Source organism: Antechinus flavipes, chromosome 4 (assembly GCF_016432865.1).
Source record: "Antechinus flavipes isolate AdamAnt ecotype Samford, QLD, Australia chromosome 4, AdamAnt_v2, whole genome shotgun sequence".
NCBI classification, from domain to species: domain Eukaryota; kingdom Metazoa; phylum Chordata; class Mammalia; order Dasyuromorphia; family Dasyuridae; genus Antechinus; species Antechinus flavipes.
Window position 1 is genome coordinate 71,993,867 of NC_067401.1, and position 60,989 is coordinate 72,054,855.

Consider the following 60,989-nt stretch of genomic DNA (forward strand, 5'->3'; position numbering starts at 1 on the left):
AAAACTAGAAAGATAGGAAACAGCAATGTTATGAAAGGCAATTAGAGGACTTTTATATTTGATCCTTAATAAAAAGCCACTGGAATTTATGAAAAAATGTAGTGACATGGTCAGAGCTGTCCTTTAGAAGAATTACTTTGGCCACAGAGTGAAGAAAGGCTTAGGGTAAGAATAGATTTAAGGCATGGAGATTAACTAGAAGGCTACTGCAATAATCTAGGAATAAAGTAGTAGAGTTTTACACCAAGGTGGTGACTAAGTGAAGAGAAGGGAGAGCTTATATGAAGGTACAAACAAGAAGACTTGGCAACAGAAAGGATATGTAAATTAAGCTGAAGAAAAAAGAAGAAAGTAAAATTAACATTATAAGTGTGGATGGTTACACCCTCAATACTAATTGAAAGTCCAGATGAGTAAAGAGTATGGGGAGAAAGAAAATGAGTTCTCTTTTGAGATGGCCATGAAACTTCCAATTCGGGATGTCCAAAAGGCAGTTGACTATGCGAAACAGGACTTCAGGAGAGAGAAACTAGAAATGGAAATATAGATTTTTAATGGTTTTCAGAGAGATTGTAATTAAAGTTATGGAGGGTAATAAGATCACTAAGAGGGAGGAGAGGAGCTACGACAGAACTTTGGAGGCTATCATTGGTTAAGTAGATCAACCAGATAAAAACAATAAAGGAAGAAGTCCTCTTCTGCAGTCTGACCTGAACAACTGAAACCTAAGTTTAGAATGGAGAAATAGTACTAATTAGAAATCAGAAGGCCTTGCTGTTGGAAGAAGAAAGTGGACTTTAGTTGTACAGTGAATTCATTGTACCATGGGAATCAATAAATGAAGTTGGCAAAGTAAAGATTTCCTCACCGCAATAAATGTGGAGGTCTTCCCTTTTTATCATATTGTATGACAACTGCTGTTCAAAAACTGCTGGTTTTTGATTTCAACTCCACAAACATGCTCCCACGCTAAGAAGCCGCTGATGAATCCCCTTCTTTAGTTTCCTTTTGTGATTGTCTTTCTCAGCTAGATTGTAAGATCTCTGAGAGCAGGAGATATCTTTCCTTCTCTGATTTTGTATTCTCAGCACTTAGAACTGTGCTTGCCACTTGGTAAGCACTTAATAAATGTTTATTAGTTAGTCCTATGTTATCAAATATTACCTAGGTTCCAGCTTCTTAAACTGTGGTTCACAATGTCATAAAAAAAAAAAAAAAAAAAGACTATATTACCTAGGTCTCAGCTTCATTGTTTTTTTTTTATTTTAGAGGAACCTAGGTTCATTATGTTTATTGGATAGTCTTTGTAAAAATAATAATAATAATGTGAGGCTCAATAAAATTTAGTTTGTTAAAAAAAAAAAAAAAAAAGCTAGTAAACATTAGCATTGTTTTTTCTCCTAGGTTTCTTGCTTGGCAATACTGAACAAATGAAAACAGAAAAACTATTCAATTTACACAGAATATTTTCAACAGTGTACCCTAATTACTAAGGGAAAGGAGGGAGATAGAAATAAATGCTAAAGATCAACAAAATTCTGCTGTTTCCAGGACACTAACCATTTCTCAGTAGTTTATGGGTATCTTTCTTTGTTTCTTTCTTTTTTTATTATTATTAGAGCTTTTTATTTACAAGATATATGCATGGGTAATTTTTCAGCATTGACAATTGCAAAAAGCTTTTGTTCCAACTTTTCCCCTCTTTACCCCCACCCCTTCCCCGATATGGCAGGTTGTAGATCCCAGCCTCTTAAACTGTGGTTCACAACCCTGTGTGGTTCAGAAATGGTGAGGGGTCACCATTTAATAAAAAAAAGCCGGCGAGATCTCTAGAAGCAAAGCAAAGTTTATTATACATTCTTGCGAGAAGGGTAATCCCACCCATCAAGCAAACAATGGAAGGGAGGAAGCACAGTGGGTGGCAGGATCAACACTTTTTAATCCCTAACACAAATACCACCTCCCACCACTGACCCTCATCCTTATTGGCTGAGGATGTTACATTCTAAATGTGGGAACTACCTAAGAAATTGAACTTGACCAATAAGTACAGAGTTGCCCATATTTGACTGAAATAGGGAGACAGTGATATCAGGTGGGGATAGCAGGAAGGGGATTTAGGTATGCCCTTGACTCAATCTTCAAAGTCCTTCAGACCTACTCAAACTCTGAAGTAGATGAATCCTTACTCGATTTTCACAACTGTCTTGAAAGATCTCACCTCATCTGGTTCAATCCCAAAAGGAGTCTCATAACTGAACATGAGGTTCATGAAATTATGATTATCAGTAAAAATTTGATTTGTGTACCTATTTTATATACTTTTATATTCAGAAGTCATGTTAAGAATTTCTTGGGCAAAAAAAGAGTCACAATTGGAAAAAGTTTAAGAAGTCCAAAACTAGGTGCCCAACCCTTGAAAAAAAAATTTATTATTTTAGGGAAATAGCTAAAGCATTTTAGAAATATCTTCATCAAAAAGTTTATATGTTTTATTGACCAAAGGACTGACCTTTAGTTACCTGGAAACTTTCCTTATCATTCCCTTGATAATACTAAATAAGGTGTTAATTCAAAATTTATACATTCAAATATATTCTGATTTTCCACAAAAGCAATGAGAATAACACAGTGAAAAAAGCACTGGACCTGATACCAATAAGACCTTAGTTTGAATACTTTTTCCTGCCCTGGATAACTAGTGATTCTGAATAAGGTTCTTAATCACTTTGAGCCTCAGTTCCTTCCTATGTAAAAGGAGGAATAATCCTTCTACTACCAAATATAGGTATTTGTGATAAAAAATGCTTTAAAAATTTTAAAGACCCAATATAAATATAAACTATTATAATATACCTTTTTCTTGGTTTTCTAGGAAATAAACATTTTCATGGATTGACTACATTGATACAAATCAGGCAATGAATCTTATGAAAACCAAAAGTTTTAAAGTTAGAACTACAAGGGATCACAGAGGCCATTGACTTCAACTCCTTCATTTTAAAGACGATAAAGTAGGGCTTAAGGGAACTGGGTTTTTTGCTTAGGATTTCACAAGCTCTTAAGTGACTAAGAATTTGAACAGACCTCAGTCTCTGTAATTCTTGGTAAATTACTTTATGACATGTAGCTGACCATCAAGAGACATAAAATTTTTTCTTCTCCTTCCTTTCAAGGGCATTTCTGAAAAATGTTCTCTGTAAATCCCAAAATAATATAAAATCTAATTGTCATTGTCATTATTATTTTAATTCTAAATACATTAGCACTGGAAAAATGTCTAATTTGGCCTACTATCACAGGTTATTAACTTAACACCTATACATTTTTAAAAATATAGATAGGTATGCAGGTACACACACACACACACACACACACACACACACACACACACACACACTTGCTGTTGTTCAGTCGTTGTCCAACTCTTCATGAGCCATTTAGAGTTTTTAAAATAGAAATACTAGAATAGTTTGCCATTTTCTTCTCCAGCTCATTTTGAGATGAGGAAATTGAGGCAAAATTGAGTGAATTACCAGTCACACAACTAATAAATAAATATCCAAGGCCAAATTTGAACTCAGATCTTCCAAACTCCAGACTTAGTACTCTATTCCCTGTATATCTAATTGCTTTTTATATCTATCCACAATGTTTTCAAAGATAATTTAAGGCTTATTGACTTCTACTTTCCTAAAAATTTAAGTGAACTCTAAGAAAGTATCAAATAGTATTCGATTATGTATTGGAATAGATATCAGCATAGCATGTACCTCTGGTCAAAGGGCAGTTGTTACATTAGTCTCAGTAGACAATTGACAAATAGTCAAAGGATATAAAAAACGAGTTTTCAGAATAAGAAATCCATATTATGAATAGCCAGATGAAAAAATTTTCCAAGTCCCTAATAATTAGCAAAATGCAAATTAAAACAGCTCTGAGGTTCTACCTTATATTCAACAGATTGGCAAAGTTGATTTTTTTAAAGGAAGAAACAAAGAAAACAAATGTTGATGAGGCTGTGGGAAAATAGAAACATAATGAACTGTTGGTAGAGCTGTGAATTTGTCCAGTTATCCCAGAAAACAATCTGGAACTGTACCTCAAAAGTTACAAAATTATTCATATACTTTGATCTAGCAATACAACTACTAAATCTATGTCCCAAAGAGTTGTTGTTTTAAAGGAGAAGGATTCACATATATCAAGGTATTTGTGGAAATTCTTTTGGTATTGACAAATACCTGAAAACTAAGGAAATACCTATTGATTAGGCAATGATTGAACAAATTATGGTATATGAATTCGGTAGAATACTACGATTCTGTATGAAATCATAAAGAAGATGGTTGTAGAAAAACCTGGAAAGACTTTTATGAATTAATGCAAAGTAAATTAAGAAGAAGCAGAAGAACAATTTATATTAGAACATCAATACTTTAACAACAATAATGTAAAAACAATTTTCAAAGACTTAAGAACTCTAACCAATGCAATGACCAACCACAATTTCAGAGAATGAAATGTCCTAATTTCCTCATGACAGAATTGATAGACTCAAGATACAAATGGAGACATGTTTTTGTACATGGCAGTGTTGGAATTTTGTCTGATTACTAATTAGTCACATTTGTCACAAGAATGTTGTTTTGCCTTTTTTTTTTCTTCCAAAGGGTGGAGGGAAGTAGGAAAAAGGAAATCTATTTTTATGGATTAAAAAAAAAAAATTCAAAAATAAAAAAGAAGGCAGTTAGTTAAAGAAAACAATTTCTTTTTTTTTTTTTTAATAACTTTTTATTGACAGAACCCATGCCAGGGTGATTTTTTACAACATTATCCCTTTCACTCACTTCTGTTCCAATTTTTCCCCTCCCTCCCTCCATCCCCTCCCCCAGATGGCAAGCAGTCCTTTACATGTTAAATAGATTACAGTATATCCTAGATACAATATACTGTGTTTCCCTGATAATAAGACACTGTCATTATTTTTTTTGGACAGAAAAACACCAAAGGGCTTATTTTCAGGGGAGGGCTTATTTTAATGAACATTGACAGTAATTTTAATAAACAGGTAAATGTGAACAAAAAAAAGTACCTTTATTCAATAATGATCATGTCATCTTCTTCAACAACATCGTCATAAGTGTCCAGACCCTGAATTCCATCCTGGATGTCTTGCGCCTCTATTTCCTTCAGAAGAAGTGGACCCAATCTGTCATGTCCAGCAATATAGCTCTCTTTAAATGAACATGTCTTGTCCAGGTAACCTGCTCGTAGTGCCTTGGTGACACAGCTGTCAGTAATTTTATCCCATGACTTCTTCACCCAAGTCACGACTTCTTGCAGACAGGGCTTCACAAAGTTTCCATGCTGATTTCTTTCCATTCTATTTTCAGTGTAGTCATTGACTTCCATGCGTAAATGATCCTTGAATGGCTTGTTTATTGCAATATCAAGGGTCTGGAGATAGGCAGTCATTCCTGCAGGAATCATTACTTGATCTATTCTTCTCTCTGCAAGGAAGTTCTTCATTTCTTTAGCGGGTGAGTGCTGGCTGAATCCCAGATTATCAGACCTCTTTGGTTACCTCGCATAACAAGTGGCAGCATTAAATCAACCCACTTTCTTATAATGGCTTGTGTACACCAGGCTTTTTTGGTTTCAAGAACATAAATGCCTGATACACGTTCAATCTTATCTTTCTTGCCCTTACTGATGATTAGAGGTGTGGCTTTCTTTCCATCCAAACGAATTGCCAAAACACAGGTGACCCGTGCAGACAGAATAATAAAACTATGACCATTAATCCTTCTTTTCACTCCATCATGCCCCTCAATAATGTTTTAACCCCATCATGCTCCTGAGTGCTCCTTCTATCCTCCATCATGCCCCCTGAGTTCTTCTTTTATCCTCCATCATGCCCCTTTTATCCTCCATCATGCCCCCTCACTCCCACTTACACACCGGGTTTTTATGTTGTCCTGCCTCAGCTCTCCTCCCCGGCACTGCTCTCAATGACACCAGCAAGCAAATCACTGGGGAAGAACAGGATGACGCGCTCACTGCTGCAGCTCTGATTGGATGCAGCTCAGAGCGTGGCGTGCATTTCACCGGGGGGAGGAGGGGGAGGGGAGGGGGCAGTGAATACAGAGAGTATCGTAATGTAGCGTGTAGCACAGGGGATCATCTTCACTACAGTAGCAATCTCAATAGGGCTTATTTTTTGGGGAGGGCTTATTTTAGAGGAATCTTACACAGTAAGGGGAAGGCTTATTTTCGGGATAGGTCTTATCGGGGAAAAACGGTATGTGTGTAGAACCGAACAGTTCTTTTGTTGCACGGGGAGAATTGGATTCAGAAGGTATAAATAACCCAGGAAGAAAAACAAAAATGCAAGCAGTTTATATTCATTTCCCAGTGTTCTTTCTTTGGGTGTAGCTGCTTCTGTCCATCCTTGATCAATTGAAACTGAATTAGCTCTCTTTATCGAAGAGATCCACTTCCATCAGAATACATTCTCAAACAGTATCGTTGTTGAGGTATATAATGATCTCCTGGTTCTGCTCATTTCACTGCATCATTTCATATAAGTCTCGCCAGTCCTCTCTGTATTCATCCTGCTGGTCATTTCTTATAGAACAATAATATTCCATAATATTCATATACCACAATTTACTCAACCATTCTCCAATTGATGGACATTCTTTCATTTTCCAGCTTCTAGCCATTACAAACAGGGCTGCCACAAACATTTTGGCACATACAGGGTCCCTTTCCCTTCTTTAGTATCTCTTTGGGATATAAGCCCAATAGAAACACTGCTGGATCAAAGGGTATGCACAGTTTGATAACTTTTTGAGCATAGTTCCAAATTGCTCTCCAGAATGGCTGGATGTGTTCACAATTCCACCAACAATGTATTAGTGTCCCTGTTTTCCCACATCCCCTCCAACATTCTGCATTATCCTTCCCTCTCATTCTAGCCAATCTGACAGGTGTGTAGTGATATCTCAGAGTTGTCTTAATTTGCATTCCTCTGATTAATAATGATTTAGAGCATATTTTCATGTCTATAAATAGTTTTAATTTCTTCGTCTGAGAATTGTCTATTCATATCCTGAATGGCTTGATAAGAAAACAATTTCTTATCTTAATCTCCTGGGTGTTGCTCCAATTCACTCCAGATAATGAGCCATATCATACATTGTCATTAATCTAGAGTAGAGGACTCTCCCATTGCACCTGCCTCCTCTGATTGTTGTGAAAAATAAATGAGATTTCTGTCAAGTATTTTGCAAACTAAAGCATTATAAAAATATCAGCTGTTATCATTATCATTGGTACTACTATTATCAATTCTTAAGAAGAGGGAGGGATTGGCTTATGGAATTCTTATGAAGGAAACCTTGAGTGCGAAGTTATCACTTCATCTTAAATTTTGTGATAAAGAATGAAAGAAAAGCCACAAAGTCTGACATGTATCTAGAATTTGGGGAGAATTGATTTTGAACTTTGCTAAACCTTTTAAAACAGTCAGAAAAATAATAGTAGGATCTTAAGTAATAAAATTCTCAAGAAGCCAGCTCAAAAAGGATGAAGAGTTCTAATTCGAGAACTTATCCCAGTAAAGACAAAAAGGAAGGTGTCAAAGAAGACTAATGTGGATACACAAGAAAACAACTCAGATTTTTTAAGGTATGCACAGGAAAGGTGTGAAAGAAGAGAAGATAACACAGAAAAAAACAAATGCATTCTCTTCTCTGCATTATTCTTCTTATGAGAAAAAAAATGTGTTCTCCTAAGAAGACTATTAGGCAGAGGCTGATAGGTGGCACAGTGAACAGAGCACCAGCCCTGAAGTCAGAAGCATCTGAGTTCAAATTTGATCTCAGACACTTAACATTTCCTAGCTATGTGAGATTGGGCAAGTCATTTAACCCCAATTGCCTCAGCAAACAACAACAACAACAAACTATTAGGCACTTCCTGAAAGGATTTTCTGTATACTCACCCCTCAGGCAAAGCAGATGCAGTAAAACAACATATAAATTACAGGACTAAGTAAGGGAGCTCTCTATTCAATTAGAACAGTGGAAACCAGCCCCAGAACAATGACACAATGGAAGAAATCCAACCTAGTTACTGTAAGTGATGTGAATAAAATACATCCAAGGGAGAGAGGCTGAACTTCTCTAGTACCGAGTCCTTTCCTTATTTGGTGGGAGCCCTCAACTGTAATGGAGGACTACAGCTATTCCCAGGGAGGTAGAACCTCACAAGAGAGGTACTCTCTAGTAACATGAATCCCTGAGCATAGTATTATACAATTAGAGAACTAAAACTCCCCCAGGGAGAATAATCATAGAAGAAAGTCTCAATACTTCATAGACTCTGGTATAAATCACTACTTTTTGACTTTTAACCTGCATCACCATGTAGGCAAGACATTTAATCTCTCTAGACTTCAATTTTCTTGTATTAAAACTAGGGATTGGATTGGATCCAGTTCTCTATCCTCCAATCCATTATGCTTATCACCCCAATTCTCAGTTCTCTCTCTTTCCTCAAATTTTCTTATGTTTATTAACTTTACCAATAGTATTCCTTAGTAAACATAAACACCTTAAAAGCAGGGGCTGTTTTTCATTTTTATTTCTGTATACCTACTACTTAAAGAGATAATTTGGTATAATGGATAGTCAGCATAGAAACTAAAATAGATGGTTTCTCCTCTTTATAAATATTGTGCAAAAAATTTTAAAGAGTTATGCTGTTTTATTTTATTTCATTATATTAAATGTTCTTAGTTTAAGAATTTTAGTTGGACTTCTTGTGCCAAGATAGTGAAGTGAGAAAGAAACCTTCTGAAATCCTCTCAAATTCCCCTCCAAACAACTAGAAAACTCCCTCAGACTCCATGATCAGGAAAGCAGCTTACCAGTACAGCAAGAAAGGTCAGTTTCACTGGAATAGAAGGGAATAAGATCTATGAGCAGCAGCAGCAGGCCCACAGCAAGGCTCAGGGTCTGACTCTGAAGCAGGCCAGCTGCTAAACCCCACACCCGAGAAGTCAACAGGGAGGCCCTACCCCCCAGAACAAGCCAGAAGAGAAACCTACTCTGCAGAGAAAACAAGCAGCTAATCCCTGAAACCCAGTAAAAACTAGCATTATGATTCAGAACTCCAGCACAAAAGCCTTGGGACAGTGCAGGAACAGAGCCCAATTCACCTATAAAAACACCAAGTCACAAAAAGGCAGAAAAAAAGAAAAATGGAGAGGTTGACTATATAAAGTTACTATGGTGTTAGGGAGGCTCAAGGCATAAATTTAGTAGAGCACAATAGTGCCAAAAAAGATATATGTAAAGCCTAAAAGAAAAGTGTAATTGGTTCTCTGGCCCAAAAAAAGAATTCCTGCGAGTTTTTAAAAAGCAAATTAGAGAAGTAGAAAAAAATTGGGAAATAAATGGGACTAATATAAGAGAATCATGAAAAAAAAAACCTCAGCATGGGAAGAGATATGCAAAAATCTACTGAGGAAAATAATTCTCTATAAAGAACTGGACAAATGGAAAAGGAAGTACAAAAGCCCACTGAAGAAAATCATTCCTTAAAAGTTAGAACTGAACAAATGGAAACTAAAGACTCTATGAGACATCAAGATACAATTAAAAAAAAAAAAGAAAAAGAAAATGGAAAAAAAAGTGGAAATTTTCATTGGAAAAACAACTGACCCAGAAAATATATCCAAGAGAGATAATATAAAAATTGGACTATATTTATCAAAATAAAACAAAATAAAAAAGAGCTAGACAACATCTTTCAAGAAATTACCAAAGAAAACTGTCCTGATATATTAGAACCAAAGAACAAAAGGGAAACTAAAAAAATCCACTGATCACCTCCTGAAAGAAATCCCAAAATGAGACTCCCAGGAACATCATATCTAAATTCCACAGCTCACAGATCAAGGAGAAAGCATTACAAGTTTCCAAAAAGAAACAATTCAAATATTGTGGAGCCACAATCAGGATTACATATGATTTGGCAGCTCTATATTAAAGAAGGGTTTGGACTATTATATAATAGAAGGCAAGTGAGTTAGGATTACAACCAAGAATTCCTTACTCAGCAAAACTGAATATAACCTTTCAGGGTAGAAAATAGAGATTTAACAAAAGAGAGGACTTTCAAACATTTCTAATTAAAAGATCAGGGCTAAATAAAAAATTTGACCTTCAAGTATAAGGTTCAAAGAAAACATTAAAAGAGGGGAAAAAAACGAGAGAAAACATCAGAAATTCAATAAGACTAAATTCTTTATGTTTCCAGATGGCAAGATAATATTTGTAACTCTTAACAACTTCATTACTATAAGAGCAGTTGGAAGAAACATATAGATAGATAGAGGGTATGGATATAAGATGACTTTGATGGGATAATACCCAAATACCAAAATAAAGAAATGAGAAAGAAAACTGAACTGGAAGGAGGAGAATGACTGAATGAGGTCAATTACCCCACATAAAAAAAGTATAAAAGAGTTGTAATGGATGGAAAGATAAGGAGAGGAGTGACAGGAACTTAACTTTCATCAAAATTGGTTCAAAGACTTCTTCTACATTCAGAAAGAAATAAGAGAGCAAAGAGATAGAGTTGGAATGATAAGGGATGGGGAATTTTAGAGGGACAGATGGATTAAGGATTAGGAGAACAAAATAGTGGGTACACATAAAGCAGAGGAATGAGGAGAGATAGTGTAAATAAGGTGAGAAGAATAGGAAAGAAGAAGGAAAATACTGTAGGTCAGAATATGATTGGGACAAATTTGCCCATAAAACAGAAATGGATAAGTTAAAAATGTGTTGCTTTCAGGAAACAGTATAAAAATGACAGATACACACAGAGATAAAATAAAGGTATAGTATTGAATATTTTAAGCAGGAATAATAATCATCTCAAAGCTAAAATAGCTTTAATCAGAAGTGAAAGAGAACTATATTGTCAGTTATTCAATATTGTTTTGTACTACTTAGAATACCTAGACAATTTAAAATACCTGAGTTTATGCCAAAATAAATACATGAACTATATGAATATAAACATAAACTTTGTATACAATCTAAATAATTGAAGTAATTTTTATTGTTCATGAGTAGGCAAAGTCATATAATTTTTTAAATTACAATTTTATCTAACTAATCTATGTATTCAATATTATCACAATTAAATTAATAAAAAAATTATTTTACTTTCTTTAAAAAATGATAAAATTTATAACAAAATTCATTTGGAAGATCAAAAGGCCAAGAATTTTGAAGAAATCAGGAAAAAAGATGTAAAGGAAGTAGATTCAGCATTATTAGACCATAAACTATATCCTAAAGGATAGTATATTTGAAGTATAAAAAAGGATAATTTTAATATGTATATAGCCAAGAATAGAAGGAATGAAGAAAATTGGAAGAAAAAAAACTTTCATAGACAACCTCTCGGATACATTATGATTAGACTAAAATAGTGCCCTGGTGTAGGAAATAAGCTGATTGATTTAGAAAAACCTGGACCTATGAAAGAACATCCTGTCTACCTTCAGAAATAGATGACAGATAGAATTAAGCATAGTACAATCTTACATATATGTTTATAAGTACATATGTGTATTTATATAAGTTTATAGCTATCTATGTGTATGTATATATGCATATGTGTATGTAATGTTCTGATTGTAGCTTTCTGAAGGTCTTTGGACCAGTCTTCGTTTCAGCTGAGTAATCACTAGAATAGCCAGGTGATAAAGTCCAAAAGTCTTTCTTGTTTCCTTCAAAGTCTGATTCTTTGCCTAGGGCCCGGGCTGGCTTTCTGGAGGCCCTCCTCAGGAATGGATCTTGGTTGCAGTGGAGGAAGCAGGAGAGCCACCACTATGGTCTCTGTCTTGAAATCCCCCTCAGTCCGAGAGCTTGAGCTCCAGCCTCCAGTTCTCTGTCTTCTCTGAATCTGCCTCTGGCTGAGTTTGTCCCAGTTTATATGTTGCTCTATTACAATTACGTCATTTACCGTATACTGAGTATAAATCAATCATTATATCACTAGGGAACCATTATTTGTTGTAAGATTAAATCAATCATACTGGACTACAGAACTCACATGCTAAACTAGATAACCATTGTCTTATCAATTTCACTGAGTTAACATCTTGTAAGAATCCTTTTTCAAGTACATTTCTCCAGAATGCTGGCCCATTACATGTGTGTGTGTATACACACACACACACACACACACACACACACATATGTGTAAATCTGTATTTGTTTGTATCTGCATTTAATTGTAGCCTTCTTTAGAGAAGTGTAGGGGAGGAAAGGGAAAAAAGTAAAGTAAAATATACACAGCAGAGAACAAAATAAAACCAACAAGGAAGCCAAAAAAAAGCTGAGTAATTCGGAAAACAATGTATAGGATTTATTATATATATTATATAGATTTTCTTGAAATGTAAATAATCTAATCTTTAAAAAGTGGGTCAAAAAACAAATCACAGAAACAATGGATAATTTAATTAAAGACAATAACAACAATTAAGCAACATAACAAAATTATGGGATGCAACGGAAGTGGTACTTAGGGGAAATTTTATATCTCTAATTTCTTACAATAAAATAGAGAAAAAGCAGGTCAGTGAATTGGGTATGCAATTTAAAATACTAGAAAAAAGAACAAATTAAAAATCCCCAGTTAAATACCAAATTGGAAATCCTGCAAATCAAAAAAGATAAACAAAATTGAAAGTAAAAAACACTGAAGTAATAAATAAAACTAGAAGCTGACTTTATTAATAAAAAAGAATAAAATAAACTGATTAATAGATAAAATGGTTGATTTAATTTTTTAAAAGTAGAGAACCAAATTACCAGTATCTAAAATGAAAGAGGCAAATTGACACCAATAAAGAAGAAATTAAGACAACGTTAAGGAGTTTAAAAAAATTGACAATCTAATTGAAATGGATGAACATCTACAAAAATATAAATTACCCAAATTAACAAAAGAAATAAAAAATTTATATAACCTAAACTCAGAGAAAAAAAAATTGAAAAACCCATCAATGAATGTTCTAAGAAAATATCTCCATGACCAGATGAATTCACAAGTGAATTCGACCAAACATTTAATTTAAAAAACAATTAATAGCAATATTATGTAGACTATTTGGGAAAACAGGTGACGGAATCCTTCCAAATTCCTTTTACTACATAAATATGGTGCTGATCCCCAAATCAGGAAAAGACAACACAGAGAAAGAAAATTATATATGTAATGAATATTGATGCAAAATTTATAAATAAAATACTAGCAAAGAAATTAAAGAAGTATATCACAAGAATCATACAGTATAACTAAGTAGAATTTATACTAAGAATGCAGAAGTGGTTCAATATTAGGAAAGTTATCAATATAATTGACTATGTCAAAAATAAAACCAACAGAAATCATATGATTATCTCAACAGATGTAGAAAAAAGCCTTGACAAAATACAGCACCCATTCCTAATAAAAACAAAATAAAACAAAGCATTAGCGATTATAGAAATAAGTGGAGCTTACCTTAAAATGATAATAATAGTTATTTAAAACCATCAGCAAGCATTATATATAATGGGACTAACAAGTTTTGCCAATACAAACAGGGATGAAGCAACAATGTCAATTTTCACTTCTATTATTTAATATTGTGCAAGAAATGTTAGCTATAGCAAAAAAGGAAAAGAAATTAAAAGAATCAGAATAGGCAATGAGAAAACAAAACTATCACTCTCTCAGATGATCAGCTGTTATACTCAGAAAACTTTAGAGAATCAATTTAAAAACTACTTGAAATTATTAACTTTAGTAAAATTCTAGGATACAAAATAAACCCACATAAATCATCAGTATTTTGATATATTACAACAACATCCAGCAGCAAGAGATAGAGAAATTCCATTTAAATTAACTACAGACAATATGAAATACTTGGGAGTCTACAACAAACCCAGGAATTATATGAACCTGACTATAAAACACTTTTCACACAAATAAAATCAGATCTAAATAATTGGAAAAATACCAATAGTTCATGACTAGGCTGAGCCAATATAATAAAAATGAAAACCTACCTAAATTAATCTATTTAAACAGTACCAAACCAATGAAACTACCAAAAATTATTTTATACAGCTAGAAAAAATATAAACAAAATTCATCTGGAAGAGCAAAAGCCCAAGGATATCAAAGGAATTGGGGGCAAAAACATGAAACTGTAACAGCAATATTGTTCAATGAAGAATTGTGAATGACAGCTATTTTCAGCAATGCAATGATCCAAATTAATCCCAAACAATGTATGATGAAGCATACTATCCACCCTCAGAAAAAAAACTATTGATTAATTACAGACTAAGCACGCTATTTGTTACTTTTTTGCTTTGAATCAGATAGATACAATCTTGAAAACTGGTTCAGTCTTCCATTTGAAGGGAAGAAGGTACCACACACACAGCATTAATCAATGGAAGTGATGGCAGCATAACAAGTAAAATCTGGGTTTGAAAATAGGTTTGGGATTTCACCTATACAGAAGATTACAGAAGGACCTTTCCTAACAGACATATTCTTCAATAATGTTTCTTTACTATTCATAGGGAGAGGGAGTTGGCATGGAGGAAAGTTTTCCCAACTCAAATAGCAATATGTTTTTGGGAGGGAAGACCAAAATATCGTTCCATCATGGTGCATGGAGTCACCTCATCAATATGTCAGTTGGTGGCTAGATCCTCTAAAGGGCACTGAGAAGTTTCCTATCCCTTTAGACTGGAAACTGCACACATTGCTAAAGACAGAAAAAATAAACCATTTTCAGAAAATAAATCTAGTGTTCTGAGGAAAACATTTAGAAAACTGGAGCAAGATGTGCAATAGAACTGTTACAGAATTGGTAGGATTTTGATAATAGCAGAATCTGCTGATTAAGGAAAAATCTTAAAGATTTGTTTTTGAGTGCCTGGGAGGAATGGAAAGAAGAAAGTGAAATTCTAGACATACTTACAATGCATACATAAATTAGAAGTGTTCTATGGTTATGGTCAAATGAAGCAGTGGTACTGATTGAGTGGGGAGGAGGATAGAATTAATCTAAGAAAGGAACTATCATCTTAGCTCCTATCATAGATGAAGAATCATTCATCCAAACTAGTAGAGTTTCTCACACTAAAATGAGTGGTCGCTGAGAAACTGAAGGACTGTATGGAGTGATATTCAAGTCTGGATTGACAAAAATCCACTGGCCTATTCTGACTAGTCTTCTTGAATGCTGTCTACCAGAAATAGGTGATAGCACTATCCAACTATGAATTCAACATCCTCTACCATCTGGAAAAGATATGGTTGCAGATGCTCTATCCAGAAGGCCATGTGACAGTGAAACTGCATTAATACTTGAAGGAGTTTAAGCTATATGTAACAAACGTAGAGGAACAGGAAAACAAAGAGGTAATAGTACAGTTGAAAAGTTCCACCAAATAGTGTGCCAATAGCTCTTGTGAACCTCACTCCATTAAGCCAGTGCTATTTATCTGTTATCTGTGCGTGATAATAAAAAGAATAGATGGTTGATGCTGCTGAAAGACCAATAACTGATTAGAAGCAAGGCAGTAATATCAGAAGGCTTAAATGCCATTCCTTCAAAGGCATATTGTTATCAAGACAGTGGCAGAAGCTGGACCTGTGATCAGAAATATTATACTGAATTGTTACTGATCCCACAGATAATAACCAAAAGCAGTTATTACTGGCTGGGGCATATTATTCTATGGTCATGAAACTTTATATAATGACTGGTTGGAAAAATAGGTCAAGGAATAACCATAGAACTGTAAGAAATGCTACTCTAGATAGCCACAGGATCAGCAAAAGTTGTACAAAAATCACTACCAATTTACACTGCATATTTGGAGAATGTTATCATCAATAAAATTGAAATTTACTTGCATTTACTTTTTACTTCTTGAAGTTACCGAAAGTAACATATTAGTGGTAACTGAGTACTTCATAAGATATGTACATGAAAACCTAAGTAAAAACCAGAAAGCTTTCACAAATGCTATATAATGAAATTTTTCAGTATATGGACTTCCTGCCAAGGACCCATTTGCATTCAGGAAAAGCTTAAAAAGTACCCTGCTTAAAAAAATATTAACTTTGATTGGTATTTTTTATTCAATTTTATTTATTTTCCATTTCAAATTCTTTCTTTTTTTCCTTTCCTCCTCTGCCCCAATACTGAAAAGGCAAGAAAAACAAAACCCATAACAAATATGTAAGTCACACAAATTCACACATTTGTATGTCCAAAAAAAGGAAGGAAAGAAGGAAGGAGAAAAGAAACTATGCTTCAATCTGTACTCTCAGTTTACTATCTAGAAATAGGTAGTGTGTTTCATCATGCATTTTGGCTAGCATCAAGAAGTTTAGAAAAATGCCTTTCCACCCTAAAGGAGATCCATTATCTGACCACTGTAGCTATACATTGATGAATATAGTGGGAAGACTGAGACGAGAACAAAAATTTCAGCAGAGCTAGCATCTCACTTTTCTGGTAAATACATACAACTCTACCAGGAATGATGCCCCTGGCTTAAAACCCTATTTACTGATTTTTGGGCACAAGCCATATCTATCTATTGCTTTGTGTTAAGAGTTTTTAAAGATTGAGAGACTGCAAAAATACATAAATCTCTAGGATGAGAAGCTAAAAGAAGTTTACCATCTATCTAGAATTTCAGTCCATAAGAACACTGAAAGAAATAAAAAATATAATGGCACAAATTTGTTGGCAAAACTTTCAACAAGGTAACAGATGGCTGAGAAATACTCGTAGTCAGAGGATGCACAAAATAGCAGATCAATGGAAAACTACTCCATAGTGGAGAGAATGGGCAACTTGCCTATTTACGAGAGTTGGAGATGGGAGGAAATTTACAAATATAGGCTACTGCAAGCATTTATTACTAATAGGTTAATTAGTTGTCCCCTACGAAGCAAACTGAGACTGACACATTGCTCTCAGCAGACTCTAAACCAGAGACCTCTTGCTACTTGTAAGTCTGTCTGATCTAGACAGTGGATCAAAAACAGTCATTTCAAATGAAATTTTACCTACAAGTGAAGATGGTACTACTAACAATAAGAGATAGCCTGGGCCCTCTAGAAGCTCAGGCTTAGAAAAGTAGGGATTATATTCTTGATGCATATTATGATCAACCAATATCATCAACTAGCACTGGTACAGACATAATGATTAACAGATCACAAAAAACCAAAGAACTATTTGAATGGTGACCAGGTTAACTTTTGACATCTCAGGTAAAACTGATTAAACAAGCAAATGTGTAATCAGATGACAATACCAACTCCTACTCAGATCATGTATGCTTTGCATAAAATTATATATATATTCAATGATGCATATTTCATTGTTTCATGCTTTTTTTCTTTTGCTTTTTATACATTCTAATTAGCACCATGAATCATGTTGCATAATTTGTTAACTATGCTTAATTTGCTTTTAGCACAATAATCTGGCTATTTTGCATAACCTATCAATGTTGTTATTGCATGAATATGGCAATTATCTTGGTTTCTTTCAGGCATTGTCCATAAAGTTAAACAAATCACAAATTTTTGGAAAAGCTTTAAGTACATGCAAGGAATAATAAGCTGTATTAATGTGGGGAGTATCTGCATTGACAATCCTCTTTAAGTGAAAACATTTGTATGGATCACTGTGATTTTCAAAAGGTACTTTTATACTAGATACAATCATGAAGGTAGTTACTACAGAGGTTATTATTATTGTAGGAGAAAACAGGTTAAGAGGTTTAAAGGGCTTACCCTATCTCACACAGCTACTAACAAGATTTTGACCCAATTTTCTGACTCAAGTCTGTCACTGTTTTCACTACAACACCCAATAATATGTTGAACTGAATCAAATCTTATTCCCATTACCCAACAATATAGACTTTCTTAGTAATTACTAGTTCAGACTAGCAAAAAGTCTTTTAGGTGACTAAGACCTAGTTCATAATGATTTATGTTTTAAATTCAAAATATCTCTTACTAGATTATAAGCTGTCAGAGAAGAAATTTGTTTTATACACGTGTACATTCTGGACTGTGCCTAGAATAATACCATGTCCATAAAAGATACTCAACAAATGTTTCCTGAATGAATATAGATTGTGAAAGGAAAAAATGAGAATAGGAGAATAACCAGAACTACTAAATATAAATATAGCTAATGCAAAAACCTAAGCCAAATTGGACATTTGTTTGTGCACCTAACATGTCTTTCAAGTAATCTCCAAAATGATATGAATTATTCTATAAAATGTCTGCCTGAGAAATTAACACTAATAAAGGCCATAATTGAAGAGGTCCTGAACCATAGAGACTGAATATGGATCAAAGCATAATATTTTCACCTTTGCTGTTGTTATTTGTTTGTTTGTTTTTCTTTTGATCTGATTTTTTTTTTTTTTGCACGACATGACAAATATGGGAATATGTTGAGAAGAATTGTAAATGTTTAACTTATATTGGATTGCTTGCTATTCTGGGGAGGAAGAGAGAGAAAAAAATTTGGAGCACAAAGATGAATGTTAAAAACTATCTTTGCATGTATGTGGAAAAATAAAATACCATGAAATATATGCATTTCATAATTATTTTCCTTTATAATTCTCTGTATTTTATTTTATGCATTTTAAAACATTATCCTCTGAGAATTGGTAGTTATCCAAACTCCCAAAGGAATCTGTGACACACAAAAAAGTTAAGAACCCCCATCTAGAGAATTCCAGATCATGTGAGCAGACATTTTCTCTGATCTCCAATCCCCTCTGATAGAAAACCTTTCCAAAATAGAAATTATGAGCCAAAGATAAAAGTAACTTCACCCTTTTTCCATAGTCTAGGACATTCAAAATCCAAGACATTTTTAAAAAAATAATCAGAAATCTTAGAACTAAAATTCATTCAACATCCCTCCTCATCTCCCATGCTACTTGGTAAGAAAGGATATGACACAAGTTTACATCAAAACTTACCCTTATCCTCATCTTCTTTCTCTTTCCATTGCCATAGATTCTCTAGTTCCTGGCTGGGGAAGTTTTTTGTGTCTCAACTGCCAGCTTACTCACAATCTTTCAGAAGCAAAAGGTAGGAAGGAAAATTGGGGGAAAGTTGGAAGGGAAAGGCTATAAGTTCCAGCACGAAGGAACAAAGAGTGGGGTTGTTCAGATATCCAGGACAGGATAACATCTGTGTACATGGGTGACTGTGCAAAATTCCACAAAACCTAAGTTTTCTCAAGAGCACTGTGAAGCATTCTACCACTTCTGACCCCCGAAAAGTCAAGCTGGCATACAGATCTGGGCTTGTAGACCAGTGTGGGAGGATATTCAGATACTTTAAAATACAGTTCCCAAGGACCTCACAATCAGAGAAGGAATCAGAAAGTGAATAATAAGGAAAATGGGGATGCAGGAGAATAAAAGTACAAAGGAAGAAAGACAAAGGAAGGAAGGAGAAAACTCAAAGGCCTTGAATATAAACAGATAAATCAACAGGAATATGGCCTTCAAATCTAACAAATAAGTTCAGCCATCTATGAATAAACATTGCTCTCCCCTGTAATGGGCTGAGGCTTGAGTTGATGCACTGAGGTCCCAAGCACGTGAGGCTAACTAGTAATTGAACCATACTCTATTAATATATATGCTTGGAGAAAGAATGGCTCCTGCCCACTCTTTGTGCAAGTCCTGATGTGTTGTATAGGAAATGATGTTTTTGGTGGGTGGAGGCAGGGGAGTAGAAAAGGGAAGCGGAAAGAAAGACTGCTGGCTGGTTTCTTGACACAGCTGCTCGCATTGCTATTGCAATCCCCCTTCGCCTCTGCTGGCTGGCTTCCTGTCACAGCTGCCCATATTGCTATCGCAATCCTTCTTCACCTCAAAAAGAATAAAGATTGAAGATTTTTCCCTTAACCTGAATTCCTGACTCTGCCTGATTTTAAATATGCAGTCATCACATTTGGCACCCAAGCGTGGGAACCAAAGACCCTACTTTCACTGAAGAAGTCTCCAGTGACCAGGAACTTAGGTGAGTATAATAGACTAAACTAGTAACCTTTTTTGGCTGAAATGGGGCAGATGCTAGCTAAAGATTCTCCATCCCCCATCCCAACCCTCCCCACCCACCCCCACCCAGGAGTGGCGCTATAGAAAGCATGCTTAAGCTGATAGAAGATCAAGGGCTACTTATAACTTGGGAACAGACAGCTAGACTTCTGGGTACATTAAAACGCACCTCCCCTTGGTTCTTAGAGGAAGAGCAAATTTCTCCAGATAATTGGACATTAATTGGGCAACAGCTCTCCGCATATTACAACAAAAATGGTCCTCATTCAATTTCCAACTAGGCATTCTATTTATACAACATAATACAGTTGGCCTTAAGAAGTCATATAAGTTATAGAAGAAAGAATAGGAATAGCCAAATGGGGAAGCCTGAGATAAAGGAGGAAGACAATGAACAGATTAATGACCATATCCCCACAGGGCATGGAGACTTAAGTGAGGCTCAAGGGTGGGGTGAATCTGAGGCAGCTTCAGCCCCACCTAAGGAGCAGGTAATTGACTCTCCTCCATCAACTCCATCTTCCGGGATGGAGGGAAGAAGGGTAGTGGAGGGGGAGAAGGGGGGAGTGACAGCACCAGCACCTCCCCCCCAGCATCCAGCTGCTCCTATGACTAGATTGCAAAAGGGACTAATTGAGGCCAAGGCCGAAGAGAGAAATATATCGGAATTTCAACATCACATTTTTCCTGTAACTCAACAGTTTAATTCTTCAGGTCAAGAAAGTAGAAAATACGCTCCTTTTGATATAAAAATCCTCAAAGACCTGAAAAAGACTTGCACTCTTTATGGGGCTACATCAGCTTATTTTAAGATGTTATTACAGAATTTGGCTTTTGAAATCTTGACCCCTAATGACTGGAAATCTATAGCAAGGGTATGCCTAGAACCTGGACAAAACTACTTGTGGCTTTCTGAATATAGTGAGTTCTGTAGGATACAAGCCTCAGCCCATTACCACCACCCCCCCAAAAAAAAAGGAAATGAGCTATTCCTGAGTGATATAAGAGAGAAATGAAAATTAAGAGTATAAAATTTATGTTTTACACAAAAAAAATAATTCTTACACAACAAAAAAACTTGAATCTGCAATGGCAAGGTTCACCAAAGAAACAAAAGAGAATAGAATAGATTGAGGGTGCAACTATACAAAAATTACATCTGAATTTATTTAATTCTGGTTAAATTGAATATTCTATTAAGAGTAATCATTAAAAATATTTTATTTTATGTAATTTTAATAGTTTAACCTATTATGCAAACAATCAAGGGGAAAACATCCATTCCTCTATTTATCTGGCTCTAGAGCTCTTGAGTAGTAGTAGTCAGGAAGTAATTTGGACCAAAGAATAGTTCACAGGAGAAATGTGCACACTAAAATCAAAGCTCAGCTCAAGTAGAAATTACTAAACTAAAGGAGTTTTTTTTTTTTTTTTTTTTTAGTCCAATTCAAAACTACTCTGGTCATGACCAAAAAAAAAATAGACTTGAGTGGTCCTGATTAAATGCCAAAACAGAAATCATAAAGCAAATTGATCCATACAGGGGCTCAAATGGTGAATCACAAAACAGTAGAACTAGAAGGAATCAAATACTTTTTAGACAGATCCTTCACAATTTGAGTCTACTCTGCTTTCTTGCCTTATTTCACAGAATCACAAAATCTCAGTTGGAAGGAACTTTCAAAACCAACTAGTCTAATCTCTTCATATACGAGCAAAAATACCTTTCTTACCATTCTTTCCAAGTAGTCATATAACTTCTTATCTGAAGACTTTTGGAAAGGAAAAAGCCTATCACCTCACAAATAGTTCATTCTACTTTTGGACAGTTAATCTTTTTTATTTCCTCTTCTAAAGGTTACTAAAATTTACTTTTAATTTTTATTAATTCAATATTGTTTTTGATTTCAAATTTCCTCCATCTTCCCCTTCTCCCATCCATTGAGAAGACAAGAAAAACAAAACCTATTACAAATATCGATATATAAAACAAATTTCTGCATTAGCTATGTAAACAGCTAATGTTTATAGTTATCTTTGCATAAAGACTAAATCTGCCCTTTGCAATATCCACAAATTATTCCTATCAGAGATCCTTTAGAAACAATCAGAACAAGTCCAATTTTTCTTCCTTTTCACAATTCTGTTTTAACCAAACTAGACTCTGTTTATCAAGGAGTTCCTACCCTCAGTTACTTAACTACTTAAGAACGAAAAGTCTTTAGTTTTCTAACCAGGACTTTGTAATTTTAGGAATACTTTTTTTGGTTCTTTCAGGAAATATTTTTGTTCCCGAAGTTAATTATCATAAATGATAATTAGTTTTAGGAAGTTGCCACATCAAGGACAGGCACCAAAGGTAGACAATGTATTGTTGAAATGACATGTTGCCACTTTGTATATCATTTCTTTAAATAGCCAACAACCACAAACACCATTTCTTCTTCCTCTATCCAGTGAAATCTCTTCTGTAACACAACTGGATCTTCATCATCAAGAATCTGTAGAACAAAAGAAGTTATTACCTCAACTCAGCATTTTTTTTGGTTAAGTAGTATTTTATTTTTTTCCAATTGTTATGCCCCTATGGACTACTCTTCCCCTTTGAACTACTCTTAATGCCCGTCCCACGGCACAGCTAAGCTACACTTACCTGTCTTCAGGCACCAACCCAGATCCCACAGAGACAGACAAACAGGAGGTAGGGGTGAAACAAAAGAGAACTTTATTCTTAGATAGCATATATTTATACTCCCTTGAGGATTCAGGGGAAGGGGAGGTCCTCTAGGAAGCAGAATGGGCAGATCATAACGGAACTGGCCTGAGAAGAAGGACAGAGGCGTGCTAGGCTTTGAGAGCACTAAGGAAGGAAACGTGGTACCTGGGATCAGACACCGCTTCGTGGGGCTATGCCCCACCTCCATGTAGGACTGGCCTGAGCCTAAGTACTTCTCTTCGCTCAAGTCCTCTCACATGCCCTGAGCTGTGCTCCTTTCTCCCTGAGGTTTTTTAACCCTTACACCAATTACATATAAATATAGTTTTCAACCTTCATTTTTAAAAAAATTTTGAGATTCAAATTTTTTCTCCCTCCCTCCTTACTAGCTTCACTTCTTAAGAGAGCAAGCAATCTGATAGAGTATACATATACAATCATGTAAATATATTTCCACATTACTCATGTTGTGAGAGAAAAATCAAAGCAAAAGGGGAAATCCTTGTTTTGCATTCAGATGCTTTAGTTTTGTTTTTTTTTTCTGGATGTGGATAGCATTCTCCATTATGAATCTTTTGAAATTATCTTGAATCATTGCATGTTGAGAAGAGCTAAGTCAATCATAATTGATTATCGCACAATGTTGTTGTTGCTAGACGTTCTCCTGGTTCTGCTCACATTACTCAGCATCAGTTCATGAAAGTTTTTTCCAGGTTTTTCTGGAATCCACCAGCACATCACTTCTTATAATATTCCATTACATTCATATACCATAACTTGTTCAGCCACTTCCGAATTAATGAGTAGTTCTTTAATTTCCAATTTTTTACAACCACAAAAAGAGCTGCTATAAATATTTTTGTACATGTAAGTCCTTTTTCTATTTTTGATACAGATCTAGTCATGATATGGCTAAATCAAAGGAGTATGCACAGTTTGATTGCTCTTTGTCAACCCAGAATTTCTGAGGAGAGCTTCCATACCCATTGCATAGTTCCAAAGATTCAATACTTCTTCCCTTTTTTCTGTTAGATTCTTCTACTTTCCAACCCCATCATATACTAAGATTCTTTTTTTCCCTCTCTGTTCTCCCTTTAAAGCACATCTTTCACTCCTTTAAAGAATATTCACTTCTCTCTTTATCTTACCTTGCCTCTTCTCAAGCACTTCCAAACTATGCATTCTGCACATTCCTTCACTTCCCCTTTCTACTATATTGTCTTCCCATATTAGCATGTACCCTCTTTGAGAACAAAGACTGTCCTGTTTGCTTATCTGGGTATCCTTAGCACTAAACACAATGCCTACCACATAATCGTAATTTGTCCTTCTTTCCTTCTGCTAAACTGGAAAATAGAGGGATTTCTCCAGAACCTCACTGTGCAGATCAGATTTAACTGAAGAATACATTCAAACAATAATCATTAATGGTTCCATGTCAACTTGGAAGATATCCAGTAAAAATGCCCTAGAAATGTGTGCTTGACCCCATGTTCACATTTCTGTCAATGATTTGAGTAAAGATATAAATGGAATGCTTTAAAACATGCAAATGAAATGACGGGAATAAAAGCCATTTTTCAGTTCTTTTGGGGAGATCTCCATACAACATGGTACTTTGTTAATAAGAAAATAAGAATTGTCAGTTTTAATTAAAACTTTCATATGAAAATATATTGTATAGTTTTATAAGTTTCATAAGAGAGGTACCGAGGCGCAGGCCAGTCCTATGTGGAGGTGGGGCACGCAAATGACACAAAAACAGGAAGAAAAGCTAATAACTGCAGATGACTAAGAATTCAAAAACAAAATTAAATAGAAATAAATATGAAGTCTTAAATTTGGGTTCAAAAATCCATATTATCTTAGTTGATTAGGAATAGAGCTACAAAACTATTCATCTGAAAAAAATCTTTGAGGTTCTTAGTGGACTAAAAGCTCAGCGTGAGGTGACAACCATGAAAGCTAATTCAGTGTTAAACTACATTAAGAAAGACATAATTTTTAACCATTTTGGAAAGCAACTTGGAATTACCCAAATAAAGTGACTAAAATCCAGACTCTTTGACCCAAACATTACACTGGGTCATATATTCAAAGTTTGTCATTAATAGAAAGATTAAAATATTTCAAGTAGCACTTTTCATGCCTCCCCCCAAAAAAGAACAGGAGACAAGATAGATGCCTGTTATTGATAAATGGTTAAATTATGTCACATGATTCTAATAGATAGTATTGTGCTATAAGAAATAACAAATATGTGGAATATAGAGAGGCAGAGAAAGACTCACATGAATTAATGCAAAGTGAAATAAAGAGAGCCAGGAAACAATATGCACATGGACTAAAACAATGTAAACCAAAAAACTCAAAACTTAATGTTGTGATATTATGAAAAACAAGCATGTAATGTAATGTAAGATGATATCTTCCTCTGTACCCTTGTAAAACTTGGGGTCCACAAATGTGAAACAATGATTATCATATCATTTTTTTTCAGTGTGTTGAATAGATTTACTAGACTTTTTTTTTTGTTTGTTTCAAAAATAAATCCCTTGTTATAAGGGATTGCTCTCCTAGGAGTATGAAGGAGAAGGAATATAAGGAGAAATCTAAAAGAAAGGATTATCAATTAAAACTAATTTTTTGTAAAAAGCATATTTTCTAAGAATAAGGAGATTATAGTCCTAACATGTTGTACACTGGTCACATCACATCTGTAGTGCTATGGTCTATTTTAAGTAGCACATTTTAAGAAGAATATGAGTGAAAACATGTATAAAAACTTAAAGGATAATATAATAGCTGTTTTCAAGTATCTGAAGTACTGTCAAATAGAAGCAAGATTACACTTTGTTTGCCTAGCACCAGAGGGCAGAATAGGTGCAATGAATGATATTGAAAACAACATAAAAGATGAACTAATAATCAAGAGTCACTCAAAAATAGAAAAGGCTACCTTGCAAAGTAGTAATTTCTCTCTTCACTTGAGGTCTTCAAAAAAAAAAAGTCATCAGGAGTTCTTAACCTTTTGTATCATGGACCCCTTTGGCAATCTGGTGAAGCCTACAATCCTTTCTCAAAAGTTCTTTTTGCACATATAAAATTCCCAGGATTACAAAGGAAACCAATTGTATTAAAATACAACATTTACCAAAATATTAAGGAAACAAGTTCATAGACCTCAGAAGTTAAAAATTCTTGCTTTAGATAAATATTTGTTGGTTACATTTTATAATGTAAGTTTCCTTTTCAGGACTGAGTTGTAAATATGCTTTTTGAAGCCCCATTCAACTCCAAAATTCTGTTACCATTCCCTTTCCCTCTTAAGCTGGATGTTAACAGAAAATCAGAATTATTTTATCCATCAGAATATATTGTGTAGTCTCTTTGTCTTTCTTCCCTGACAAGAGGAACTAGATGGCCTCCTCCACCATCTGCCTCGGCTTCACAGCCTCAAAAGTCTCATGTAAAACGATAGGTATCCCCTTCTGTGTATATTTGCCTACTTACAGGTCTGCTGTAACCATATAAAGTTTACAGGGTTTTTAAATTTAATAAATGCTTTATGATATAGTTTATTTCCCCTGTGGAATATAAATGTGTCTTAAAGACATTGTGTTTTAATAGATTTCACAAGAAAAAAACTAATATTTATATCACTTTCAATTTCCTTTGTCCAACAAAGCAAAATTATTTTATGAAACTTATAAAACTATACAATATATTTTCATATGAGAGTTTTAATTAAAACTGACAATTCTTATTTTCTTATCAACAAAGTGCCATGTTGTATAGAGACCCCCCCAAAAAACTGAAAAATGGCTTATATGCAACCTCAATGCCATCTGTGATAATTTTTTAAAGCATTGGTATTTTGTAGACTATTGATTTAAACAAGATCAAAAAGGCAATCAATATAAAATATTTTTAAATTTTCAATTTGAAATATTAAGATCACAGAACTAAATACAAAAATATTTAGACTGAAAAAAATAAATAAAAAACAAAAACTAAATTAATTTTAAAAATATTTAGACTGGAGAAGACTTAAGAGAATAAAAGAATGTTCAAATATATGAAGGGATGCCATATATAAAAGGAAATGGACTTATTCTACTTAGACCCAGAAGCAAAAGTAGGATGTAGGAACAGATGTTAAGAGGCAAATTTAGATCTGGTATCAAATTATTATTGTTCAATCATGTCCAACTTTTTGTGATCTCAATTTGACAAATTTTCCTTTGCCAATTCATTTTACAGATGAGGAGACTGAGGCACATAAGGTTAAATGACTTGCCCAGCATCACATACCTAGTGTCTTGGATCGCATTTGAAGTCAGATCTTCCTGACTTCAGGCCTACTACTCTATCCACTGTACCATTAGCTGCCCTCCTAACCATTACAGCAATCCAAAAGTAGCTTAGGAGTTGGTAGATTTCCCTTAATTCAATCCATCAAGTTTTAAAAGTCTGCTCTAGGACTAGGAATTTGGGCATTCTAATTAATGAGTACATGCAAACTCTCTGTAGTAGATAACGGAATATATTTCATATCCCCCTTAGCTATCTACAACCAAAAAACTAAGGAATCTGAGTATTCTTCTATCTGACTTCTGCAATTATTACAGCTACCTATAATTGGCTACCCTATAACTCCACTCACTATTCTATGATTTCCAAGACCAAAATTTCCTTCACTAGCTCCCACTTTCTTATATGTGCTATCTACTCCTATTAAAGTGTAAGTTTGCTAAGATCAGGGTATCCCCAGTACAGTGCCCATGACATAGTAGGAACTTAAGAAATATTTTCTATTTCTTCATTAAATTGTCACATATTCTCATTATAGAGGGAATTTTTTTTTGTTCAAATAAAAGTTGAATTAGATCTCTGAAGTTCTTTCAATTTAGATTTCTTGGGAGGAAAAATCTCTGTACATAAGATAGCAGTGCAAAAAGTATAAAGTAAGTAATTTTATATATAATTTATTTTAAAGAAAAGTGATAAAGATTTCCAGAAAAAAATTCTTATAAAAACAAGTACTTCTTCAAATTCAGTCAGGTATAGTTAAGAGAATGATGTGTGAATGAAAGGAGAAATATATAGCCTGGAGAAAGAGTAGAATTTACTATTATTTTTTCACATGTGGTTTTCAAAAATATGTCAATAATGAAACTCAGACTTTCTTGGTAAGCATTAAGGTATACTCAAAACCATATCTCTTTGCCTTTCTATTCCCAGAGCTTGAACCCAGAGTTCAAGTCACATTGACTTGAACATGGGTACTTAATAAATACTTGATTATTTTAATATAACTTTTTAATTAATGTAAATTTTTTCCTTTAGTTGAGAAGTTTGCATGTCTTATTCCAAAAAAATTAAAACTGCTTCTGAAAAGCGTTGAACATAATTGTTCACAGAAACTAATCCATACAATTCCCGTTTTATTAAAAGACTTTTGTGTTTTTTATTTCATTTTACCAATGGAAGTACAAATTCAGAGAACAGCTCCTTAAGTCCTGCTGCTTCAAATTCCTTTAGTAACTCATCCAACGATGAATACTCTTTGACTTCAAATGCCAGGAACCTACATTATACAAGAGAAACTCATGAATATGCCTAGATTTGTCAGAATGTAATTATCAATTCAGTTGCTTTTTTACAACAGTACTAAATTATACCTTTTGTGTTCCATCTGTACTTTTGTTTCAAAGAGTATACTAATCATTTTCTCTTTGCATTTCTTTCCGCTTGAGTCCACATCAACTTTGGAGGTTTTCTGAAGAATCAGGTATTCCTAAATGATAAATTAGGGCATTAAATACTTATCTTATCATGCTGGAGATTTAAAAGTCATACACATACAAGGCTTATTTTTTGTAGAAAAATATTCATTTTCTAGACCATCACTTATGTCTGATTTTGCATACAGATGACAAGAAAAATCAGGTATTTCTATGCCATATTCATGAACTCAATGAATATTGGTTTAGAACATATTCAAAAAATTTTTGTCCCAAACTGTGATTCTTATTGAGCAAATTTCTTCTTCCAGTACTAATGGCAATTGCTCAGGAACTTACAGTCCGAGAGTCACTCTAATGCAGGTCTTCTGAGTATAAGGCTAGTTCTCTATCTACTAAGCATACTATCTTCTCTTCAAATTGGTAGGATCTGATTTCAAATTAATATAGGATCTTTTTTGAAAATCTAAAAACAAATATATTTTTGCAGAATTCTAATATACAGAAAGGTTAAAAAGTCAACTGTGAAAATAAAATTTTGTCAGTGTAATGCCCTTATCCACTGATGAGTGTTTCAAGTCATAATGATGCTTATTGACTAACTTATCCAAATTAATTTGTCCATTATAATTTCACTTAGTCTTTATTTTGAGAGGCAGGGTAACTGGGAGTAGAAGACTCATCCTGAACTTAGAAAAACCTGGAAAATTGGAAATTTTGGCTATGTGATTCTGTGTAAATCATTTAACCACTCTGGGTCTCAGGTAGTTGTCTGAGACTCTCTCCATATATGCTTTGCCATTTGTGTAAATGTAAGATAGTCACACACCAGATCTCCAACAACTGAAGAAATCATAGGTCCCTGATATCTATAGTGGTATATGAATAAGCAAATGTATCTGAATCTCTATCTGAATATTTTGCCAAAAAAGATCCAATTAACGTTGATTCAATATAAATTACTTTGAAATTTATGGAATCCTTTCACAGCCCACCTTCCAAAAAAAAAGGCTATAAATAAAATCTTGGTAAATTTTAAAACTATATAATTCAATACTAATCTGGATAAATATCAAGATAATGCTTTATAATAAGATTATGCTATGAAGCAGCAGTATCAATGTTCTTAAGACTTTCTGATCACAGGATGTCTGAAATAAGACAAAGTAAAAGTAATTTTTTAAAAAATGTTACTTTGATTTACTTAGAAGAACAAAACTTATTAATATACTATAACTGTTAAAAACTGTTGAATTTTAATAATGACAATTTTTCTCTTCTAGTACCCCAAACAAATAGGTTACCGACTTTTCAAGAGATGTATAAAATGTAAAAAGGGAAGGAGCTACTGGGAAAAGTCAACTAGAAAGAAAAATGTGTGGTAGGAGGTAAAGAACTGATAGCAATTCTACCTCTCAAACTAAGTATCAATTATAAGATACAGACCACACTTTTCAGTCAGTATAGACATCAAAAAAATGTCACACTGTTTCTTTTTAATTGGAAGAGGTGAGAAAAAAACTACTCCTTATCCCAAACATACTTTCCTATGTTTTCCTGCACCTATCTATGAGGAGCTATATATAAACATACATATGCATCTTTATAACATATTAAAATTAATATCTTATTACTTCAAGATATATTATTTCATTGATGTGAATGCTATTTCTATTAAAAAGTCTTTTCAGGTGTCATTGACCACAAATTAACTACCTAGACTAACATTTTAGCAATAATCCTTGAACGAAAATCAAATATTGAGACAAAACTTAAATTCTCTCCAACACTGTAAGACACAGGAACAAGATATATACATACAAAAATACATACATATATGCATCTTCATCTCTTCTAATATTTTCATCTCATACATTTTACCAGCCACTAACTTCAAATAGCATAAATAAAAACAAAGAATCTTCAAGCCTTCATAAGTTTGTTGTGTGTAACTAGTAGACAAAGGCTTTCAAAGAAAATAAATGCTTATAACAACAGTAATATAGACTACAGATATATCTCTAATAATTTGGCCATCCTCATTAAGTGCTATGAAACACTCTTTTATCCATCCATTTTTAATTAACAAAATAACCAAATTTTCATTCAATATTCAATTTTGGCACCTTGATACTATTTCTGTCTCCTTGCAGAAGAATGAGTATTACTTTGCCACAAAACATCAGTCTTCCAGTAAGTCTTAAATTTGAAGTCCACTTCTCCACAGTTTTGATATACTTAGTCTTTGCTCTCATGTGATCTAAATGCAAAAGGGTGATCCATGTTCCATCATCCATGGTTATACTTTTAGACAAAGTATAGTCTTCAGAGCTAACAGTTGTTTCTGGCTGCCCAATGATGTGCTTGAGGTGTTGTTGAATCCAAAGAACAAGCTCATGTATCATCGGCTCAGACAAAAGAGTTTTTGCTTGTTCAAGTAGCTTCTCTTTTATAACTATACATTGTGCCCTGGTAAGGTGCTCAGAGTTAACTGAGATTCCTGGTAGACAAGATGGGTAAGTAGCTGGTAAATGAAATGATAGTCTTAATGGTATATTTTCATCCAAAAATCCTTGTCCATTTGTGTTAATTCTGAATGAAACTCCATCTGTTTCTGAAAGAGATCCAAAATAATCAATTGTGCATAATTTAGTTCAGAAAGAACATTAATAACTTAAGAGTGTAGTCAATCAATAAATATTTAATAAGCACATCAGGCACTGTGTGCTGAGCACTGGAGACAGACCTTGACCTCAAGAAACTTACAATCTAAAGGGAGAGACAACATGCAAAGAAATATATGACAAGCTATATACAAGATAAATAGGATATAATTAACAGAAGGATAGCACTGGAATTAAGAAGGGTGAGGGAAAGCTTATTTCAAAATGTTTTACCATAATACAGCTTCCAAGTCATGAGGAATCACTGACTGATAAGAAAGGTTTTTTTTACAAATTATTTCCAACAAGCACTTAACAGTCAATTATACTGTCTACCTCAGTCTGACAAAAAGTTAGAAGGTACTAATTCTTATAAGCTTTTCTTCTTGAACTTGGGTGAAAATGCTAACTACCAATAACAAAAACTGGTCAAAGAAACTGCATATTATATATACAAGCTAAGGAAATAAAGTGGCATCATATCAGGAAACAAACAGACTGATGAATACTGAAATAGAAAAAAATAATCAAAGGAAATATGATTAAGTATATATATATACATCAATGTTCCCAAAAGACTTTTTCTTTAAACAGATCCAAGTCAATATACCAGTATTAATGTCATGAAGTAAAAAATTAGTGGATATCAACCAAACCTAAAGCTCTTTAAGAACAAGGAAAAAAGCAGATACCAAGTATTAAAGAATTCTGTTCTCTTTCAGATGTGCTCTGCTTCACCTCTTTGATATGTTCTACCTCATTTCACTTCATTTTTCAAAAAAGTTGATAAAATGTCAGACTGATTCATTCTACAAGGGGCAGAAGTAAACATATCAGAAAAGCAAAATACAACAGAACTGGGTATACAAATGAATTTCTTTGAAGTTCAAGTTGGTGCCTATTTCAAACTCTTTCTCTGTATGTACATTTCATTTCTTTTTCACATGATAGGAAGACAAAGGCCTTCTCATTTTCATACTTGAAAATCATTTTCAGTCACTTTAGGACTCTCTAAGAAAGACTACTACAAGGCCGATTTAAAATAATTATAATTCCATTTTAAGAGATGTAATATTAAAAATGCTTCCTTACATTCATAAGAGAAAATCTGTGATGAATATTGACTTCTTCAAATATTCCTATTAAGAATTCTATGGAAAAAATATTCCAAATGACTACAATCTAAAAATAATCGATACACAATTTGTTAAATACAAGTAGAAATACAGGTTTTGATTGCCATATAAACAATAATTTAAAGAGCAGATTCTAACCTAATGGAGACAAATTTATCTACCTAATATCATACCTGTCAAGATAGTACCTTTATGGATCCAAATTCTCAAGAAAGGTTGAAGCACTGTCTTTGTAATTTCTTGACTTGAACCAAAACATAACAAAGGCAGACATGAGAAACAAGTTTTTAAAAAATAGGTTTGTCTTCCTCATCCCAGTTAATACTTCAACCCCGCAAAACATATTTTTCCTATCAAGACTCTCCCAATGAAATGAAAGATATATTTACACAATATTTAAGCATACCACTATAAGTTAAAATACTTTTTTGGATAAAAATGTCATTAAAATCCAAGGTAGAATTATTTAATACACCAACATGTAATAATAGACACAACATTACTTATTGAAGGAAATTGTAAAATCTCTTTCAAAAAAAAATTTTTTTTAATCATTTGCCTCAGAGATAAGGAATGAATTAAATGGTTTTTGTTCTCTTCCATTCCAATGATTTTATGTTGTATGTAGTAGTTTTTAAGTTTCCACTTCAAGTAACCATCTTTAGTACTTAATACCATAAGGAACCTACTTAGATTATAAAAGTTTTTAGAAAGTATAAGAACTGTCATTATTTAAGAAAGGAAAAGGAATACATTGAAGATGTTTGGAGCCAAATGAAATTACCCCAGGTAGTCTTTGGGGCTACAGTTACCAAATGTTGCTATTCAGTCATTTCAGTCATGTCTTCAGTCTTCAGAATTCTATTTGGGTTTTTTTTTGGGGGGGGTTGGGTTTTTTTTAGCAAAAACATAAAGTAGTTTGCTGTTTCCTTCTCTAGATAATGCTATAGTTAAGCAAACAGATTAAAAGACTTGCTTAGGGTCAAACAAGTAGTAAGAGTTAGAGGCTGGATTCCAATGCATGTCCCCTTGACTCCAGGCCCAACATTTTATCTACAGCACCACCTAGCTGCCTTCAGTCTCTTATAGAACACTATTTTGAGGATTATCACCTTGGCATTAAAAAAATGAAGTTCAATTCCTACCTTCAAAACATATTGACTATGTGACTCTGGGCAGGTCACTTAACTTCTCAAGTCTCCAGGTATCCAGGTTGGCACAACAGATTAAGTCCTTTATCTAGACTTGAGACTTGAGTTCAAATCTAGTCTCAGATCCTTATACCTATGTGACTCTGGGTCTTTTGTAAGTCATTTAACTTGCCTGACTCAGATTTCTTATCTGCAAAATAAGGATAACACTACTGTCTTTCCAGAGATATCATATAGATAAAGTGAGACAGTATATTTAAGGTGCTTTGCAAATATAAATTCCATTTATTATTGTTGTTGTTATCACATTCACTTCTTAATCGCTCTCTTCTCTGCCTGCCCCATCCCCTCGGAAATTAAACTTTATCTGTATGTGCAAAAATGTATGTGGCAGCCCTTTTTGTAGTGGCTAGAAACTAGAAATTGAATGGCTGCCCATCAATTGGAGAATGGCTGAGTAAATTGTGGTATATGAATGTTATAGATTATAACAATAATATTTTATTGTTCTGTAAGAAATGACCAGCAGGATGAATACAAGAGAAGCTTGGAGAGACTTAAATGAATTGATGCTAAGTGAAATGAGCAGAACCAGGAGATCATTATAACACTTCAACAACAATACTATATGAGGATCAATTCTGATGAAAGTGGCTATTTTCAACAATAAGAGGATCTAAATCAGTTCCAATTGATCAGTAATGAACAGTACCAACTACATCCAGTGAAAGAACAATGGGAAATGAGTGTGGATCACAACATAGAATTTCCACTCTTTCTGTTATTGTTTGCTTGCATTTTCATTTTTCTTCTCTGATTATTTTTACCTTCTTTCTAAATCCAATTTTTCTTGTGCAGCAAGATAACTGTATAAATATGTATACATATATTGTATTTAACATATGCTTTAACATATTTAACATGTATGGGACTACCTGCCATCTAGGGGAGGGGGTGGAGGAAAGGAGGGGAAAAGTTGAAACAAAACTTTTTGCAAGGGTCAGTGTTGAAAAATTACTCATGCATATGTTTTGTCAATAAGAAGCTATAATAAAAAAAAGTTAAACCCTTAAAATAAAAACCCAAAAAATAAAAAATGAGAAAAAATAGTTCAGCAAAAATAACCAATATGTTGGCTAAGTCTAAAATTACATGTCATGCCCATTTCTTCAAAGGTGAAAAGATATTTTCACATCTCTTTAAGTTCCAAAAATCATTCTAATTTTATAATATTCAGTTCTAATTGTTTTATCATTATTTCTATTTATGTTGAAGCAGCCATTGTTTATACTTTTCCTCGCTCTGCTTACTTTTAGTTTGTTTTCTTATGCTACTCTGGATATAGTATGTTCGTCATTGCTGATTGTGCAATAATAATATTCCAATATATTCATATAACAAAAATATTTAACTATCCCCCAGTTAATAATCATCTACATTATACTTGTTACTACAAAAAAAAAAATGCTGCCATATCCCTTTTTGTAGTGGCTAGAAATTGGAAATTGAATGAATGTCCCTCAATTGAAGAATGGCTGAATAAATTGTGGCATATGAATATTATGGATTATTGTTCTTTAAGAAATGACCAGCAGGATGATTTCAGAAAGGCTTGGAGAGACTTAACATGAACTGATGCTGAGTGAAATGAGCAAGACCAGGAGATCATTATATAATTCAACAACAATACTTTATGATGATCAATTCTCATGAGCATGGCTCTCTTCAACAATGAGATGAATCAAATCATTCCATTTGTTCAATAATGAATAGAACCAGCTACACCCAGAAAAAGAACTCTTAGAAATGAGTGTGAACCACTACATAGCATTTCTAATCCCTCCGTTTTTGTCCACTTGCATTTTTGATTTCCTTCTCAAGTTAATTTTACCTTATTTCAAAGTTTGATTCTTCTTGTGCAGCAAAATAACTGTATGGCTATGTATACATATATTGTATTTAACATATACTTTAACATATGTAATATGTATTGGTCTACCTGCCATTTGGGGGAGGGATTTGGGGAAGGAAGGAGGGGAAAAGTTGGAACAGAAGGTTTTGCAAGGTTCAAAGATGAAAAATTACCCATGCATATATCTTGTAAATAAAAAGCTATAATAAAATAAATGCTACATAAATTTGATACATTTGATATCTTGCTACATTTGATACATTGCTACATGATACATTTTATGGACATTTTAAGTCACTTTCTTAGGATGATTTTAAATTACATTTTAGAATGTCTGGACCAGATCACAATTTCACCAATTATGTATTAGTGTATCTTTCCATGAGCCTTCCAAAAGTGGCTTTCCTTATCTTTTGTTATATTTTCTTTTTGCTAGATATGAGATGAAATCTTAGAAGTGTTTTAATTTACATCTTTATGTACTCTTTAAAGTATTATATATGGTTCTCAATAGTTGGAAAAGTCCATTTTCTTGACAGAATTTGACTTCCTATCGCGTGACTAAGAATAAACTAAGTGCATGCAGCAAAAAATAAAATGTTAAGAGGCAATACATTTTAGCACTGAAAAATCTATAAAATAACATTTTTAAAAAAGTAAAACTTAGGGTAATTTTAAAATAGTTGTAAAAAAACTAGAATTTTATTACCATAAATGAGCTCACATATATTTAGAGGGCCAGGATTAGCATTTTGTCAAGAAAAGAGCATTGAATTTGGATTTAGAGGACTTAAATTTGAATCCCAACATTCCATTTGTATGGATTCAAATTTCTTGGTTTCAGTATCTTCTTTTATAACATTTTATAATATTATACGTATTATATATAAATATTATAGATATATTATATATGTATATTATATATTATTATTATTTATAATATTAATTAGTGAGATGATATGATCTCTAAAATCTTTTCTGGGTCTGAATCTGTAATATTTTTGGTTGACTGATCCTGTGATTTTCTTGTAGCCAAACAATTAAAGAGAACTCTAGAAATTCCTAGTTGGTAGGGTTTTGAAGAAGTGATGGGCTAGAGCAAGAGTTCTTAACATGAGATCCAATTCAGGTATTAACCTGAATTATTATTATATATTATACATACATATATATATATATATATATATATATATATATATATATTGCTGTATTCAATATAATTGATTTCCTCTGAAACAATGTTTGGTTTGTTTTTTTTTTAATTAGGTATTTTAAAACATATTTTGAGAAAGGGCCCATGGGTTTCACCACATGGCCAACAAATCCATGACAAACAAAGAAAGAATTTCAGGGCCAATCAACACTGGATTAAATCTAACAAGATGAAATTCAATAGGGATAAATGAAAAATGTTACTTGAACACAAAACAAAAATCAACTTCACAAATGTAACATTACAAAATATGGTTGTTCTGAAAAAAATCTAGGGTTTTTAATGGACTGCAAGATCAAAATAAATCACTGTGTGATGTGGCAGCCAAAAAAAGCTAATGAAATATTGGGTTGTATTAAAAAAAAAAAAAAAAAAAAAAGGCATGGCTTCTAGACCACAGCAGCCTTCTCACCATGTAAAAGTTCATGGCATCCCTGCAAACCTTTACTAAGGAGTTAGTTCATCTCAGAACTTCCATTTTTTAAAAAGTACTCAGGCCAACCATGTCTTCTTTCCTTTCCAGGATCTACTTCTGATTCTCAATTTGCTCTCACTCAGATACCTTTTCTCTTTCTCTTCTCTTATTGCTTTTCAGGTTTCCTTTACAAACTTTCCCAGATTATAAATCCATGAGGGCAGTGGTTGTCTTTATTCTTACATTAATCAATCAATTGATTGATTAATTGATTCTTAATATAATTAAGAAATTAATCATGTGCCAAACACAAGGAATATATATTATATATATACATGCATATTACATATCTATATCTATATCATATATCATATATATTATATATAATATATAATATCCTTAGTGTCTAGCACATGGTTAATTTCTTAATAAATGCTTGGTTTGAAATGACAGTCCTACTATTAATGCCCTAATCAGATCTCATCTGGAGTAGTGTGTTCAGTTCTGGCTAAATGGTAAAGTAGACAAAGCATTGGATTTGCAGTGAGGAAGATGGAAGATCAAAAATCAAATGAGTCCTCATGACACTTTGTGACTGTATGATTAAAAGCATTTGCCTCAATTTCATTAACTAAAATAGGCTAATAATAGCATTTATCTTCCAAGTTATTGTGAGGATAAAGTATAAAATATTTTAAACCTTAAAGCACTATGCAAATACTAATTATTATTGTTGTTAGGAGGAGGAAAAATTAAATTTGTAGTTCTGTTTGGCCCCAGAGGACAGAACCAAGAACAATGGGTGGAAGTTGCAAAGAGCCCAAATTAGATTTGATGTCAAGAAAAACTTGCTAATAATTAGAGCTGTCCATAAGTGGAAGGAGCTGCCTCAAGGTGTAATGGGTGACCCCTCTTTGAAACTCCTTAATCAGAGGCTGGACAACCACTTTTTAAGTATATAACAGTGAAGATTCCTTTACCACATGGATTTAATGAGACACCAAGTTTTCTTCTCACTTTCAAATTCTGTGATTTTGTGAAATGCCGCATGGTACAGCACCTAGAGAATCAACCTTGGAGACAAGAAGACTTGCATTTAAGTAGCTCTTCATCACCTATTTAAATTATGACACTAATGAATTGCTACCTGAATCAGATGGATTTCCGACTCCAGGAGTTGTCCAATGAAAACATATGTTTAAATTGAATGGCATAAACCGTAAGTGATTTAAAGTTCAAAAGAGTTGTTTGAAAAAGTTTTATAGCCGATATGGGACTTGATGAGGGGGGTAAGATGGGAAAAGGAAAAAAGAAAGGAAATATTATTGGCTAAAGTTGAGAAAATCATGCCACCTTCTTTTTCAGGAAGCACTTTCTTTTTTTATAGGTGATAATACTGGACTTGGGAGTTAGGGAAACCTTAGTTCAACTCCCACCTCAAACACTTACTAGCTATGCAACCCTGAACCCCTAGTCTCAATATCCTCATCTATAAAATGGAGATAATAACAGCACTTACCCCAAGGTTATTATGAGGATCAAATGGATAATATATGTAAAGTCTTTTGCAAATCTTAAAAGAGCGATATAAAGTCCATTAGATTTATTGTGTAGTAATTTATTGTTGTTATTATTATTATTCCTTTCCTTCCCATAATTATAATGACCCTTTATATATAAGTCAAATATCCACCTAAAATTTATTAAAGAATAAGATATACCAAAGCTTCTTGAATTGTGTTGCAACCCTGTGTTGTGAAAAATTTGGCAAAAGTAAAAGGTTTCTCAATGTAATGACCAAAAATTAATCCAAAATCAAACACGTATTGAGTCCAAGATGTTTTTGATAGCACCTGCCCATGTTAGATCGAGCAATTTCACTGGAGTCTTGGTTCTGAACATGTAAGAGGCACATTTTGCCCTGCATATGCACAAATACTGTCAGAAACACCTTAGCTCAGATGCAAGAAGAAATCCCATAAAAATTTCTCAGGCAAATAGAGGTTGAGAATGGAAAAACTTTAAGAAGCCCTGAGATATGGCATACAATATATATAGACTGTTTGAACAAAAAAGAGGAGATCTGGATTGCCTTTAAGAAAATGAAAAAGTCTTTTAATGAACCCCAAACTTCAGCTTCATCTTTCTAATACTAACATTCTATCATTGTTGCTGTATGGCAGCAAAATGAGAAATACAACTATTAGCTAAGTGTTAGCCACTAACAGCGAGGCAGCACAGTGCAAAGTATTTGCTGTCAGCAAAATCTAAATTCAAATTCTGTCTCTGATACTAGCTGTAACCCTGGGCATGTCACTTAACCTATCTGCCTCAGTTTCTTCAACTGTAAAATGGATATAGTAACATCTACCTCTATCCACAAAATAACATTTGTGAGGATCAAATGAGATAATATTTGTAAATCAATTAGTACAGTGTTTGGCACATAGTAGGCACTTAATAAATGTTTCTTCCTTCTCTTCTTCCCTTCCCTCAAAAGAATTAAAAATGAATCCCAATATTACAGTTCTATAAGACATGATTAGCAGGCTGATTCAGAAAAACCTAAAAAGACTCGCATGAACTAATGCTGAGTGAAGTAAGCAGAACCAAGAGAACATGGTCCACAATACCAAGATTATGTGATGATCAACTATGATGGACTTAACTCTTCTCAACTATGCAGTGATTCAAGGAAACTCCAATAGACCTGGCATAGAAAATGCCATTCACATCCAGAAAGAGAATTATGGAGACTGAATGTCAATCAAAGTATAGTATTTTCACCTCTTTTTTTTTTGTTTGCTTTTTTTCTTTCTCATATTTTTTTTTTTGCTTTTGATCTTATTTTTCTTACACAGCATGAAAATATGATAATATGTTTAAAAGGATTGAACATATTTAACCTACATCATAGATTGCTTGCTGTTTTGGGAGAGAAAAGATAATAAAAGGAAAGAGAAAAATTTGGAATACAAGGTTTTTCAAAAATGAATGTTGAAAACTATCTTTATATGTATTTGGAAAAATAAAATACTATGAAGAAAAAAAATTTTCCTTATGAGAAAAATGGAAAGCACATGATGAGAATGAGCAGTCTCTAACATATAACTAATGAGGCTTCTTATTCTTCGATAAATAATAAGAAAACAAAATGTCATCCAAGAATAATTAAAATGAAGGGAAAAAAAGATGAATCAGTCATGTGTCAAGGGATGGCAGATAGATGGACAGAAAAACGGCTAGTATTCTGCTGGTATTCTCATGATTTCAGGAGAAAATGAAAAAGACTTCCAGCACATTGGATATCTTCTATGATGAATCTACTACAGGACATTACAATAATCAAGCAAGATAGACAGGCAAGGATGAGTTGCATCCCTGGAAGGAATTTCCTAATCACTGAGATCACAGAGCCATCTGAAGAAAGTATGGTGTAATCTGCGGACCTAAACTTAATTTCTGCCAAAATACTTTCCAATTTTCTCAACAATTTCTGTTAAACAAGGAGACTTTTCCCCAGTAATTTTTATTTTTTGATTTAACAAACAATAAACTATCCTGTTCAACTGTTTCTGAATCTTATTTGCCTAATCTGTTACACAGTCTGCTTTCAGAATTAAACAGTTTTAATGATTACTACTTTACATAGCTTTTTTTTTTCTTTTTTGCTACTTTACATTCCTGCTGAGATCTGAAGATGCTATACCTTCTTTATTCCTTAAAAAAAAAAAATTCCTTAGAGATTGTGTAGCTTTTCTTCTTCCAAATAAATTGTTATTATTTTGTCTAATTATATAAGGTAACTCTTGGTACATTAATTGGTAACGAACTAAATCTGTACAGTACTTTAATTTAGATTGTGTCATCAATTTTAAATCATCAAAACCTACCCATGTATAATCTCTTTCCAAATATTTGTATTCTTTCATTTTTGTAAAGAATATTTTACAATTGTTACAATGTGAGTCTTGTAGTTATACCTAGCTAATTTATGCTTTTTCTATTTCGAATGAAACTCTTCCTATTAATTCCTATTAGTTTTGTTAGTACACTATAGAAATGCTGATAATTTTTATGGATTTATTTTATATCCTAATTCTTTTAGAAATTAGTAATATTCTTAAATTAGTCTTTGCTGACTCTATAGGGTTTTCCAATTGAACTATCATGTTATCTGCAAAAATAGCATAATTCTGTCACCTATTTGATAATTTTTAAAACTTTAATTTTTTCCCTTATCTTACTGCTATATCTAGCATTCTAGAACAATGTCAAATAAATTTGGTTTGGTCAAATGAACTTTGGTTCAAAGTTTTCGATTGTGAGCATAACTATGTTTTTAATAAATATTCTCTATCTTTTTCTTGGCAAATCTTCTATTCCCTGCTCATCAATTCCAATTTTACTTTGTGTTGAGATTTAAAGGAAAAGCCTTGGGCTAGAAATAAAATCTAGGTTTTAGTCCCAGCATATGCCTTATCTCAGCTGAATAGCCTAAACTAATCCCTCAACTCGTGTGCCATAATTTCATCATCTGTCAAATAGAAATAACTATTCTTTCTAACCTCAGACAGTTATGAGAAAAAAATTAGATTATATGAAATTTATGTAAAAAGTACTATGTAATGTAATTTGTCACTATGATCATTTTGCACATATTAAAAAAATCTTACTACTGTCAACCAGTAAGCATAGGCATCTACATCTAAGAACCAGAATTTAAGTATTTTAAATCTTCACATACTTCTAAGGTTCAAGAACCCATTTTGTTGCCCAAATATCTTAGCACTTCTCCTCTCTATATGTATTATGGTTTTCGCATTTCCAGAAACTTCACTTTTCCTAGCGCTCAAACACCAAACTGAGCAGAGGACATTAGGGCTAAAGAGTCAAGTCTGGGTCTTGAAATACAGGATTGGAGTCAGAAACTAAGGCTGTGAAAAGATACAGGCTATAATTACTAGCGCTAAGAATTACAAATAGAAACCCAGAGATTTTTAAAGTGGATGAGTAGGTTGCCTACAAAAGTCATCAATGTCATAAAAGTACTAGTGAAAAAAGTTCACTATTTAATCTTACTGTCATTCTTACCTAATTTCAAATCTCTTTCTCATCCAGGTACTTTTGCACTATTTGCATTATATAAAGGTGTTATTTCTCCTCTCATTTTGAAAATGTACCTGTTTGGCAAAATAAAATAAAATTTCACAATTTCTAAAGTATATTTAAAGTCTTATTCTCCTATAGTAAGAAAAGTAATTACCAGGGATTCAAAGAAGTTTCTGAATAGATACATTTTCTTATCTGATTTCACATTGCAAATTACAATTTGAAAGCTTAGCACCAGGCTTAATGAATATCAGCAAGTTAGCTACCAACTGGTAAATCATTGACCATGGCAACTCATAATTATATATACCTCAATTCTATGAAGCTACCTTCCACCACTATAGATAGGTAACAAGAAGAGACAGAAAATTCTAAGAATGACAGATTCTAGACCATTTGAGAACAATAAATTAACTCATAGTACTACAGATCAATCTCTGGCTGGCAGTTCGGATTGCTCAAAGTTTTTATTAGACTCAACTTGCCAGTTGAGAGACAGTTTGAAAAATTAGCTCAAAAGTTTCAATCTTCTAGATATTTTTAACATCAACTAAAAGAAAAACAGGAACTTCATAAACATGGGAAAATCAAACTCAGAATGTCTACTGGACTCCAGACATTCTTAAGTACCAAAACTGGATATAATAAGGTTCCTAAAACAAGGGTGAAAGCTATACAGCAAAGGACAGGCACCTAAGATTCCCATGTATTAATAAGCTAGCTTCTATAATACCCATTTTGGGACATAAAAATGTGGAACCCCTATGGAAAAATACACTAATTTAGGATTAAAGAGGTTAAGAGATTTCTGGAAATCAGGATATATGCTCTAACTATTTTAAGCCTAATGGAAGGCAATGGGGGGGGGGGGGAGGGAAGGGAGGAGGAAGTTGGCTTCTAAAACTAAATATATTACTGAAGATACTAAATCATATCACTATTGACATTCTTACTACAAATGAAAGCAGAAGATAAGGAAATTTCAATTGGAAAGATGGCTGTCAGGTTCTTCTTAAAAGGGTAAGGAAAGGAACTATTAGAGTTGGTCTAATCAGTAAGTCAACAGCAAAAGGAAAGAGCATTGTTTGTCTTTCCCTCTAATTTTTCTGATGCATATAAACAAACAAAACCATAAAGATAATAACAACAGCTAATATTTTATATGTTAAGGATTAAAAACTGATTTATATAAATGATCTCCTTTAAGCTTCACAATAATCCTGTGAAGTAGGTGCTATCATTGTTCATATTTTACAAATTACTCAGTTCATAGAAATTAAATGACTTACCCAGATAAAGGTTACCTACACAATCTGAGGCAGAATTTAAACTCCGTTCCTTGTCAAGTCAAGCTATTATACACACACACACACACACACACACACACACATATATTTGTTGTCAAAAATTAAAAGGTAAAGAAATTCTACTTTAAAAAACTCAAGAAGAACCTCTGAAACAAGAATTTGAATCATAGGATCATAATTCTAATGCTAGAAAGAACCACAGAGACCATCTAATATAATCCCCTCATTTCACAAATGAAAAACATGAGGTAAAGGAAAATTAAGTTATTTGCCCAATATCACACAATTAATAAATATCAAAAGGAAAGAATTATAAGCCAAATACTTTGACTCCAGAACCAATGGTCTTTCTAATTGTAGCATGATGCCTACTAGTAAGGATATATGTTGACATTCACTTTCCTTACTATATTTTGCATTCAATCAATCAACAAGCATTTATTAACAAGCATTTATATGATATCCCCAGGCCTTTCTCTCAAAGAATTTTAATTCTATCAACCAAATTATAGGAATATAATTTTCTCCTAAATACTTCAATTCATGAACTACTTTAAATTTTGATAGTTTAGCCTAATCAGTACCTTTAAAAATGTGTTTCCTATAAAATGAGTTTTGAGTACAACATAAGTTTGACCACATCACTTAAAGCTAAAAGAATCTATCAATCCTATGTATTGACGCAAAAGGCAATGTTTCTGACTGAACAAAAAACAAAGACTGCTTTTATTTATAGTAATTTTAAAATATTCTTAGAAAGTACTTTTCATAAAAATTCATGTAAGTTATCACTCTAAGTGTGAGGAAGATTTTAACAAAAATAAACTGGGAAGGAATGAAACATCTTTACACATATGAAAGCAGTGATTTTCATTCTATTTTCTCTCACACAAATGTCTCCCTATATATGTACATATATAGTCCAAGTCTTTCTCTTGAACCCCAATCACATTATCACCAATTACCAACTAGTCAATTCCAGACAGACATCTCAAACTCAACACAAAACTAATTATTAAAAAAAAAAAAAAAAAAAAAACAAAAAACTCTTTCCTTCCTAAATTTCCTCTTTGTATGCAAAGCACCCCCATGGTTCTTGTCACTCAGGTTCACAACTTCAAAAGTCAAGGCTTTACTCTGCATTCTTCCTCACAATCCATACAAAATCAACTGCAGTCTTATCAATTCCACTTTAGTATTGTATCTCACATCCTTCCCCTTTTCTCCACTCATACTATAGCTGTATGAAGAAGAGTTTGAAAAGGAAAAAGACTAGGGGCAGGGAGACCAATTAGAAAGCTATTATAATACTCTTAGGTGACAAGCCTATATTATAGGTTGTGACCATTCATTCTAGGTAAACTGGCCTTAATTTTCACATTATTCTGGCTCCCCTTTGTGCTTTTACATAATGTGTGCCCCATGCCTGGCAAAGACACTCTTCTTCACATCTGCCTCTTAGAATCTCTCTAGTTTCCTTAAAGTTCAACTCAAATACATCCTATAGGAAGCCAGTTTTGATCCTCACAAGTTGCTAATGTCTTCCCTCCCATCATTATAAAATTACTGTTTCATATACTCATTTCTTCACACAATAGAATGTAAGTTCCTAAAGGGCAGTTCTTATATTTTTGTCTTTAACTCTCTAGAACCTAACACAATGTTTTGAAGTAATAAATACTTGTTGAGTATGTGAATTTAAAACTATAATTTACAAGGTACAAATCAGACTTAGTAGAGGAAGCTCCTGACTTATAGCAATGAAATTACAGTTTAGGTTCTTTTTTTTAAGCCAAGATCCATAAAAAGGAAAATACAAATTTTTCCCTGTTGGGAGGTAGAATAAATTCTAAAGAAAGAGCAAAATTCAATAATTTCTTTTTTAATAGCAATAAAATGTAACTAATACATAAACCATCGTATCAATTTAAAAAATACTTATTTTGTAAAAAAAAAAAAAATCAAATCTCAGTTCATACAAAATAACTGAATCGACATGGAATGATTAGATTCAAACTCAGGATTCTGTATCACTACATTTTATAATAGATATTTATATAGCATTTGAAGGTGTATAGTACTTTATTATAATAAGGTTTATATATATTATTTCACTTAAACTTCAAAATAGCCTGAGGCAGATACTTTAAATACTAAATTATAATTCCTACTTTACAGATGAGGAAAATGAGAATAAGAAGTCATGTGCCTTTGCTTATGATCACACACACAAAAAAAAACTACTAGATTTCCCCTATCCAATAATTTTTTCACTATTCCACACTATTCTTTGCAATATTGAATCTATTTTGTGGCAAGCTATTTGTCATACACACACTCTCTCTCTCTCACACACACACACACACAAAATAAAAAATAAAAATAAAAAACCTGGGCCCTTCTTCAATACAGCAAAATAGCTCACTATTTCTGCACCTAAACTACAATCCTTCTCTCATATTGACCATATCCCAGCGGCAAGAGGAAGAAATGTGCATTGAAGCATCTAGTCAGTAGAGAATATCAAAGAGGGAGATGATGGCTGCAATTTCTGCTCCCTACTCCACCTTCATATGTAATTTGGACACTAACAATGGAAGCTTTAAGGCTACCCTGTTCTCTACATTAAAAAACACCATTACATTCAGTGAAATGTCTCACTTCCAAATGAACTTTTCAGAAACAAAAAGTGTTATGATGTTATACTAGGTTCTTTTATAATTCAATTACTTATTGATGCCAGAATATTGAATTAAATTAATTAGGAGGCATGGCTTTAAAGTCACGCTCAATTTAACAACTGATAAAAAGTCCATAGTATTCTCATTATTATAGTACTGTTCTCTTGTTTTTCCACATTTTATCCCAAGTCAAAGACTCTTTTCTTTGTTTCTCTCTGACCCAGGCTACATTTTTCTGTTTCTCGGGCTTGTACTTATAATCTAAAAAAACTACACCCTTCCTACTCAAGACAAATAAGGTCATCATTTTGGGGACCTGCATCCATTTTCCCATAAACACATAACTAAGAGGCACAAAAAGATGAAATGGAAATATCCTTATGTCTTTAAGTAGTCTACAAAAAGTATCAGTGTTTTAAAAAATTACAGATGGTAAAAAAAAAAAAAAACATTTGGGAAGAAAAGAGGATGTAGAGAATAAGGAAATCAAGCTAAATCAAGAGAAAGAATAAGAGAGGGATGAAAGAACATTTATCAAAACTATAAGCTCCTTGAGGTCTGGCAATTATACTCTATAAACCACCTTCTCCTCCACATACACATACCCCTATTTTGATAGAGTCATAATTGCACATCATCAATGCTAAAAAATGAGGATAAAAAACAGGGAATAAAAAGGAAAAAAAAAAGCCTTTTTAAGTGGAAAAAATTTTCCTTTCCTTCCTTTTATATAAATGAGTCAATATAACTTTTAACCTAAAAAATCGTGGAAAATGATTCCAAAAAACATGCCTCTTTCCTTGCTGGAAAATCACCTTTCCCTAATGATGCATTTCAATAGTCCATTAATCACTCAGATGTACCAAAAAACACCCCTCTCCCATGTCTTCCCTCCCCCAAAATATAAAAAATTTAATTTTGGGTTTTTTCAACTATAAAGGGAAAGAAGCTTCTAAAACCATCTGAACCCAAACTTAAATTTGCTTTTTGCAATCATGTGGGTAACTATCCCAGTATGTATATTTTACAAATGACTAACCTAGATAATTGTTATCTATGCTAACCATTTCACCTAACATTAGGGCTTTTCCCAAGTATTACAAAGCATTTCACTTCTAATTTGTCTCTCTAATTTTCATTTTATCACCTCTTAGGCATCAATGTGGTGAAGTTGGACAGCATATTAGGACTATAGTGAGAGAGAGACCCTGAGTTCAAACTAGCCTTCAGATCCTAACTGTGTGATCCTGTAAAGAAATATAGCTTCTAGGGGACAGAGAGGTAAGGAGGTCCTATCAACCTTAGAGTACTTCTGTTCTAACAATCTGCCTGTCAATGATTGTAAAAGTCTTCTGGCCTAGGAATAAAAAAAATTTCTTCCCCTAGATTTTAGGGAAGATATATTAGGGATCCTATGACCCTCTGACTTTAAAGTGCCATTGTTCTGACAATCTGTCTGTCAATGATTCTAAAGTCTTCTGCCCTTAGGATAATCCTAGATCTGCTACTCAGTGATAATCAAATTCCTGAGACCACTTCTCAGTTCTACTTCTACACCATAAAATTAGCATATCAATGACATGGAGAAATGGAGAAATGTATCTCCTTTCTCTTGGTCCTTTGCTAAATTCTATTGGAACTTAGCTCTGCCTCAATTGGTGTTACAATTACAATAAACTTTGCCATAGACTTGGATATGAGTTCAAGCCTGCAAATTCTTTTGAGACACCTCACAACACTGGTCTTCAATCTCCAACCTTTTGGATTCCTTCCCAACCTTAACATTTGGTGGCGCAGTACAGGAAGAGCCTGGCCTCCCCTTCCTTGTCAAGGTAAGACCCCCATTCTTTTTCTCCCTCAATCCTATAGCTGGGACACCCCAAGCCACGGGGAGAAGGCTTCTTTGGGTTGTCATGAGCTCCATGTTCAGCAAGTTTTCTTTGACTGGGGATGCCCAGATTTGGAAATTCCTGCAATTTTCAGCAAAGTTCCTAGGGAACCTTTGTCACCTTGTACTTCTCTGGGACATCAGAGGAGAAGAAGTGCTATCAGATGGCTTTTGGCAAAGATGGGACAATCCTCTTTTGTGTCATTTTGTCTTTGTCTCTGTGTAGAATGTCTGTGTCATGTTTGTTCTGTGAGCTAAATTTTGTTACCTGGAAAGATTTAAAATTCAACTGATGAGGTTTAGATTTGGGGAACCCAAATGAAAGTAGGGTTTCTGGTGGTCGGGGAGTTAAATGAGGTCTAGTGGCAGGTTCGGGGTTCAGGGTAGGTTTCGGAGCAAGGAGTTTTGAGAACTCCTTTCTGGTGGCGCCAGAAGTTGTAAGGAATTTACAGACCCGAAAACCTAGATTGATAAAAGAGGTTTATTATGGGAATTGGAAGTAAGGTTAAAGTATGGTTAGGAAAATAGGTGAGGGTAAAGGGAGGATGACACTGGAAAGAGTATTCCAATGGGCAGAGGCTCTTGGCCTGCCAAGCATAGCATAGCATGGCATGTTTGGAACCTCTGCAAAGAAAGGATTTTAGTTTGGCTCTTTTTATAATGAGAGATTTAGCTAAAGGGGGCCTGTGGATGGAGTCCCAAGTTGGCTCCTCACTGGGTTTCAGCTAGGGCTAGAATTTGAATTAATTAACTAAGCCGACCCCACCCAGATAACAAAGATGAAACTGTTTGTCCTTGGGGCAGGGTCCCTCACTGAGGCAGAGTTGAAGGAGATTTTCTTCTTTAAGGATTTTCAGAGTTTCGGGGTCCCCTCTTCACAACCAGAAAGAAAAAAACTTCTATGCTGGGATGCTGGTATCCCAGTAGAATGCTAGGAAAGATTTCTTAATATCCTTGATTTTCACACCTTTTTAAAAAGAGAAAAAGCTTAACTTTTTCCTATGGACCTCAACTCACCAAAATAAAGTTAACTAATTAAAATTAAAATAATATCTTAACAGATTCTCAAAGTTTTGAGAACTGTGATTAAGAAGTTTAGCAATTAGTAACTTTAAGATTGCAAGAAAAAAAATTCCTGAAATATTTGAGATAATTCCAGGAATTTACCCCATTTTGAAAAAAGGAAAAAAAAAACCTAATAGCAACTCTTTGCTAATCCTTTCTTGATTCCTAACTTGTCTGAAGTCCCCTTCCGTTCCTTTGGGGAAGCAACCCAGAAGGTATTAAGGAATCTTCTCCCTTTCTCCACTCCACTCCTCAGAATCCCGAGTATATTTCAGTTGTAGGGATCGCTAAGAAGAGCAATATAGCCCAAATCCCTGTTTGCTAACTTCTCTCATCTCAGATCAGATTTCAAAAAAAAAAAAAAGAATGCTAAAGAACTGTAGGGAAACTCAAATACTGCCTCACCTGTAGAAATAGAGGAAGCAGTAAGCCATGGGAATCTATGGGGATAGCCATGGGGATAAGTAGTTTTAAAAAAGGAGCTCTAAATCAAAGGCCACTAATATGTAAATTGTAGTCTATTTGCACTGATAGTGTTAACAGTGTTTGGTAAATTTAGGAAAATAGAAAAGCAGTTTGCTACTACTTTAAACTCTAGGAACAAACTGCCTGCTTTTAAGTTATCTTGAGTCAGACTTCTAAGGGCCCTGTCAGCAAAAACTGGCACCTTAATCCTTTTCCTGACTCATAAAACAAAAATGGTTTGTGTGAATTGGAAAATAGCCAAATGGCAATTCAGTTTGTCGAGAATGTTTAATCAGAATTTAGGGAATCTCATTAACTAAAGTTAAGTCCATTTTAAAATCTATATCAATTTTAAGAATTGTCTTATTTTCTCCCTAAAACAAAAGGGAAACATTTAAGGGAATAGAAATTTCAGCTACAACTATATGGCTACAAAGAAAATTCTAAAATTGTTAACTAAGTTATTTGAAATTATTATCAGGTTAAACCTAAAATCGGTAATTACTGTGTGTGAAATAAAAGGGAGAAGGTGAAAGTCTCATCAGTTCACCTCCACAGAGTGAGAGAGAGCACAGCTCATGAAAACATTAAGAATAGCTGGGATGGGCAATAGCAAGCTCAGCCCTTTCTCTGGGTTCCCTGCCAATCCTTCCCTTTAATTTATAAGCTTGACAGTTTTTTTGAAACTATCACGGTAAGGAAGGTCATCAGCCCTAAGAAATGAGCCTACATGGAGGTAGCTCAGAGCTACTGTGACAGCCCCCACATATTTGGACTATCCAGTATGTCGATGATATGTTCTGCAGACCCACAAAGAGACTTCTCTAACTGCAGCCATAAAAAGCCTTGACTTTTAGGCCCTCTCCCCCAGGGCTAAGAAGTCTCTTTGTCTAAAGGTCCACAACTGCCTATCAGTCTATTAAATATTTGAATGAATACTCCCTCTTGCTCTACCTCCCTCTTTCAGCAAGAGGAAAAAGCAATCTTATCACTCCCTGAGCCCTTCTCAAAGAAACAAGGAGGGCAAAATAGCTTAGAAACAAGTACTACAAAGAGACAACTCACAAGGGCAACACTGATTTTCATAATATATTTCAAATGAGTTTCTGTTCTGATTTAGTACAGAAACTCACTTGAAATATATTATGAAGATTACTATAAACAAATTAGAAGTGCAAGGGATAGTTTACCTATCAGATTTATGGAGAAGGGAGGAATTTATAGCCAAAGAACTAGATAATATTATGAAATGCAAAATGGATAATTAAATTTAATTAATTAAACTTAAAGGATTTTAAAAGGTTTTGCACAACAAAACTAATGCAGCCAATATTAGAAGAGAAGCAGAAAGCTAGAGAAAAAATTTTTACAATCAGTGTTTCTGATAAAGGCCTCATTTCTAAAATATAGAGAGAATTGATTCAAATTTATAATGTCATTCCCCAATTGATAAATGGTCAAAGGATACAGATAATTTTCAAATGAAGAAATTAAAACCATATATAATCTTATTTTAAAAATGCTCTAAATCACTATTGATTAGAGAAATGCAAATTAGAACAACTCTGAGGTACACACCTCTCCTGGAGAGCAATTTGAAATAGGTCCAAACAGCTATAAAAGTGTGCATATCCTTTGATCTAGCAGTGGCACTGCTTATCTGTATCCCAAAGATAAAAGTAGGAAATGGACCAACATGAACAAAAATATTTGTAGCAGCTTTTTTTGTGATGATAAATTGGAAAATGAATAGCCCATCAGTTGGGGAATGGCTGAATAAGTTATGGTATATGAACATAATGGAACATTATTGTTCTATAAAAAATGATGAATAGGCTAATTTTAGAAAAGCATGGAACTATTTACATTAATTGATGCTGAGTAAAGCAAGCAGAACCAGGAAAACTACACAGCAACAGCAAGATTGTGCAATGATCAATTATGATAGACTTGGTTCGTCTCAGCAATTCAGTGATCCGGGGCAATCCCAATAAACTTTGGCTGGAAAATGCCATCTGCATTCAGAGAGAACTATGAAGACTGAATGTAGATCAAGATAAACTATTTTCACCATTTTTCCCCTCTCATGGTCTTTCACTTTAGTTCTGATTTTTTCTCTCCCAACACAATTCATATGGAAATATGTAAAAGATGAATGTACAATGTAAAATTTTTTAAAAAGCTTTTACATGTAAATGGGGAAAAATTTTTTAAAACACATTTTGAAGGAGTTTAATAAATGATTACAATAATTATCTCTATGCAAACTACTGAGCAACAATCAGAGAGGAAAATGAGCATACTTAGAAAAGCTAGGAATGAAAGCCAATTGAACCAGATAATCCCAAGTATATTTACAGATGAAACTGAAATAAAACAAATATATATGAAATGGAAATGTCTGAATTTAAGTTAATCATTTATGACAATAGAACTACCACTAATATTTTAGAAGCCCATGAAGAAGTAAAAAAGACACAATATGAAGACACCAATGAAGAGACAGCATTTGGTTCAGGAGATTGGTGTGTGTGTGTGTGTGTGTGTGTGTGTGGGTATGCGCGCGTGCACACGCATGTGTCCCTGCACATGAGCAAGCATACTCGTACTCCCATGTCACATGCCTGCTTTGCGTTAAGCAAAATGAAAGTAACATAAAACTACAGAAATAGAAAGTTGATTGCCTTATAGTTTGGGGTGAGCAGGAAGGTTGTCTTAGTAATATGGGTTATCAGTGGACTACTCAAATACATGACTAGAAAATTATTTTAGCCAAGCTTTCCGTAGACTTCTAATCCACTGGTTTTCATTGTTTTAAAAAGCAATGCTACTTAACAACATTCTGCTATTTTCCTCCATGTTTTACAAGTGAATTTATATTCTACAACAGTGTTACCCTAAGCTGTGATTTTTCTTCCCTGGAAAAGAAGATCAAGTATTTACTGACTTGGTTTTCTTCATACTTGTCTGACCACTGTATCTCATTCTCCTTTACTGACACATCTATAATTCACATCCCAGCTCCTAATTATGAAATCTCTGTTCTGGGCTATCTTTTCTTTTCTCTCTACATACTCATCAAGTCCTATGGGTTTAATCATCTCCATACCCAGGATGTACATATGTATGTATATAAATGTATATGTATACATACATATACATACATAACCATATATATATATTTCTAATGTAAGGAAATCTGGTGAAACCTATGGGCTGTTCCTCACAATGTTTTCAAATACATTATTTTTAAAATAGGATTAAAATAGAAACCAATTACAATGAAATAGTTACCAAACTATTTTTAAAAGAACTCATAGACCTCAGATTAAGAACCCTTTCTGTAGCCTATCATGATCTTTTTGGACCTTATCTCAGCCACTGGATTAGCTCTCCCTTAGCTTTGTGTCATCTGCAAAATTGATGCATATGCCATCTATGCCTTTATCCAAGTCACTGATAAAAATATTAAATATCACAAGGTCAAGCACAAGTCTCCAGAGTAGCAACCTTCCATTATATTAAGACCAAATTATTTATTTATTCTTTTGAGCTTGGTCATACAGTCTAAATCCATCTGATTTTTCTAATTCATCTCTCCATCTTTTCCCCAAAAACCATATGTCTTAGGTATCAACTCCTTGTAGGTCATTTTTGTCATTTCCATTGAGTATCTATATCTGTTGACAGTTATATATTCCAAGTCTACTGACTATTTTTCCCTCTAATCCATTTTCTTCTCTCAATATAATTTTTAAAAATTACTTTATCATCCTTTGCTTCTATCATTACCTTCTGTTCACTTTGAGCTTTAGGATGCTTGAAATAAACTGACATTCCTGATCATGCCACACTCCTATATTCACCTGCCATACTCAGTCTTGTTTCCCTCTTCTGTTCACCTTTTGAAAAATATGTGTATGTGTATGTACATAGGTCTCTTCAGACATATCTCATTTCTTTTCATTACAACTGTTTCCTTTTATATCTTCAGAATTTCATTCTTGAGTCTCTCCTATCATTCCTGGGGTGACTTCCATGAAATATTTTACTTTAGAGGATCCTGCCTATCTTTCCTCTGAACTCTTTGAAAACTTATTTTCTTAAAATGTAGGATTCATGTTAATTTATAACTAGATTTTCTTTCCTCCATAACAAACTGTAAAAAAAGAATGATCCCTTCTCCTCAAGCTTCCCATTATTTCCCCCTCAGCAATTAATTCCTCCTTGCTAGTGAGAATCAAATCTAGAAAAGAATTTCACCTTCTTGGTCTTCTCTACCTATTGAAAGCAAAAGTATTGATAAAGCCAGTCAATAAGTTATTAGGTGTTCTGCTTCTGACTGAAAGAGCTTTAACAGATGCCAGAAAAATTAAGTCCTACATCACTTGTATATCATAACTCTGTGTTTGTGATGTTTACCAAACTCATCTTTCTTCTTTCTGATCTGGTGGCCTATAATTTACTCCTATGGCATTGTAAGCTTTTTAATTGACTTTCACCAAATATTTTCCATCCTGTAATTGTATACTGCTTCCTATCATACCTCCATTCATCTACCTTGCTTCTTTTGAATAAGATATATTCATTCAGAGAAGAGTAGTCTTGAGTTTCATTCTCTCCATAGTATCATCACTTTTTCCTGCCCCACTCACACAAGGGTGTGATACCTATGATGTAAAAACTCTTTAACAGTTTCTTGCCTCTGGGCTTTCAAAGCATTTAAAATTTAGACTACTTCACTAAACTTGATATCACTTATTTTCTTTCTAATCCAAACTGGTTTCCCTACGTCACCCATTACTGAAATGTACTTCCACCTCACCTTTAAAAATACCTCTTTTCCTCCAAACTACTCCTCTAACTTCTGAATCATCTCCTTCCCCATTAATTATACATTTTAAATGTTTGTATATGTCTCCCTCAATAAAACGTGGTGCTTATGGGCAAGAATTATATTAGTTTTTCCTTTCAGAGTGCTTAAAATTTAGTAATAAATCCATCTTGAATGATGCAATTTGAGCCTCATTGAAGTCACTGCTTTTATATGATATGCTTTTGCAAGAAAAAGTGATAAATGGAAATCAGTATCTTTATTTTTTTTCTATTTCCCAAATTGCAGCTCATTTTATATAAACAGGTCAGATTGAAGCTATTGCACCCATAAATGCTGCCTTCTCATCTGAAGCTTCTCTTCTAATTTTATGCCAATTGTAATCCTTCAACTAGTCAATGGTATGATTATTCAAAATCAGTTGTTTCTTTTCACAATTTTACATGATTACTAGTTTAGATGTAGTCAATTTCATTTTTTTAAATGTTATTCAGTGCTCACCATGTCCAATGTCTTTCCAATGAGCTTCTAGAAGAAAATATTCATAATATATAGACATGAAGTTCTGAGAGGCTTACATATGTGGCACCTTTGGGCCATATTTTTCAAGATATTTTTCAACATTCTTCCCAGTACTCATCTTCACACTGAAATCATAAAGAACCAGAGCATATGCTGACTTAGCTTGGAGGATTTTTTCCTTTTTCTTTTTTTCTTTTTAGAGGATTTATAATCTCCCTACCTTTTAATCCTCCCCAGGAGATGACAACAAATAAACTGCAACTATTTTCATGGCAGTCTTATGCTTATGCTCAAATGAGAATTTGTGAATAAGCAACCAGTATTGGACATAAAAGGTAAACAAGTGAAGAGAATAAATAGTAATAGTGGCAGGATGGTGAAGTACCCCTATTTTGATGACACAACTCCTATCATGTTTCCTAGAAGAATATATAAACAAGGCCACCCGAATATAGGAATCCCACACATATACAAATAGACAAATGCCCTAACTCAAACACCCTTCAGTTCCCATTCCAAATATTAATAGGTGGCGTTTATATTTCTTTAAGATTTACAAAGCATTTTGCATATAATTATCTTATTTGATTTTCCTAATAACCCCGTGAGGTAAGAGTTTGTGAGAGAAGGATGCCAACTTGTAACTTTGTCTAATTGACTCCCTGGGTACCAATGCAGTCCCCGGATGAAGGAAGCTTTTCTGTAAGTTACAGCTTTGGAACCGGGATCCCACAGCTGCTAGTTCTTGGAACTCCAAGGCCAGCCCTTTCTAAGGTGGACCCTACAGATGTTATTGTCGCCATTTTTCAGATGAGGTCAGGATGGTCAGGTGCCTCGCTCCCACAGCTTGAATCTGAGTAACATCAAAGTCAAAACCCCCCGGGACAGCCGGCGCCAAAAGCGTTTTTTTTTGTTTTTTGTTTTTTGCTCAGAACACAATGCAAATGTAATTATAACAGTAAGCGAGTTATAATTTGTAAATGAATTGCACAGATTAGTTAAAGTAAAGGTGCTTTCTTTCCCCTCCAAGTCCCCGAACTCCACAGAGAGGAGGAAAGGGGAGGGACTTGGATGGGTAAAGAACGCCCCCATCATCTCCACCAAGGCATCCGAAGTAAAGCAACCTAACCCTAGGCCCTGCGCTCACTCTACAGGACATTCACTTGCTCCAAGAAAATGTCCCACAGCAGTGATTAAGATTCGGTCATCTCTCCCCATCCCGGAGGCTCGGGGACCACGTCCCTCGGGCCTCCTCTTCCTGCCGCAGACAAGTGGATTTCTAGGGTCGCTCGCGGCACAGCGCGGGGGGAAACGCTAACGAGTGGGGCCGGGCTCCCGCCGGCGCGGAGGCGAGGGGGGTGTCGGTCACCTGAGCAGCTCACCACCTCCCATTCGTCCGGCCCACAGAAAATAGCCGCTAGAGCCGCGAGCTCTTCTCGGACCAGTTCGCTCATGTCGGCGGCGCCGGCCGGCAAGACGGCCCGCCCCTTCCGCCCTTCGCCTTGCGCGCGCCGTTCTGCACGGCGCCTGCGCGGCCGCCAGAGGGCGCGCTAGCCTCTCCCTCTCTTCCCTGGACCATATAGCCCACGTGCCATGGTATCCCGAGCGAGCTCTGAGAGCAGTTTCTCTGCTTCTTATCTCTGCTGAGGAGCCTGGGGCTCCCCTGGCCTCCCGGAGTACCTAGTTCTGCGTTTACCTATGGGGGGCGCCACTGAGCACTAGACCTAAATTCAAATTCAGCCTCTGACACTGGCCCTGGGCAAGCCAATTAACTGTCTCGGTTTCCGTAATTCTACAATGAAGGTGAGGGAGGCAGGAACAACAGCACATACCTTGAACGGGTTATTGTGAGGACCATATAAATGCTTTCATCATAGTCAACTCTCTCTGCCCCTATTTGAGGTTTTCTTGGCAAAAATACTAAAGCGATTTGCCATTTCTTCCTTCAGTCCATTTTACAGATGAGAAAACTGAGCCAAACAGGGTTATACAACGAGTAAGTATCTGAGGCTAGATTTAGCCCATTTTACAGATGAGAAAACTGAGCCAAACAGGGTTATACAAGGAGTAAGTATCTGAGGCTAGATTTGAACTCAGGAATATGAGTGTTCCTGACTCTATCTGCCGCACCACTACATTATTGAGGGAGCCAAATCTCCTATCAAACTTCTAGCGACATGTAGAGATGCTGTGGACATTTTGGCTGTGGGACCCAGGACAAATCAGTTTGCCAAATGTCTCTGGCTCCTTTCTCTTCCGTGATACATTCCTGAACTCCTGATCTGCGGGATACTTACACACAGATGAAATTATAGGTCGAGCCTAGAAAGAAACTAATAAAGCCTCAGGAATTCCCCTTGCTTTTCTGAGTAGGAAACAGATCAGGAGATATGATACCCATTTGTGCAAGTGGTAAATGTCAGAGCCTAGAAACCAATGTGTTGATTATTTCCAATTCACCCTGTAAATAAGCTTGTCTGTATGTAGTTCTTTGCATATAACTCCTTAAGAACAGGAACTGTTTTTGTCTTTTTTTATATCCCCAACACTTATTAAGTACACAATAGAGGCTTACTAAAATGTTTATTACCTAACTCCAAATTTAAGATTTTTTTTCACTACAATTCTCTTGATTTTGGCTAATGGAACTAACCTCCCAGAAGAAAGGGATACTTTTCCTGTCATGAGTACCACATTTGTTGCTAGTCTGGCTCTACCAATTAGAAATCATGAAGTAGATCATAGAATTCTGCAGCTAGGAGAAGCTTTATTGTTATCTAATCCAACTCCCTTGCTTTTAAGATAGAGAAACTGGAGTTCAGAGCTATCCTGAACTTGCTTAATTAAAGACACTGCTGTGCACCAAGCTTTATAGAGAAGAAAAAGCTGAAACTGCCTCCAATCCTTCAGATTCTAGGGTGTGAAGCAACAAATAACTTTTAATATGAGGTGTGCAATAGGTAACTTCTCAGCAGCAACAAAAGGAGATTTCTTAAAATTCCATGACCTTATTTCTCAATATAAGTGGGAGGAAATTGCAAGGGAGCTTAAAAGGAAATGTTTAGTAATAATAGCTAATCTTTAAGAACATTAAAGTTCACTCTCACAATAAACTCTTAAGGTAGATAGTATTATTATCTCATTTTATAAATAAGGGAACTGAGGATCAAAGAGGTTAACAAGCTTTGCAAGAGCAAGTATCAGAGACAGAATCTGATAAAAGATCTTCTTGACTGCAAGGACAGTTCACTTGCCAATACATCTTTTGCCTTTCTATATGTAACATCAAAATATGTGAAACTTCCATTTTATATTTGAGGAAACTGAAGCTGACAAATTAAAGGACTTGTCCAACATTGAACAGCTAATAATTATCTGAAGATAGATTTTAATTTAGGCCCAGTGAGCTACTTGGCTACCTCTAATTATCATTCTATTGCTGTGAATTGCCAAATTCAGGATGAAGCCTGAAAAAGATATCTCAGTCTGCTCTCTAAGGACCACTAAAGCAGTTCTAAATCTATGGAGAAGAGGAATCTTCCATTAGAAGCCAGTTACACTGTACTGTCACACTATGGGAAAGGGTCACCTTGGAAGATAACCAGCAGATTCTCTCATAATAGATTCCAGCATATTTCTTTTAACCATACTTTAATAATAATAATAATAATAATAATAACTAGTATTGATATAACACTTTAAGTTTTTAACAAATATTATCTTTTTCTACCTGACAAAAATCATGGCAGAAAGGTGTTCCCATCTATATTTTCCTGGTGAGGAAGCTCCAAGAGCTCCACAGTGTCTGCTTCAGCTGCCTTCATGGCTGTTGCAGTAAATTGTTTTCTACAGGGAAAAGTCCACATTCTTGGAGTACTCAGCCCCCAACTCACTGACAGGTTTGAGGCCTATATGCATCCTGGGCTATAGTCAGTAGTCTTGACTTTTGTGCTACATTGGACTTGGATGACTCAGGAAGAGAGAGTGCAGCTGACAACTTTGCTCAACTCTGTCTCATTTAAAACCAATTAAGGAGCAAGTTAAGACATCACCTTATGATGTTAATAGTTTTCTTTGAAATCGAAGAGTAAAGAGCAAATGAAGAAAGTGAAGCAGACAAAGGTTACATGCTCACCCAGACCACTCAGTCTGATGCAGAATTTAAACTTGGGTCTTCCTGATCCGAACATCACTTTATCCACTTTATTCACTGCACCACTATCTCCAGCCACCTATTTGTTCATAATAGGAGCTAGTGGGTATCCAAGATAAATGAGAAGGGAAGAAAGAGAATGTCAGTTAGACCATTCTCTTTTCTTCCTGATCCTTTCACTGTACTGAGGGTTTCTGGATTCCAGATGTTGAAGACATGGTAGGTTTAAACTTAGCCCACACTACCTCAAAGCAAAACAGCTGTCAAGGAGGTGTTCTCTGCCTGGCCCAAGACCAAGCAGCCATTTGAGTGAGTATCAATATTGGTTTAGTATCTTTCTATTTCTGGTGGTAAATATACTCAAACTATAACGAATATATATTTTTCTTTTGGGAAAAGATCACACAGTATGGAAGAAACAAATAGCTTAAAGAAAAATGAATTGAATATTTGGAGTTTTTCCTGATGTTTAGAACTTTCATTTAGAACCAGAAAGGCTCTATTTCCAATTACTTCATTTAACAAATAAGGACCTGAGGAACAGAGAGATTACATGATTTGGTAATAAGTAATATGGATAATAGGTGACAGAGACTAGATTTAAAATTAGAAGTCCCTGACTCTAGATGCAATGTTCTTTCCACTGTCATGTCATGCTTTTCCAAAAACAAAAAGAGAGAGACAGAGAAAGAGAGAGTGAGAAGAAGAGAGAAAGAGAGCAAGGAAAAGAAAGAGAGAAACAGAGAGAGAGACAGACAGAGACAGAGATAGAGACAGAGAGAAAGTGGGGGGAGGGAGGGAGAACAGGTATAAATTAAGCTTTAAATAACAACAAAAAAGTGAATGAAAGCCATGTGCATACTTTCTCTCATTTCTATAAAGCCTTTATGAAAATGATCAATGCATATGTTGGGGGTATCACTGAAGAAAATAGAAGGAAACTGGTAGGGTTTTACAGACTACATCTTCACAATTAAATTAAATTAAGAAGCATAGAAAATATATGTTCCCTCTATATCTACTAATTCTTAATTACAAAAAAAGTATACAGCTCTTAGAACAAAATAGTCTTAAAGTCTCTCTTTAAACAGAATGTCTCCTACGTATATCTTATCATACAAGATATGGTAACCATAGAGATTATTTTGTTAAGTGATCCACCAAGAATCAACATAAATTGAGGTTTAAAGAAAAAAAAAAAAAAAAAAAAAAAAAAAGCAAGGCCTAACATAATTCACCTGTTTCATGGAGAAGGTCCTGTACAAATGGAAAATTTTCCATTTCACTGGGAAGGTTCTCCAAATGCTCTCCTTGTAGATATCACTGTGTTAATTTTCTCAAGACCTAGAATATTGTGATCTCCTCAATGGGATCCACAGCTATTCAAAAGAGATCTGCACAGCAATTCACAACAGAAAAACAAAGTGGGTGAAGATGAGAAAAAGAAGAATATTATAACAAAAATATCAATAAAATCATTAATATAAAAACTTAAATTCCTGTTATAAAAGTTCTGATACATCGCTTTGTTTTTATCAACAGAGATTTAAAAAAAGAAAAACTAATTCTTCCCAGAAATGGAGTTTGTGATTCATGTGCTCAGGACTGTCACATAATGTGGTTCATATGGACATCTTTCTCAGCTACTAGTGCTTCCCCTCTTAAGATTGCTTTCTATCTAATGTTTATATCCTATATATAGTTACTTATGTACAATTGTCTCATACATTAGACTATAGCTCCTTGAAGAAAGGAATTGAGGTATTTTTGTA

The 60,989-nt window shown here is 34.2% G+C and overlaps 1 protein-coding gene across 3 annotated transcripts; it reads right to left on the minus strand.

The window, feature by feature from the left end:
* Positions 1 to 28,398: 28,398 nt before the first annotated feature.
* Positions 28,399 to 60,572, minus strand: RWDD3 (RWD domain containing 3). 3 transcript variants are annotated; one of them, XM_051993297.1, is made up of 4 exons: positions 60,456 to 60,572; positions 30,827 to 31,314; positions 28,638 to 28,753; positions 28,399 to 28,543 (listed from the first exon to the last, which is right to left on the minus strand). In XM_051993297.1, exons 1-4 carry the CDS (start codon positions 60,496 to 60,498, stop codon positions 28,429 to 28,431), a joined length of 762 nt encoding a protein of 253 aa, XP_051849257.1. In that variant the 5' UTR covers positions 60,499 to 60,572; the 3' UTR covers positions 28,399 to 28,428. The 3 variants fall into 3 exon arrangements, with proteins under 3 accessions (XP_051849257.1, XP_051849253.1, XP_051849254.1); XM_051993293.1 differs by lacking the exon at positions 60,456 to 60,572 and adding an exon at positions 56,434 to 56,544; XM_051993294.1 differs by lacking the exon at positions 60,456 to 60,572 and adding an exon at positions 55,044 to 56,369.
* Positions 60,573 to 60,989: the final 417 nt, after the last annotated feature.

Excerpts from the sequence above, each read along its gene's own strand:
- RWDD3 (XM_051993293.1), bottom strand. The coding sequence starts at position 56,518 with ATGAGCGAACTGGTCCGAGAAGAGCTCGCGGCTCTAGCGGCTATTTTC. Across the intron at positions 28,754-30,826 it reads GAGACAGAAATAGTATCAAG|GAATACCTGATTCTTCAGAA; the intron begins GTGCCAAAATTG and ends TTTATCATTTAG. Across the intron at positions 28,544-28,637 it reads GTACAGATGGAACACAAAAG|GTTCCTGGCATTTGAAGTCA; the intron begins GTATAATTTAGT and ends TGTATAATGTAG.